At 40.2% G+C, this 72,089-nt stretch overlaps 1 protein-coding gene and 1 long non-coding RNA gene across 3 annotated transcripts; both read right to left on the reverse strand.

Annotated features, from left to right (window-relative positions):
* Positions 1-2,468: 2,468 nt before the first annotated feature.
* On the reverse strand, positions 2,469-22,598 carry uqcc1 (ubiquinol-cytochrome c reductase complex assembly factor 1). Its single transcript, XM_071494386.1, has 9 exons — positions 22,389-22,598; positions 20,428-20,535; positions 19,035-19,142; positions 16,010-16,082; positions 14,598-14,655; positions 13,722-13,830; positions 7,253-7,330; positions 6,682-6,795; positions 2,469-3,530 (listed from the first exon to the last, which is right to left on the reverse strand). Exons 1-9 carry the CDS (start codon positions 22,461-22,463, stop codon positions 3,396-3,398), a joined length of 858 nt encoding a protein of 285 aa, XP_071350487.1. The 5' UTR covers positions 22,464-22,598; the 3' UTR covers positions 2,469-3,395.
* A 27,968-nt stretch (positions 22,599-50,566) lies between these two features.
* LOC139631326 (uncharacterized) lies at positions 50,567-59,574 on the reverse strand. Of its 2 annotated transcripts, none has more exons than XR_011693354.1 (3): positions 54,631-59,574; positions 52,455-52,614; positions 50,567-51,800 (listed from the first exon to the last, which is right to left on the reverse strand). It is a non-coding gene; the product is annotated as an uncharacterized lncRNA (long non-coding RNA). The 2 variants fall into 2 exon arrangements; XR_011693353.1 differs by having other exon boundaries at positions 50,567-51,803.
* Between the last annotated feature and the right edge of the window lie 12,515 nt (positions 59,575-72,089).

Here is a 72,089-nt window from a genome sequence, read left to right on the forward strand (position 1 = left end):
AAATCCTCCATACATGAAGATTATTATTACTATTATTATTACATTCTTGCTTACATGCAACCGTTCTGATTGCAGTGCTGATTGCAGTGCTGCTGTTTGCACATTTCAAAACAACTGTTAATATCCAAGTCAATTTCTAAAGGTCCCATATTGTATAAAGGTAGATTTCCATTTCTTTTTGGATTATAAAGCAGGTCTAGGTTTTATATTAGTACTGTAAAAGTATCAAAGACCTCAGTCCACAGAGAAACGCTCACAGCCTGTATTCAGAAACTGAGCCTAAAAAATAACGAGCCGTCAGGCCCTCTGTAACTTTGTGATGTCACAACAAAGCAGTCAGTGCTCTCAGCCACACCCCAAGCCCGACCCATGTGGACCCACCATCCAACCTTGCAGGATTTAGTTTCTCTGAGTGTTTATCTGAAATCTGCCATGTTCTTCAGTGAGCCAATCAGAAGAGAGGCTCTGAGCCTGGTGGTGGAGCTGGTGGGATATTACTGTGCATGTGTGATTTTAGTGCCATTTAATGGTGATTTTTACTGTTAGGATTATCCCATGGTCTGCTGCAAAGACTTGTAAGTTGTGTATAAAATACACATCTATCTAATGTCAGTGTGTGTGTGTGTGTGCTGATTTACTACCTTAGCTTGTGCTTGAATTTTTTGTGTGAGCTCACATACATTTGCCGGAGCATCTGTGGGTATTCTGATGGGATGACACCTGATCTGTACAGAGGCAGGAAGAAGTGGGAAGGTTATCAGATCAAAAACTCATGTTCCACATTTAATGTCCAGACCAGAATCTGGAGAAACACACATGCTGACACACAGAGCCTAACCCTTAACATTCACAAGTGAATTCCTAACCCCAACCCTAATGCTAACATGAACCATAACACCAAGCCTTAACCCTTAAACAACAGAATCTGTCAGGTCCTCACAAAGATAGAAGTACAAGTACACACACACACACGCAAAATGAGAGAACAAGGCTGGGAACAACAATGTCACTTTGGAAAAACTGGTTTCCTTATGAATGGATACAATAGTATGTGAAACCACTAAATGGCCTCTTTTCACTGCTTCATGCACAGAGTAGAATAGACAAAATAAAGTGGTCATGAAATCCTTTTGGCTGGGTAAAAAAGGCCTTGACTGTGACATGTACACCACCTGACTCTAAATCAGAAACTAATATATCACCAAGAAGCTGCTTCTTCCTCAGTGAATCACAAACTATTGAGAAGAGAACAGAAACACCAGACTGTCTGATGCAAATTCAGTGACATTTAACACGTTTGTGCGGTTGTTTTACATCTTTGTGTCCTGTCACAGAGACATTCCTCCATCTGAAAATGTGCCAGTATGATTTCCTGTGTGTGGGAGTGCACATAGAAGTATTTGTTATTTGGAGTAAAGAGCGTTCACAAGTCAGAAACTCATCTTAGCGATGCAGGGCATGTCCTCACCTCCTTTAATAGGAGGCATCCAAATAATAACTGGTGCAGTAATTAGTTAGATGGAGATCCCCTACGTGTCGAGGGGCATCAACTGATTTCAAACGCTTTGAAAATACTTTTTTTTTTTTTTCCCGGTTCATCGGTGTAAAGAAGTCATACTAAATACATTTTTGTTCAATGTTGTAAAAAGGTGGATGAACCCTCTTTATACGCACTGCTGTAGTAACACATCCAACCAAACCATTCAGTCATTGGTTAAAGTACTCCTAATTTATCTGTGCAGACTTTGACTTCTCTGCTCTGTCAACTGTTAAGTGCTTTTCCACCTTTTCAACTGTGTGCATGGACCAAACATGAGATGATAAAAATATTAAGTCTTGCAGAGGATGAAGATCAAATGGCTGAGCAGTCTATTTTAAAAAAGTGGAGTGTGGCGCCATCTGCAGGCCACATCCAGTGCTCAAGATCAGACAGATATTGTATGTTCCTTTCATATAATACAATAGTGAGTGGATAACACATGGTAGAATAGATAAAGATTTTGACTCACAAGAGGAAGAGCATCATGAGAGTGAAATATGAAAACCTCAGTCGTGACTCTGGAGAAGATTAACATACTAAAAAATGCTCTTAAGCTTCACTCCGACTGGATTTGTGTCTCTACAGAAGGTGGGTAGATTTTAACGGACGTGACTCAAATCCTGTCTGAAACCAGATCTTATTTAAATGAATTTCTGAGGTTTTGTGTGAAAACGGGCCTCAAACAATGTTTTTGTTAATCTGACAGATTTCGTAAACATGTGAGCAGTATTTGGTATTCAAAATTTAAAGCCATCAGAATGACACAATAATTTCCAGGACATCTTATTTTTTTGTCTCATATTCCATCTTTTTTCTATGACTGGAAAACTGGCCAGTTGTGATGTGTTGAAACCCTGAGTTTGTATTTCACTAGTACAGTGGAAGTCTGGTCACAAAGAGTAGAACATGAACAAAACAAGACTCAGCATTTTTATACATCCAGATAACATTTTATTAATTTTTTAAAAACAAAAAAATACAGTGATGACGTCTGAGTCTTTGAGGGCTCAACTTCTTTCGGCCAGAGAGCATCATGGGAGTCAGACAAACAGAGAAACAGAGAGCTGATGTTCAGGAGCAGAGTTGTTTAACTACAGATCTCTGATGAAGAGCGAAGGTCCATTAACGCATCGAATCTTCTTGCATTTCTTTCCTAGAACCATGATTTTCATGTCACCTTACTTCACCTCTTCAGAGTGAAACTTTATTTAAACGCACAGTGAAAGAGCAGTGACAGAAGTCTCAGCTAACACCTCTGCCAGAGCAAAGTGTAAACACAGAGGTATACAAACTACTTTATAAATACAGCCTGGCTTTTGTGGAAAAAAAAGTGAGAAAAATATAAATACAGAGTATCTTGTTCTCTCAGTTTGCAGAGAGGAATTGGCAGAGGCTCTCAAAACCGACAGGAGGAGGACGACGGAGGATGATGATGCATGGTATTATGCACGGTATTTCCAGGTTTTCATCCGGTTGGTTTGCTGATTGACGAGTGAATGAGCACGAGGGTATGTGTGCATAACTGAGGGTGAAAAATAATCCCTGACTGTCGACCCTGTTTATACTGTTCCTCCTAAAACAGACAACTGGTGGAAAAATCGGAGAAAAGAGAAATAAAGGAGCGTTTGAGAAAGCTACAGACCTTATGTTAAATTTAAAATCCCACCTTATAGGAGAGGAGAGGAGGGGAGAGAGGAGTGAAGAGAGATAGGAGGGGAAATGTTACATGTTTATAGGTAGGAGACAGAAACATGAGAGGGTGGAAAGAAGGGAAAAGGAAATCAGCATGTGAGAGAAGGTGAGGACATAAGGGGAAGACTTTGGATGACAGGAAACAGGAGTCTGTCTCTTCGTCTCACAGTCCAGCATCGTTGTACGTGGGCGTGACCACCTTCAGGATGCTCTGTGCGTTCTCCTCTACCAGAGGGCGCCACTTCACCTCCCCGGTCAGCAGCAGGTCCTCACCGTTCAGGGCATCGATGTACTGCATCTGCACACAGCAGCAGTGGTGGAGGAAGCATTCAGAGCCTTTACTTGAGTAAAATGTCAGTACAACAATGTAAAAATACTGCATTGCAAGTAAAAGTACGACACTGAACTAAGTACAGAGGTAGTATCGGTTGGTACTTGAAGTGCTGAGTCTGACATGATTAGATTAACACTGATGCATTTTCCTGCTGCAGCTGCCTACAGTGGAGCTGGTTTGAACTACTTTATGCAATCAGCTAATTTAGTCAGGCAGTACCCAAACTAGGGGTCAGGCCCCTCAAAATGGTCACAAGATAAATCTGAGGGTTCATCAGAAGGAAGGAAAAAAGAAGAAAGGCAAAGTTTTATGAAACACATTTCTCTAATTTCTACCTTCTTTGTGAAACACTGGATAATTTTACCTCTTTTAGTTAAATTAATTCTGTAGTCGCTGAAATGAAAAGTTGTCTGTTTTCCGGTGAATGCAGCTGGTGTCTGTATTCAGACTAAGGTTGTTTGTGAGAGGAAAGACTCATCACTCTGTAACATCACTGTAGAATTGAGATTCATATCACATCTGAATCTGAATCTGAACTTCATGGCTGTGAATCAGGAGCTTCGCTGTTCGGAGTCAGCAGCTGCTCACTGAATGTGTCGGGTTCATTTACTAAACATTTCTTATATTCTGCTGCTCATCTCGGTGTCAGGTTGTCAACATTAAAATCTTAGTGTTTCTGCTTCTAAGTCAACAAACACTAATCAGACATCTGTGAGTTGAAGTTATTTCAGACTTAAGTTACTCACAAATGTTGAAAGATAAACCAGATGAGATTCAATAAAGGATTAGAAGGAATTCAGATTTGATTTGTAGAATCGTTATTGGATCTGAATTCAATAAATTGTCACTGAAGCCTGTCCCTGTCATCACATACTAAAAATCATATTCATCATGGGCTGATGTACAGCATCAGACAAGAAATACAGACACAAAACTACAACTAACTCAACCTAACGACATAAACTAGAATCACTGCCTCACAGTTTTATGCCTCCACCAATCAGGTCGCAGGAAATATGGTCACAACTACTTTCGTTCCTAAGTGTTGAATAATGACCAGAAGTGTTTTTACAGAACATTATGATGTCACAGGGAAGTTGCCCTTTGACCTTTTGGATCAAACTGTCATCACTTCATCATTTTCTCCTGTTAGACATTTGTGTTGAATTGTGTCATAATTAGTGCATGAATTATTAAATTATAGCTACAAACATGTTTTGTGAGGTCACAGTGACCTTTGACCTTCAATGGGGTGGACGGACATCCTGACAACATAATGCCTCTGACCACTACTGTCACTGCATAATAAAACACTGAGGGTGGAGTTAATGTATGTAGTTGTGTCACCACGATGCTAAACCAGAGTTTTCTTGTGCTTTTGGTTTAGTTTTTGTGTGTTTGAATATGTGCGATGTCGCCAGCAACTGTGATGGCACAGTGACACTAAACCTGACAAACTTGTTTACCTTCCCCGGAGTGAATGTGAATGAGAGTGTGTATGTGTGTGTTACATCGAGGGAGTCAGGAGACCAGCAGGTATAAACACACAGACACACACAGACACACACACACACATCCAGTGGAGTGTATCATTTGTTTGTTTTCTGACGCAAGACTCCAAACTGCCACACAGCTTTTGGGACCATGAGTGCGCACGCATGCGCACGCACGCACACACACAGGCAGTGGGGGACACTTTGTTAGCTGATTGAGTTGGACACTGCTTCCATGACCTTTGACACACTTGCATCTAAGAGTGTGTGTGTGTGTGTGTGTGTCAGGTCTTGTTTGTCCGATGCCACAGTAGCAGGTTCCCTCCACATGCAGCCTCTGAGCTCATGAGAATAAGAGTGAGTGGATGCATCGTGCTGACAGCGAGACAAGAATATAAAAAGTAACGAGGGCAGCGAAGCAAAAAAAAAAAAGGGGAAGTCTGACGTAAACAGTGAGACAGAGTCATTAAAGGAGAGCTGGAGAGGGGGGATGAAAGAAAGTCGAGGTGGGGGGAAAGAGGAGGTCCTGCACCACATGGCCCTGGCAGCAGATGGAGGACTGCAGGTGTTTCTGAGACCAGGAGAGTGTTTTCAGTCTCAAAGAGGGAAAGAAAATATACAGAGAGGAAGAGGTGAGCAGGTTAACGGGTGAGGAAAAGTGCTCAGTGGGGGAGGGAGGGGCAGAACAGGGTAAAACAGAGAGTGTTGGATTTTAGTACAAAACATCTAAAAGTTCACAATTTAAAGTCCATACAGAAGTGTTCATAGCTTCATGGAGTTTAAGTATCAGAAGTAAATACATATGAAAACATAATCTCTGATTCAGCATGTTCAGCATGTTACTGTTGTAGCTGCTGCAGGTGGAGCTGCTTCAATGAAACTATCTGAGAAGAAGGTTTGGAGGGGAAACGTCTGTTTCGCCACCTCAGCTAGACTCAGCTTTTCTTTGTAAGGAGTCAAAGCCAAAAGGCCCGACACACCTGTACAGGTGTTTTCACTCATTATAGCTAATCAGAGCTCTGCTCTGATTGAAGTCAGCTGGAACTCATTGCATGTATCTACTAATAAACTGGCAAAGGTGTAATTTCTCCCATGTTTACAGTTCCAAACTAACGAAGAGAGTGAGGCAGATGTCCATCAAGAATAGTTTGGTCACACTCTCACAGGAAAGCTCTCATCAGGCATGTTAAAGGTCCTATAATGCAAAGTTTTACTCTGAAACTAAAGCTGTCAAATAAATATAGTGGAGTAAAAGTATAAAGGGACAGAAAATGGAAATGCAAAGTTCCACTGTACTTATGTACAGTGAGTAACTTTCCACCACTGCCCAAGAAGGGCAAAAGAAGTTTTAATGATGATCTCAGTCAAAACTTTGACAAAATGTGTTTGTTTATATTTTCTTTCCTTTCTATTTGCACTCTTAAATCACTGGTGTCTTCTCCAGTCCAGATTTCATCATTTGAATGTGCAACTAAACCTGAGTATGAAGCTTTCAGATCTGATGATGGTTTAAATAAAGTTTCTAAAGACTAACAGATCACATGTATTTGCAGAAGATGTAGTGGCACTTCTCACACATAAATCGCAAATACAAATATATTAAGAGGTGAGTGTAAACACACCTGTTTGCGTACGTATTCCACCATGAGCTCCAGCTGTTTGGGGTCTTCACACTGGCGATTGAACAGGTTTCTCCATAGAGCTGCAGCCAGCACGCAGTCATCAGACAGGAGACCCTACAGACACAGACACATTCATCACATTATTGGTCCGGCATTTTTACAGCGCACACACAGCTTTTGTACTGTGAAGCCAGAGACTCTGCAGTTTTTGATGACGATGACATTGACGATACCATTTAGAAAAGTATATTTCTGACCCTAAAACTGAGCTTTTGCAGTGCAGCTGATCATGGACAGCAGAGAATGTCTGTCTCACCTGTCATCAGACACTGACTGTGATGCAGTTTTGTGCTTTGCTAACTTAACAGTGTCTCCTCCGCTGCCTCTCTCTCCCTTATAGGTGTTAAATATTAAATATAAGCCAACTGCCAAATAAAATAAGCATCTATATACATCCTCAAATGAATTCCAAAACTGTTGAACATAAACACTGGGCAGCATTCAAGTGTGTGATATAGCCTATTTCTTTTTTGGTTTTCACAGTGTGCGTGTGTAAAACAAAGCATCTCACCTCATCATATCCAAATATTGCAGCGTAGAAAGTCTCTGTCATCTCCTTCAGTGCTTCCTTTCTGTGGGTGGCGTCAATCTGCATCACACAGCGAGAGAGAGAGAGAGAGAGAGAGAGAGAAAACAGAAACACTGTGGTTAGATGCTGAGAGGTTTCAGGAGACTGTCAGTCCAACACTGCAGTGAATGACAATAAACACCATCCTCTTATCTTGCTTTTTCTCATGATCACTGCCTAGTTTTGGGTAATAATACAGCTGGCCAATCAGCCCACATTTATATTCTGCTTCTATTAGCACAGTTTCACTGTAACAAGACTACGAGTGTACAGCTACACAAGTAAAGGTCAGTTTATTTATACAGCACCATTCAGACACAAGGCAATTCAAAGAGGCATTACAGAAGATACAAAGACAAGAGATACATACAAAAGACATTAACTAGAATTACCGCCTCGGGGTTGTATGCCTCTGCAACTAGTTTTACATTACATCCCTGTTTATCCAGAGTCATATAAAATAAGATATGAGTGGTGGCTAAAAAGTGTTTTGCTAGGTCACAGGACCTTTGACCTACAACATCTAATCAGTTCATCCCTGAGTCCAAGTGAACCTTTGTGCCAAATTTTTCGGAAGTTCTGTCAAGGCGTTACTGAGATATCCTGTCCATGAGAATGGCACAGACGGACGGACAGACAACTCAAAGACGCTATGCCCCGAGTTTTTAATTGGCATAAAAACAAGAAAACGCAACATGACACAACATTAAAAAGATGTTACATATGTGATTTATTGGTAAGCTGGAGTAAATAATAAAGTTTTATGCCATGATTTAAATGAGCTGACAGTTTGAGATCTCAGGTGTTCAGGAGGCTTGTTCCACAGGTGAGGAGTAGAGAAGCTACAAGCTGCTTCACCCTGCTTAGTTCTGATTCTGGGAACAACTGAGTAAACCTGACCCAAATCACCTGAGGGGTCTGGATGCTTCATAGTGTACAAGTAGATCAGAGATGTACTTGGGCCTGTCTCTAATTTCATAGTAATCCCTTCTGTAGCTGCCCAGACATTATTCTCAAAAGCCCAATTGTTAACATCATGGTGGTACAAGATTAAAAGTCAGGGGATCATTATCAAAGTGGTCAGGATTCATGATTCAGGAGCTGGGGACCATGAATATCTGTGTAAAATATCCTGTAAATCCATCTCCAATTAGTTTCTATATGCTGCTAAAGAAAGGTGGGCTTGCAGTGGTTAATGTAAAAGTCCTCCATGTAAACTTATTTTTTCCCCACAATAAAGCAGCACCGTGTCCTGCAGCCATCTCTCCTGAGGATGAAGCTGGGCTGCAGCAGGGAGTTCATTAAGCACGCAGTGAAATCAGGGACAGCTCAGTCATTGTGGGGTTTGGTTGGTTGCAGCTGGTTGCAGCAGTAATTATGAACATGGAGAAAATGACCAATGTTTTTACTGCTCCTTGCCACAATTAGCATGAAACCTGAGAGCAACTCCAATCACTGGTCCTGGTTGTAAAAATACATGTGCTGCTGATGTAGAGCTCGATTAGGAAGCTGTGCCTGGTTCTTCAGTGTGACGCGCACGCACACACGCACACACAATTTTATTTCTTTTCTGTGTTTTGTTTGTATTCTTTCAGCTATTTCTCAGATTTTTCATTTTTCACTACATTTATTTCGTAATTTCTCTTTGGAGTTCTGTCTGACAAGGTTTTACCATCCATGTTGTCGACAACTGTGATCAATGATTAATTCACTGTTTTCTGTGGATGGATATATGGCTGCTTTGGGCTGTAGCCAGTGGTGTTCAGGTCACTCACCTGTTGCAGACTGTGATCATTTTAGGATACAATATCTATATGTAATATAATATTTAAAAAAACAAAAACAATGTGCAGACTCTTCATGGCACCTGCTGAGGGACTCAAGCTCAAACAGGTGACCCACATGTTGACTGTTCATCGATGTTTGTGTGGCTGTATTTTTTATACTTATGTGTGCAACTTATTTCTTTCCATGTTCAGTCTCCTGACAGAAGTTTAATGAACCAGTTGGTTCACAGGAGGAGTTGTTGAGGTTGAGGTTAAATTCTACCTTCAGTGATTATTTTCATTGTCTATCAATTCAACCGTTATTGTCTCGATTAACTGATTAAAATTTTGGGCCATAAAATATCAGAGAACTGTGAAAAATGTTTCGTAGAGCCAAAAGTTGAACAGTCTGAAATCTGGTGATATTTACTTTAATATAATACCAGGGAAAGAGGCACGTTTGGTATTTTTGCTTAAAAAAAAAGAAGTTCTTTTTGATTATCAAATTAGTTGTTTGTTAATTTTCTATTGATCGATTAATTGACTGGTGGTGCTGCCCGTACTTCGTGTCCATCACGCTGACTGTTGCCTCACAGGGCAGAAGACTCAATATGAGAAAGAATTACAGTGAGTGAAGTTAAATAGTGCAGATTAAATGTCAGGTTTGTGTTGAGGTCAAACTGATTTAAATTCTAAGGCACGTGTGTGCGCTCGTGCCAGAACGGGAGGATATATGTACGCAAGTGTACGTACACATTCTGACTAAAGTTCACAGATGCAGCTGTGAAAACATGCAACACCCCCCAACACACATGCACACACATTTCCCCGCTCTGTGCTCCGCCCAGTGCATGCACACACACATCAAAAGTGACCTCACAAACTGCACTGTAATTTCTCATCCCTGACCTGTTTCTGTCACACAACGAGCTAAATGAGCTAAAACTAAAGACCTCATGGTTTGAAGCCTGATGAACTGTGGCTCCAGATTCAACCATCAGGCTCCATTGACATCACAGATAATACAGTCCCTGACAAAAGTCTTGTCACTTATCCATTTTGTAAAAACAACAGCTTATAACCTGACTTTTAATTAATCCATTGGTTTTAGAAATGGCTCATATGAAAGCTAAAACCCTCCCAAATTATGTTTAATATACTAAAATAAATTTGCTTCACTGAAGAAAGATTGATCATTTAATGAACACAGAAAGGTCAGATTTTGGCAAGACAAAAGTTTTGTCGCCTACAGAGAGTAATGTGAAAATTGAACAAATAATTTACTTCAAATACAAAAATATGTTGCATAACATCAGTGAATTAAGTAGTGGTGCTGTGAGATCCATATTTAATATCTTGTATGACTTCCATGAGCTTGTAGGACTGCAAAAGCAGTCTTACATGCTGTCCAGAGTTCATCAAGATTCTTTGGTTTTGTCTTCCATGCTTCCTCTTTCATTCTACCCTAGACATGCTCAATGATGTTCATGTCTGGTGACTGCGCTGGCCAGTCCTGGAGCACCTTGATCTTCTTCGCCTTGAGGAACTTTGATGTAGAGATGGAAGTATGCGATGGAGCACCATCCTGCTGCAAAATTTGACCCCTTTTATGGTTGGGAATGTAAGAGGTAGCTAATACTTCTTGATATTTTAGGCTATTGATATTGCCTTCCACCCTGCAAATCTCTCACACACCCCCATACTGGATGTAACCCCAGACCATGATTTTTCCTCCACCAAGCTTAACTGTTGTCTTGGTGAATCTCGGATCCATGCGGGCTCCAGTAAGTCTCCTGCAATATTTGCGGCGGCTGTGATGTAATTCAACTGAAGATTCATCTGAGAAATCCACCTTCTGCCACTTTTCCAGCGTCCATCCTTTTAGCAGGCTGTGGGCCTTGGCAAATGCCACACATTTTTTTAATTGCCCTTTGTTTAGCGCTGGTTTCTGGGCACTGATTCGACCATGGAGGCCATTTCGAGACAGAATTCTACAAACTGTTCTGGATGACACGGGGACTTGAGGTGACCAGGCCTGGTGGAGCTCTGCTGCAGTGGAAAAGGGGCTGGCCTTGGATTTTCGAGCCAACAAATGGTCCTCCCGAGCAGTTGTCTTGCGGGGTCTGCCGGACCTGGGCTTGTCAAAAACATCTCCAGTCTCTTCAAATCTTTTTCTTATTCTTTGTACTTGATGCTGAGACACATTGAAGGTGTCAGCCACCTCAGCAGTGGATCTGGTCTTCAGCCTCTTGATAATCAACGCTTTGGTCTCAGGATGAATCTTAGGCATGTTTTCAGAGGTCAAGTTGCAGTTGATGTGAAGGTCTGGTGTGCTGGGGTTCTTTTTATACACACACCCACTAATTGACTGATCAATTATTGATCACAGGTGAGGCTGTAATCTAGGATTGGGTGCATCATATGACAAGGCGACAAGATTTTTGTCTTTGCAAAAACTGACTCAGGGGCTTTACCAAGCTGTGAACGTTAGAATGCTTTTCAGCAGTTTCGTTTGGCACCAAAACATTATTTCAAAAGCTGTTGGGATTGAAATTAGCCATTTCTTGTAAAAAAAAATTGATTAGACATATATTTGAGGGGCACTTAAGGTCAACTTGTACCCAAGCGACAAGACTTTGGTCAGGAACTGTATACAGCTGACGCCTCTGGTGTTTACCTGCCACCATTCGGATTTTACAAGTAAATGCAAGTGACTTGGTTGAATTGATTTGATGAGGTGTGGACTAGAGGAATCAAACACTCAAAGCTGGACTCTGACTTTACACCAGTGACTCGTGACCTCACTTGAACCTCCTGACTTGAAATGACCCAAGTCTAAAGATGAAAATTCATTCACGATATTAATGTGTACAGCAAATCAACTCTTCATTTTTCTGACAACCAATAAACCTCGAATCAATCTGACTGCAGCAACCGGATCTGAGTGATAAAGAATATTTGGGATTTCTCGTTTATTGTTGTTTTATTATTTCAATGTTTTTTTGACATAAATGTAACACATCATTTGTGATCTGACATAACACAAATACACCAGCCACACTGGGAATCACATTACACTTTACTGAATTTGCTAGCCGCCATGCAGACTCATGAAATAGATCAGTCACGTCTCATCCTCAGGTTGGAGCTCCTGTAAGTGTCAGAGCATCAGTATGAGATGCTTTGATTGGTGATTGTGTTTTCGAAACTTATTTCAGGACTGCAGCTCACCCTTTCATCCCTAAGCACAGTGTAGCTGTGGTGTCTCTGATGTAACAGAAACAACACTGTTTGCTCTGAAAGACGCATGATGTTGTATTTACATCACGGCCGATAGGAGCCAGAACCAATAAATACCCACATCTACTGCAGAGTCATGACCTAGGAGTGAACACAGATTGTAACCTTTTCCATTGCCGACAAAAGCCTGATGTTAGTGGGTCTTAGTGAGGCAATTTCGGACACTGTTGGATACTGTTGTTGTTTTGTAACATGTTACAATGACCAGTGGAGTATGAAAAAGGTTAAAGGTTTTGCTAGAGTCTCCTTGGAGAAGCACGTCAATATAAACGACCACAGATATACTGGTATTGGCATTTACTGTATATTGCCAGATAGAAATTTCAGCATACATTTTTTTTTAACTTTTATTTTTGTTAATCCAAGTCTATCAAATTTTAAAAGGTCAGACACAAACACATAAATAAGTACAGTATGTTTTCACTCTATGAACTTTGAGAGTTAATTCCAGTTTAATCTGAGTATGAGAAACTCTGAAAGCTACGCATGAGCAAAGCCAAGATTTAAGTCTGTGATGTCAATGAGCGACACTTCCTGGAGCTGCTCCACTGACAAAGAATAAAGGAGCAACTCTGTGGACACGGTGACCGCAGCCAGACCCACACTCCGGGGATTTGGCTACACTTTCTGCTTGAGAACTGCTGGCACAATTATGCTGATGTAAAACTTTAAATAAACAGAACCTGCATCCTATGTAGCATGCAATGGCACGGATAAAACTTAATGCCCTGTTGCATCAGCCCGAAGCGGAAATGTTTTTGAAATAATGAATATTTATTCAAGAGAATGACATTTAGTAGTTTTCAGGCACAGAACCAGTTTGGAAGCTGGTTGTTTCAGATTTGTGTTTTTTTAGCAACACACTGCTATTTCAGAGAAACCTGAGCTGCTGTGGCAACTAACAAAGGATAAAACATTATGTTTCTCCTGTAATTAGACAGTATGTACTGACTAATGAAATATGTGATATAATACTGACAAACAAGAGGTCTGCACTAACATAACAAAACAAGTTATGTGTGAATGGTTATTTTCACCATTTCTAATTCAGAAGGTCTGATTAGTTTTAGTGGTTATGGTTTGTTCTAGAACTGAAACAATTATGTTGATTAATCAAGTTTAACTGATGAGCAGAAGAATAAATGATCAGCAACTATTTTCATAATCAATCGATAAAGTCATTTTCCAATAAATATTTGTGTTGTAACTGAAATATCTCGAACTGAATCGATATAGAATCGACCTGATGATGACTGTGAAGCTGTGTTGGAATCTCCACAAAGACAGACACATCTTAACACACAAACACAACCGACACACGACACACACACACACACAGAACTTACCCCCATGATTTTGCTCCTCTGCTCCACATCCTCCCACATGGAGTGGACAATGTAATGGCACATGTACTTTCCTGTTCTGCCCTCTTGACGCATCCGCACCAAACACATCCTGACAGAGGAGGGAATCAAGTTTCTACTATTTATTGTTATCGTGATCACAAGAAAATGCATTTCCTCCTAATCAAGCTCATTAATCAGCCAAAAATCAGCCATACCAGATGTTAGCCTCTGCATGTTACATTAGTACCTGGAATCAATCTGTACTTGAAGTGTTACATCAGGAACACACTGCCTGTGTTACATGTGGAGGTCCTCTGTGTCGCTGCTACTGCCAGCCCTATCTGTCTACATAGAGTTTGCAGGCTACTTGAATGTCCATTTTAAATTAATTTCTGATTTATTTTTGATAGTAAATGTCTCTAAAATGCCACTGTCTCCACATGCAGCTGCTAAAATAGCTAAAAAAATATTTTTTCATGTCTGTGTCATATTTAGATTCCGATTTTGTGATGTCACTATGACATCAACAGTTCTTTTCTCTGGCTATGTTTACTGTGAGACACGAGGTCGTGTGAAAAATAGGCGACAAGGTGATTCTCTAGATCACGAGATGCCGCTCTAATCAGTAACATGGGCGCTGAAATGTGTGTTCCCTGCTTTAAGGACTTACAGTAACATCTAGGAAATCAAAGTTCCCTTATTAAAATGCGATTTTATGCAATAAACTGCTCCAAACTCTAAAAACATCACCTGCTCTGTGCAGTGGAAGCATCAAATTTATATTGTGGATTGTTCTCGACTCGTGTCCACAGACTGAGAGATAACACACTGCAGTCATGCACCATGATGATGAGACAATGGTGAGACAACACTCACCATACATGCAGCTGTGCTACCAAGAACCAGGAGTTGAGTGTGTCAGGGAGGGAGCATTCTGAAACACAAAACATTCACAAGTGTTATGACAGAAAACAAAGACAGCACTCACATGTAAACTTGTGTTCCCATCTTTTCCTACAGACACTGTACAGCAGCAACTATCAGTCAATTAACTGCAGCTACTTTCATCATTAGTTGATGATTAGTTGCAGCTAAACAACATTGTGCCTTATAAAAGCACTTCACATAAAGATTTAACCTTTGTATCAACTGCTTTCCATTAAAAAAAACAATTATTTCTAATTTCAGTTACATTCTTTAGTTTCATGTTGTAAATTTTCAGTTTCTCTGCAGTCATCATTATGTTTTTGTAATACCTGTAAAATCTCTCATCACACTAGAAATCGTGAAACGGGCTAAAATGATTAGTCAATAAATCAATTAGTCAATCATTCAGACACTCTCTGGTTCCAGCTTCTTACATGTTCCTGGTCCTTTTCATACATGATGGTAAACTAAATGTTTTTGGGCAAATAAAATGAGAAATCTAAAGAACCACAAATAATTAATAAATTAATTGAAAGAATAATTGACAGATTAATCAGTAATGAAAATAACTATTAGTTGCACCTACACTTCCTCTGAACACAAGATATCCAGGATGCTGAGCCCCGATATGAAGCCACAGCGCTGTGTAAATCAGCCTGTGCAACAGGATCACACTCATTTCACCAAATTTAAGATGCAGTGTGATAATGCAGCAGGCTCCAAGTGTGTGTGAGTAATATTAGTGTGTTTGTCTCCATGTGCCAGGTAGTAAAGTGTAAAATAAAAGTGTCAGGCAGCTGGTGACAGTGTCCCTGAACGCTCATTAACTCAATTTGGACAGGGACAAATACCAACGGCTTAATGGTCACTGTTTGGATCTGGACTAATACTGGAGTCTGTGTGTGTGATTTTCAAGCTTTTCTCAGTGTGTGTGCACAATATTATACAGAAACCTTCGCTACTGCCTTCAAAAACATATTTGCCATTAACATGCTTCTTATTTTGAAAGGTATGTTTTATAATTTCTAATGTGGTCCTGGAGGGAGCCTCAGTTTGAAAAATAAGGGCGTTTACCGGACAAGGGAAGTCTAATTAAACATGCTCTTGAGTTGCACAGTGGGAAATGTAGGATCCAGTGTTACTGGAGCCTGACTCATACTCTACAATTAACGATAAGATCAGCTTGGACCATTGCTTATTAAATGTGTCTCCTGAATCTACTATACTGTGACAATGCAAATTGCTGGAGTACAGAGGAAACTTAATTGTAGGTCTTGTTTGAACTGCACGTTTTCAGCAGCAAGAGTGTGGTGTATCTTTCCCAGAGCTGGGAGGATGGTGACATTAAGTGCCGCACTTACTCTCAAAGAAATCGTCATAATTGATTCTCTCTACGCAGCATGTGTACATGCGCAAGGCAGCAATCTTGATTTTCTGTGAAGACAAAAGGGAAAAAGAAAAATCAGTAAAATAATTACACTGCACTTGAGTTTAGCTTTCTGTTTGGAGCAATGTCATCACATGCACACAGAGCAGAGACACAGAAACAGGAGAGAAAGAGCAAGCTGCTAGCCGCTGAGCCTCTTTGTGAGAAACTCTGGTCAGTGATTGTGTGTTTTTGAAACTTATTTCAGAGCTGCAGCTCATTCTTTCATCCCCGAGCCTAATGTAGCCACAGTGTTTCCAGTTTACGTACTAGGCAGGTGTCTGTGTGCTCTGAAAGATGTTACAGATCGGAAAATAATAATAATAATAATAATTACCATGATAATTTTGGTCATTATAATCATGATATAACATTTTATACCATTTCATTACTATTCAAACAATTCAAAGAGCTTTACATGAGGCAAAGACATAGATGTTTTCCAGGATTTGAGGATGTAATCTTTGATTCCATGCATCTATCACTGCCATTACACAAATTTAACTTCAGCAATTACATGGAGAAAACAAAAATACAGATGGCGACACAAACCTTGGAGCAGAAACAGGATGTGAGGTCATATATGTGTAATTGCTCTTGCCAAACTTTGGATACCTGCTGTGTGGCACCAACATTTTGCAACATGACAACAACACACATTCCCCTGCACATACGCCTCCACTAACTGTTTAGCCAAAACCTCCCACATAACCAACCCTTGCCATGCCTGTAAATGTTTATACTGTGATGATGTGGGTATTCTTGGAAAACAGTCACTGCAACAGTGTGATGCAATGGATGAAAAGAAAAAAAACACAGCATATTTATGATTTAATTCAACGGGTCTTCTGAACATTGTATCACAGCCATTCATGTTTGTCTTTTTTGTTATTGCTGATTTGTGAATATCAGAAATCAATGTACATATCCAAGATCCTTTCTCTAAATATTGGAGGACTCAAGAGGATTTTACAGGAGTTCACACTTTGTCTTCACTACCTTTCCCTGCAGTGCCACAAATGGGCTCAACAATTTTAAGTACCATTATTAAAAAAAGGGCCCTGAGTAGAAACAGCAACCACCCTGTATCTGTGTATATGTACTTCTAAAAGCAGAGAAGACTTATTAGGTGGCGTTTGAGTCTGTGTGTGTGTGTGTGTGTGTGTGTGTGTGTGTGTGTGTGTGTTTACATGCTGTGAGGAAGATTCCTGGCTGACAGCCCATAATTTAAGCTCCCTGCTGGGAGGTCAGAGCTCTTCTGTTGTCCTCTGACCACCACACACATGAACTGGAGTCATATAATTGTCCTTCACATACAGCAGTAGTTGTATTTACTGAGCTTGAAAACAGTCAATGAGCAAATATGTCTTATTAACCAGACTGATAAACTAAACTAGCTCTGTCTGTTGTTCGTACTTCGAATGTAAATAACTAAGTTTTCTATAAATGACAGTTACAAAACAGTGATTACTGTGCTTAACGTCCATCTCTCTCACCTTTATTGCTGTTTGTATGTCTCTCTGTTTCTTCCCTGCTTGTTATATCAAAGCCTTCCGCCCTGTGATGTTCCCTCCAGGGTGTTGGGGACATGTTTGCTGTTTGCACTCAACCAACAGGTTAAATAAGGGTAAAGGTTCAGCTGTTATTGTATTAAAGTATTTTCACACTGCAGTCACTATGTTTCCTACTTAGCTCTATTGTAGGTATCAATAAAGCTCAGTATCGTAAGACTATCGTAACTACCTTACTACTACTACCACCACTACTTGTGGTTGCTGTCATTAATCACGAGCAGGACTGGCCATGATGTTGTGATGCTAATGTGTAGATAATCCTACAAAAGTTGCAACTGTTGAATTGTGACAACTTGTCAATAATCTTAAGTGTAATTTTTGGCCTACATGAGGTCCTCCTCTCTCTGTTCCTCTGTGGAGTAACTGTGTTAGGAACTGGTGAAGTCCCACCATGCCTCAACTACAGCAGCACATACAGCAGCTACGTCCACAGGCTCTGAAGTTATGCTGTAGCTGAAGTGTTCAAAAATGTAACAAGCTGCAGCAGCTACAGTGATACTGCTCAGAGATAAGAGGAACTATGATTGGTCAGTTTGGGGTGCTTGAGTTTCTGATGTAGGTAGAAAGACACAGAGACATCTGTCACTTATAACCCACAGCACTGCTATTCTTGTACACTCTCCAGTCACATCTCACATTGTTTACCCTAACTCTGTCCTCTCTGGTCTCCTTGATAAACTTCAGCTGCATCCTAAAGCAGCAGCTTGTATTCTACCTGAACCCCTTCAATAGAACATGTCACTCCTGTTCTCGTGCAGCTGCACTGTCTCTCTGTTAAACACCATAGTGATTTCAGGATTTTGCTTCTCTCTTTCAGGTCACTTCACAAACTGCACATCCGTATCTCTCTGACCTACTCCACACCTGCCTGTGCTCTTAGATCTTCCTCTTCCATTAATCTCACTGAACCTCCATCCCTTCTGACTAACACGGGGCCTTCAGCCATGTTGCCCCTCGACTCTGGAACTCACTCCCACAACACATTCATAGTACTGACAGTCTTCCCAATTCCCGCCTCAACACACACCTCTTCAAACTTGCCTTTTCTGTTTGACTCCAGTGTTAGTGTTCAGGGCATATTTATTTTATACAATTACATTTATTCTAATTTTTTTGTATTTTATGCCTTGTTGGATTACTGTCTGTTGCTATTTTATTTCTTTGACTGTGTGATGTAAGGTGTCCTTGGGTGCCTTCAAAGGCAGCTATAATTAAATGCATCATTATTATTACTAATATTATTATTAGATACATATAGTACATATTAAAGGAAATACCTGTCTTACTTAGCCAACTTTTTTCCTTTTTTCCCCACAATCACTTAATTTTACAACCTCAAAATTTACAACCTGACCGTGTCTTCCCCCTTCTCCCTCTGTCACTTACCCATTTGTTGTATTTGAGTGGTCCTGTGAAGCCCATGGCCTCAATCAGCTTTGTGAAGGGCCCAACCTCTTCCTCTGTTTGCTGAGGCGTCTCCTTCACATTACAGAGCTGCCGCACAAGAAACAGAACAGAGAACAGTGAGTGGAGGGATGAAAAAGGGAGTGACAGAAGAGTGTAAAAAAAAAAGAAAAAAAAGAAATGGAGATAGAAGAAAGGAAGAGGGAAGGAGAAAAAAGATGAGGGGCAAGGACTGAAAGATGAGAGACGGCGTCTTTGATGACGAGAGAGAAAGAAAAGAGTGATGAAAAGCAGGGGAGGACAGAAAGGTGGGGGTAAAAACAACCCTTTATGTTCCCTGTGTGTATATATATACATATATACATTGTATAACCCTCATTAAATCAACAGCACATACACTTTGTCCGAAACACACACACAACCTACAGTATGATGACACACACCTGGGGAACATGACCTTTATGGGGTGAGTGCAGCTGTTGAGTATATTAATATAGTGACCTACTCTTAGCTGCGTGTTGTCTTAGCAGTTTCATTACAGCCGCAATGACCCAAGCGACCCTTCATCACTGCTTCTGCTTTAAAATCCCTGCAATCAATAGCTGAATCTTTGCCAACACTTGTTTTCTGCTGAACAAAAAAACCCAGCTTACTAGCCTACTGCTTTGCACATGTCTGTGTTCAATATGCAGTGCAGTCAGGCAGCACTGTAGTGGTAATATGCGGTTATATACATGAAACTATGAATGAAACTTAATATTAATTTAATACTACAAATAAGAATGATAATAATAAGTTAATACATTAATGGGAAAACAAGCTAAATATTGTCTTGACATTGGCAAAGGTCTGTGATCGTTGTTCACAGAGATCATCGTTGATCAGCACAACCCTACTATACCATCTAGGGACTTAAAGTGCACTGCATCCTTACATACTTGACAATATGACCGCTCTTATGCACTCAAAATAGCAAGTGCAATAATCGACATATGCGATTTAAGACACAGCTTATGTTACACTTGTATCCTCTGCATTCATAAAGAACATCTGCTGTTGTGAATCCATACATCTTTAGTCCTATGTCACAACTGTATAAGATGTTGGGCAAATACAACATCAGGACTCAGTATGGATCGACACCAACAAACACTAAATCCTACTTTTTCGGCTAGAGCATGTTTCATTAGACTTTTCCTGTCTGGTAAACTCCCACTCACTCACAGTTAGTAATGCAGGTTTTGTGTGTAGGTTGATGATCCTGGTGAGTTATTTTCTCAGACTGAAATATATACATCTTTTTAGCTACTCAATCAAACCCTGCACATAGGTTTTAAATACTTCTCTGTGTGTGTAAGTGTGCACATCATGTTACCTGTGTGGTGATGTGCAGAGTCCGACATGGTGTTGAATGGGGAGAAGAGACTCTGGCCAGCTGGCAAGCTACTAAAGCTCTAGCAAAGCAGGCTTCCTGATCTGATGACTGGGTGGGGATGGAGAGAAGGACACAAAGAAATAGAAGAGGAGAAAAAGAGATTAAGCTCTCACAGCTTGACATGTACAATATAAAACAAAAAGCTACAGACAGGGAAATTACAAAGCTAATATGAGCATACATTTGTAGATTTGATCTTTTGTCCCGGCACAAAACCGGGGGCTACTCCTCGGGGGAACTAAATATTGCCAATAAGTAACCAAGCTTCAGTTGTGCTTCTCCTCAAATGGAAAAAGATGGACCACCATAATGCTCAAATTATCTTATAATGCTGCAATCATAAATGCTCACTCAAGGATATGATGGCACACCTCAAACTCAAGAGCCAGAGTAGATGGCTCTGGGATCATAAGGTCTAGCAATATTGTCTGCTCTGTTTTCAAAATAAAACAGTGGTGGTGTTAGTGGAAAGATGCTGGTAGCCACACACTGGTATAGTACGTTTCTATGATGATAACTGCTGCAGTGTTAAAAGAGAACAGCCACATCCTAATCAACAGCCACGCTGCAGCCAGATTTGCAGCGTTGGCTGATATTGTATATGATATATGATGATGGTTGTGCCTGACAGCAGTTTCATAGTGACTGTGAATCCAGAGAATAAATTACTTTTTTTGTCAACAATTCACAGTGCAAAGGTTTAGATTTTAAGTTTATCTGAAAAAGTTTTTAGATAAACTATAAAAACTAATCTCTCTCTAAAAAAGGCCCAATAATTGAGAAGTTTCATTAGTTCCACTGTTACATTAAGAAAAACCCAGAGTCTGCTTTTCAATAGTGATTAATCTGCCATATAGTGATTGAACGGTCAGACAAATATTTAAATTATGTGTTGATTGTTTGAGTTATTTCTTAAGCAAAAATTCATATAATTCTCCACTTACAGCTTCTCCAGTGTGAGAAATGTTCTGATTTTTTTTTCACGTTTGGGTTTTGGACAGTTGGTCAGACATGACACACTCTACCGCCAAAAGGTTTTCAAGTAATTGATTAATCAACTGATCTTTTCTGCTTTATTCGAACAGAATAAGCATCATGATTTTTCATCATGATTTTGTGCCTCCTCCTTAAGGGTTTGCTGCACCAAATTTACTTTATTATTCTTCCTGAAAGTACTTTTACCCAATACAACAGGTTAGACTGAAATACAGCAGGTGTTGATGTATATAGGTCAACTCGGACTGCAACTATTCGGACTACTTTCAATATCAATTAATCTTCAGATTAGTTTCTCAATCAAATGAGTAATCATTTACTCTGTGAATTGTTTTTTGTTTTTTTTTTTTTAAAATGCAGCACACTCACATTTAAGAGGCTGCAACCTGAGAATATTTGATATTTTTCTTGAAAAACTACTGAAATTATCAATCAATTAAAAAATAGTTGCAGATTAATTTTCTGCAGGACTAATTTCAACTTCGTTTAAGTCTGTGAGTGTACATTTCTTATTTTCTGTCCTCACTCCAGATGTTTGTATGTGTTTGGGTAACATTTGGTCAGTGATTTCATATTTCCAGCAAAGCCTGGACTCTTTCTGCGGCCGTTGCCGTTGGATTAACGCCAGTTAACGGTCAAGTTCACCTGCACAAACCAGATGATTACCCACACAGGTAGCTAATCTTATTAAACTACCAGTTTTAGTTTGATGATATCCCAAACTCAAGGATACACTTGTACCAAAAATTTTACTTTTTCTGTCTTTCATTTCACTCTTTGCCTTCACTTATCAGCTCCGGTGCCTCACCCGCCGGTAGCTCTTCTTACCGTTCGTATTGTGTTGTTAGTTTACTTAGCTTAAATCCTATTAGCAGCTAAGCTAACGTTAGCTGTAACGTTATTACCTTTCGGTAGGCGGCTCTGGACGCTGTCCCGTTAATAAGGCTTCTGACGGCAGACTGCAGCGGCCGCCGATACATGGCTCCTAAATGTCTGAAACCCACAGGCTGCCACCAAACTGCGGCTCCCTTCAATAAAACCTTACGGTTTGGTAACAACAGTCCTCCTCCACCTCCTCCCCCTGTGCAATGTCAACGGAATCTGTCCGGCGCGCAGTGCTGTCCGGTCAGAAAACAGGCCTCGGCGAAGAAACGGTCCGCTTTGAAGAAAGTGGTTATTAATTCTGTGTATTTAAATTATATTTAATTTATTTCATTCTTTTAATTTTGTGCTGCAGACCCAAAATATGTTACAAAACAAGAACTAAAAATCACCTTGTAATCTCAAGTTACCTCTATAAAAAAAATATTTTAAAAAAGTGCCTCTATTATTGTTTCAAGAAGGATTTACAGTGTTTTGCTTATAGTACCACAGCATGCCATATACTACTATACTCTTTCTCATATTTTCTTTAATATCATGATTAATTTGCTTCCACAAGCCACTGATGTTTCAGATTTAGTAGGGGGCAGCACAACATCACTCTGTAAAAACATACACTCTGTCGCCAGTTTATTAAGAACAGCCAGTCAAAACTAATGCAGTCTAATTTAATAGCCCTGCAACAAATCCTCCTTCATGAAGGGTATAATGTTCAGTTTTTTGTTGAAACTGTTTTAGAGTGGTGTTGATTCAGCTGTGTGATCATTAGATTGTGGTGCTGGTGAACTGAAGTGTTTCTGTTATTTACTCTAACCTTACTGATATAAATGGGGTCGACAAAATAATAGAATAATAGAACTTCAGCCCAAAGATTAAAAAAAAAAAAAAGGTCAGCTATGGGCTTGGCAGGATGCAGATACTCTGTGCTAGCAGTGTAAGCAGAGCCATGCATGGCCGCCTCCATTAATTGTTCAAAGCCACCCAGCTATTCAACTGCTTCCTGCGAAAGCCCCCGGGCCGACAGTCACAGTATGTGATGTATTTCTACATAGACGATTTGAGAAGATAATGTGTTAGTCCCATCCTCACCCAACAACATTTACAAATGCTGGCATAAGTTTAACACCCCAACCTCCATGTGTATGTAATATTTTCATTCTTGACAAACCAAAAGTATCTTCTCTTTGCAGGGTGAGAAAAGGATTCAACAGTGAATTAAAGGTGGGGACAGGGTTAGAGAAAGGTGTTGCCTGTCAGAAGGCTCATTAGACTTATTTTTTAAAGTTTATTTTTGGAGGGGGGGTGGGGAGGGGGGGGGGGGGGGTTGACAGTTGACTTATATGATGGCAGGGTGGTGGGGTAAAACATAATTTAACATTAAAACTGGGCTGGGCTTCCATTGGAACATTTATATAACTGCCTTTCATTTTAGTAATTTTAGGAAAAAGAGACCATGCAAATTATTATTATTATTTTTCAGGCAATGTAATATATTACCTCAGTTGTCACTTTCAAAACACACATACATACATACAACAGGCTGGTAGTATACCATGCTTGGAGAATGGGACCCTCATGGGACATTTTCCAAATATTGGTCAAATGCAGAAAATTAATTTGTAGTTTAGGAGAAAAAAAGAAAAAACATAATGTTTACTGACATTCAGAGAAAACTTAATATATTCAGAGTTATTCTAATTAATCTAGTTTCCCTCTTTTTCAAATTATGTCAAATTTAACTTTCCTGGCATGAATGAAAGAAGAGCCGCTGCAGGCGTTGAGTAAAAGCTCCTGTTTTTATTTTGTTTTTATTTTGTGTTTTTCTAATTTGACCTGATTCCAGAGTCACAGCTTGTGGACACAGTCATTTACTGTTGATTAATAAAACGGAAAAATGCTGTGTGTGTGTGTGTGTGTGTGTGTGTGTGTGTGTGTGTGTGTGTGTGGACAGAGGAGAGAGACAGCAAGAGTAGAAGAAACAGAGTGAAAGCAAGAGAGAGAAAGAGGTACAACAAGAACAGAAAAATTTCAGTGACAGATACAAAACAAGAGGATGTGAAAAGGTAAAAACCTAAAAGGTCAAGTTGAGTTTTCTGGACCAGCAGAATGTTTGTTTCTGAGGAAATGAAATCAGCGCCTTTAGATCAATGCTGAGCCTGAACAGTTACAATAATACTTCAGTGGTGAGTTATGAGACGCGACTGAGTGGGGTAACGTCAGGTCTAGCCACTGCTATTTCCTCGGCAGTCAGTCAGATGCTGTACTCCCTGCAGTGACCTCACCTGAAAACACACACACAGACACACACACACAGACACACACACACACACATTTCCCATCTATGACACTGATGTAGTGTTGAATAGTGTCAGGAGTCTGCCTCTGTTTCTGCAACTAGATCTAATTTAAACTGTTTAAGTTTAGTTTTTAACACTCCATGACAAAACTCTGGTGGAACCCCTTTATTGGTCTTTACTGTACATGTTCATATACTAGAAATAGAAAATTGGCAAATATCAAGCAAGTACATTTCTGCACAAAACTGTGCTATGGTGACGCTAGATGGAAATTTAGAGGATCATGAATTATTATAAATCAGTGTAAGGTGACATGAATGATAATTCAGCCAGGATTCAGAAGTGAAATATATAACATACAGTATGTCACTATATCAGCAGTGATGTTGCCATGTATGCCACAGATAAACATCCCCTGGATATATGAACATATATAATATATCCATAGAGAAATTGTATGTGTATGTACATATATTAAAAATATGTATGATTAATTTTTATATTGTATAACATGTTGCGAGCATATATGTTAACAGTACATTTTTGATTTATATATGCAACAGCATACATGTCTTTATATTGTCATGTCTCTCTTCCCTTTCTAGGACAGTGGTCTCAGACGTTTGGACCCTCCTGGATATAATGTCAGTATATATTGACAGGCTTTGGGATGGATGTAGAAATACTGTATGTCTACAATATAAGCATTCATACATAAACATACATATTTGTATTGGCTAGACATATATGTCAATATATGAAATTGTTCCAATTTCTTACAGATTGCATATATACATATATGTTTTTATTTTACATTTATTTCATATATGTAGATTCAATATATGTACATGTATTACATTTGCCTGTGATCACTTGGATTTGTTATGTATGAGTTGGAGATTGAAATTGAAGCTTCATGTCTGAGTCTCTCTTTAATTCACTATGTAGTATCGTGTCAGTGTGATATTATCTGTATCCTCCATGCATACCAGACATGCATAAGAGTGTCTATTTTTTGTGTGCATGCATATTTGTGTGTGTTTGTGTACTTGTCTGGTCTGCAACTGTGTCCATAGCTTGTGCATTTGTGTGTGTTTTTGTATTAATAAAGAGTGATAAATGGTGGGCTCAGAGGAAGCGTTGGATTCCTGCTCAGCTCCTGTTCCTGTGAGAAACCTAGCTAAAGAAAGCAGACATAAATAATGGCTGCCACCCCGCCATCCTGCCTGCAATACTACACTGTGTGTGTGAAGATATGTGTGTGTGTGTGTGTGTGTCCACTTTTAACAGTATCCCATAGGACAAAAAGTGCAAAGAAAACAAAGGTCAAGGAAGTATTTATACTCACCCTGCACACACACACACACACACACAGACAGACACACACACACACACGTACACATGCAAAAAGAAAGTGAGTGATGGCCCTGCCTCTCCTCAAAGACAAATAGTAAAATGTGTATGCATTTATGTGGTGTGTGTCTGTTCCATCATCTGCTCCCTGCAGAGGATAAAAAGTCAGTGAATGTCTCACCACAGTGTGTAAGCACCTTGTTTCCACATGGCCCCTGGTTTGAAAGAGTTGTTTCTTGAGGGACAGGGCCATTAAGAAGCAATGTTATTAGCACTAAAGTACAGGAGCCGTTAAATTGACCTGTAACAGATGATTGCAGCTTTAGATTAGATTCAGAGGCAATTTACTTCATAATTAAAAAGAGCTGCATTAAACATATGGTAATGGGATCTTGAAAACAATAAAGTGCACTCAGATTAGATTTAAAAGTTTGTAAATGGAGACATATGGAGGGGGTGGGGGAACGTGTGTGTGTGTGTGTGTGTGGGTGGGTGGGTGGGGGGGGTTCACCCTGGTAGGCCAGTGGGCTGTGTTGGCAAACTGGTGGCAGGAACCCACCTACTTATAGGCAAGCCTCACCACTCAGCAGCCATCTTGGCAACAACCCCTGGAAGTTAATTCAGGGAAAGAACCATAGCCTCAGTTTGAGTTGTCACCCGGACGTTAAAAACTACTCGTGTGGAATCACCAGTCAAATCTGATAAAAAAACAAAAGGCTAAAAAAGTTTTGTAACTTTGTTTAAAAAAAGGTTTTTCCCCACAGGTCAAACTTCTACTAACCATAAATATGTGATATGTGTCATACAGTCGCCATCTTTGGTGTTACAGACTTTTCTATTCAGAATTATAAATGGTCTGTCTCTTCCTTGATAACATCCCTGCCGTCATTCGCTCTCTAAGAGAGTGAAAACACATCTGTCTCATTGCAGTATTCTGTCAGACTGACTGGTGATAGAATGATTGGGATGATTATAACTTGGGATTTATGAGTCATGCCACAAACTGTAAACATGTCTTGACCCTTAGGCCTTCACCAGCCAGTCTCTATGAATTTAGCCTGACAAAGGTCTGGTCAGTAAGCTTTAAGGTGTGAAAACACTTTTTTTTCTCTAAACCTGTTGCTATATTTTCAGGCAGTGGAGGATCCAGTTTTACTAACCAGGAACTATAAGCTACAGTTTGTGCAAGACTTTCATACGATATGTTATACATTTCATCACAGTTTTTTCAATTTTCAAAAGGGACGTTTCATTTTATTCAGTTGTGAAAAATATTATCAACACATATTTTTCACCTTAGCCAGTCAACACTGATAACAACATTTTGGGAGATACATTAAATAACAAGGTTTCGTAATTATATTGATAAAACAAATCGTAATCCAGGCAGCATTGTCTTCCTTTCAAAATAAATCTGCTGTTGTAAATTGGTATGAAAGTACTTTGTAGAAGACAGGGTTACAGGTTGGCAGCAAGGGCACAGACAGGAACATGGTACACAAAGGAAAAGGTGGAGGGTGAATGCAAAGAGATAAATAAGTGGGTGTAGAAGAAGACAGAATATGCAGAAGTTGAAATAATGTAATGTCACTGAAGGGATGTGAACACAGCAAAATGGATGTTACGATTGTTAATTAACAAGGTAAAAGCTTCAGTTTTAAGTTCTGCAGAACATTTGACACATTAAAACAGAGTAAGTCTGCTTTACACCACACTCTATTCATGCATCTTCAAAGTTGGTCCCCTCCACAACATCTGCACATGTTAGTTGTGAGTAGTAACACTTAGCAGTGGCATAAGTATAGAAATACACAGGGGTGATCATGGCTGCCAAACTCGATGCAACAGGATGCAGCGTGCCAGAATAAAAATTACCTTGCTGAAGCACTTTCCAGAAATTTACATTACTCACCTCCAGAGTAAGTTGAGACGGATGCCAAAGAAAACCACTAATAATAATGTCTGGCATGGTCAACCCTGTCTGCATCCTGCAGTGTCAACTGGTGTCTTCAGACCTGTCGCCACACTCGAGAAAATGGAAGGAGCAGAGAAAGAGAGGACAGGGGAGGGAAGGGCAAACACAGGACAAAGAGTGGAGGAGAAGATAACAGCATGGATGAGCGTTAAAAACAAGACGTGGAAATATAAGAGGTGGGAAAATGGTGTCTGAGTGTGTGATGACAGAGCAGGTCTCCTGCTAAGACAGCCTGATTTCCTGAGTGTTTAAATGGTGGGGCTAAAACAACAACAGAACTGACACGTTTAAGCCTTAGGTTACTCTAACACTCCACCTCACTCTCTCTTTCTGTTTCTCTTTTACTCTCTCCATCCTCCTCCTTCTTTAGTCCCTGGCTCTTCCTTCCTTGGCCCCCCTGGCTAATGTTACCACTAACACCTTCTGACGCAGGACGGGGTACCAGCCTGCTGTACAAACTGATGATCTAACCACCACAGCTGCTCTGTGTGTGTGTCTGAGTCTATCTGAGTGTGTTTGTGTGTGTGTGTGGACATATGCTGTGTGTGAAGGTGTGTATATTCATGAAACATAATACCCCTTCTTCTATTTAGGAAGGCAGTGCCATTCAGTGCACTGGGCAGGACTGAACAGGAGACAAGTGAAAGTGTGTTTCCCTGAGATCGCTGGTTAATTAACAGTAAATGTAAATCAATTTATTTAAACCTGCAAGAACTGATTTTTTGATGAATTGTTTTCAGCAGAAACAAGTTGTGAACTTAACAGTAACAAACAGCATCATCAGCCTTTAAGCTGATATGATGAACTTGTCAGCTGGAGTCAACAAGATTAACCAAACACCCTAAATTGTCTAAAATGTTAAATGTATTACTTTCCTTATTATACATTTGCAAAACAAATTTTTTTGAGACTGTCCTGTAAAAAAATGAGCCCATACGTCATCTTTGTGCAGCAGGTTTTTTTTTATGACCCATAGCTACATTTTGTTGCTAGGCGACATCTAGCAGCTGTAGTAATCATGACAGGAGCAAAGGGAAAAGTGTGGTCATGTAATACATACAGCGACAAAGTCCACGTCAGGAGGAGGTTGTGGTGGATGGATGGGTCAACACAGGAATACAAAGGAATGTGAGGAGTGTTTGTTTCCCATATGAAAGTAGTTCATGTTGTTTCTATTATCCATGATCATTCAACAAAGTTAACCATGTTGTTATTATTGTAACCATGACAACAAAAATCTATGTTAAGGAAGTTCTTATTTTAACCCAAATCAGGATCTTTTCTGAAACCTAACCAAGTAGTTTAAGTGCCTAAACCATGACCGTAATTATAGTAACCATGGTTACTATAATTAACCAAAGGTAGGTATACCAGTCTTGGTACAGTCCGGATGTTAATGATTGTAACCATTACAACCAAGGTCTGGTTGCCGTAGGGGCGCTATTTCAGGACACACTCCTATGGGTCGTATCAGAGGGTTGAGTAAAATGACCTGTGTGGTTGTTCAGGTTGGAGGACTGGTTGACTGATTATTTTTTTAACCCGCAATAACGGATTTTCACGCCACATTTTCAGCAGAAACAAGTTGTGAACACAACATCAACATAATCAAACAGAGATCAAGATATCTTGACTTTTAGTGCCAAGCTTGGGTCAAGCTTGAAAAACAACCATAATACACCCAACCAAAATCATATGTTAGACCCTCCAGGGCCACGTCTTTGAGGCTCTTTGCCCCTTCTGCTTGAAAAAAAAAATCAACCTTTTTGATCTAAATTGTTAAAAGTCTGACAGTCAGTGGTGAGCTGCTCTGTTTTTCCTTGGCAGTCAGACATCATCTCCAAATCAGGGTTATAATCAGCTCTTTATATCATATATTTCATAACCCCCCTCTTAACCCCCCCCCAACCCTGGCTGCAGCTGCTCTGATATTTTATCCTTTGTGAGCACTTACTTAGGAAAACACCGGCCAGAGGAAACACGAGAAGGTTTGGAGCAGCAGACAGGTAGAGACAGCAAAGTGCCGACAGTAAGGTTTGGAAACGCTTCCATCTGTAGGATGAGAGAGAGAAAGAGAGAGAGGGAGAGAGAGAGAGAGAGAGAGAGAGAGAGAGAGAGAGAGATGTAGCCTTGAGGCGAAGGCATGACCCAGAGGAGTGAGAAGGCAATGAAGTTAAGTTCAATGTTTCACTAAAGTGTTTCCTGGCAATGCTGTGTGTTTTGTGTGTGTGTGTGTGTGTGTGTGTGTGTGTGTGTGTGTGTGTGTGTGTGTGTGTATCATGGCCACCTCAAACTTCCCTGAAGCATTAAAATGACAATATTTCTGCTGTATTCCACTGTGAGAGCATGTTCCAGCTTACATGTGTGAATGTGATCTGTTTGTGTGTATTTCTGTTTTAGGGTTAAGAGCACAATAAGGTTGAGGTTGAGGTTAAGGTCAAAGGTCACATTTTAGTTGACACATGCGTCTTGAAATAGCCTCTTGACAGTGCTTGGATCCTTGTTGATGATTTTGCTAAGTGGTCTGATGGACCTGCGACCTCATCACTTTTTCTTGGTCTCCTTCAAAAACACAATGGCAATCAGATGATCAATGAATTTAAAAAGACAAGAAGACATTTGTGAAACAACAACAGCAGAGTTTTAACAAAGAAAAAGGCTCTGCTTTCTTCTTCTACGGTTGACTTCTTGTATACTTCCTGTAGCTGGTCCACAATGCCCACTACAGTGTCGGAGGGCAATCGCACCTCCCAAATGGACGAGGGCATGACTTGCAAAACTATGTACACAGTAATAGCAATAACATGGCACACTGTTTTCTACAAAGTCAGTGTCTTAAATAGTCAAGTTTTCTTCCAAGTATAACACAGATTTTAACTAAATTTACAGAAAATCAGAAAAAAAACCCTCAAACAAACAATTTAATGCGTGTTTGCATCCACTACTGATATGGGAATAATCCTCTAGTCAGTGCCATTAAAACACTACAGAAGAGGAAGAGGACACAGGGAGAGAAAGTAATTAAAAGAACTCCATTCAAATGATGGAAATCCATGTGAAAACATCACTAGGTCTGTCTCCATTACACTTGATCACATTTTGTTTTCACTGATGCACCAACTTTTCAACTTCAACAGAGTTTTACAGCCATATTTGACACATTTAGTGAGGCCCCTGATGATGTGTGCCATAGCCAGCGTCTACCCATTGCCTGTGTGTGAGGCATTTAGGAGACACCTGTAATTTGTAGTGTTCTTTTGTAGGCTTCTTTGTCCGGGGTCACCTCAGAGTCTAGGATGGATGCCAATATAAAGCAGGTGGATTGAAATAAAGCGATACTAAAGTGCAAATATTGTAGTGAAAATGTGCGTACGTGTATTTTAACCTGAGTTTAGGCCAACGTACACTTTCATTTTTCATAAGAGATGAAGTCTGGGAGGTCAGGCTTGATTTGATATTCATGACTTCAACAAAACAACTCCAACACAACGCCTCTCACATCTCAAATAGGTCAGTCGTGCAGGAATGGAGAGAAGCCTACGGGCCTCCAGTGAATATTTCTTACATTAGAATACTTTTTCAGTAGTTTGTCTTGGCCTTAGGTTTGTTGTAATATTTTATAAGTGTGAGAGACAATGCCAGCTGTTGATTACAGTGAAATAACAGACATGGTAAAAGCAGAGTAAGGAACCTGGACTTCCTGCTGGGCCGAGGTTAAAGTCATGAACAGAACTCAAGTTGTCCTCACTTGAGATTTGCTGCTGGACAAAAAAACTGAATACCATTTGGGCCTTAAGTAAATTTGATTTGTCATGTCATGATGTTGCGATAACTCATTGCAACCTCGTCATCAAACTTGTGTCCATGTTGTTATGTGTTGATTTTGTATTGCAGTAAATATTGAGGGCTTTTTTCTGCATGGTAAGTAATTAATGTACTTTTATTCTCAGTGCACAGCAAACACATTAAGTTAGTTGTTAATCAGTTTTGATTCTTTGAGCCAGATGTTTAGCAGTGGGAGAGAAGGCAAAGAGGCAGAGATTTGTGTACTTACAGTAGCCTCCAAAGCCCAGAATGCAATGGCGACAATGTGCGAAGACGATGCTAACATGCTGATGTTTAGCAGGTATGATGTCTACCATGTTCACCATCGTAGTTTAGGAAATTTGTCTGCAAAGTTTGTTAATGAGCACTAAACACATAGTAATCTTAATCTTGCAGGTAGCACTGGACCAGTTAAAATGTTGACTTAATGTGGAGCTGCATAGAAAGTCAGAGTATCACCAGAAGTATGGCAGTTCATCCAGTTCATCCAATTTCACTTAAAACCACTAACAAACGTCCAGTCGTTGTTAGATAAAAAAGTCACAAAATTCATCTGGATTCATCCTCTGGGGAACATGATTGTCAGTTCAAATTTTTGAAATATAAATGTAGAAATATTTCTCTGGTTAAGTGAAAATTATGCTGATGGCTATGTATGTATTTTCATATATGCAAGTTTATTAAAACCACATACATATAAAAATTCGATATGCTTATGTAAGTTTTTCTTATTAATTTCTCATCAGTTTTAAACATGTCTATCTCCCTATTCTAGGACAGTGGTCTCAGACTTTTGGATCCTTCTGTACATAATATGAACATATACAGGATTTGGAATGGATATGAATTCATTTAACACGTTGCTATAATATAAAAATATATGAATAAACATACACATTTGTATGAGCTTGGACATACTACATGAAATTCTTTCAACTTCTAATTCCAATATGTTTCATACATAATTATTACATATATGTTTTCATTTTATACGTACATAAATTACATTTGTGTATGTGGGAACAGTTGGTTCTTGAATATAAATAAATGAATGTTATATTTTTACCTTCTTCTCTAACCTTTTGATCACTGCCCACCATGTTTTCATTTTGCAAAGCGCAGCACACACATTCATTATAGCAACCTTCATCAGCATCTGAGTTGCCAGGGCTACCATGACAAAACACACGTTCACATGTTCATCAAGTGTAACTGAAGTTTTCCATTTGTTTAGTTTACTACTAAGGTCATCACAGATTTTGTTTTCCTTCTTCACTGGAAGTGTGTTGGCCAGATTTGCCACACTAGCGCCCTCTGATCTCTTTGTTGCTCAGCCCCAAATGACAGATGCTTTTAATTCCCAGGAGTCTTTACCACTGGCACACACACACACACACACACACACACACATACACACAACTCATAGCTTATACTGTGTGTGTGTGTTAGCTTTGGCTGTGTTCCCGTTGTGGCTATAATCAGGGGCGTCTTTGACATGTCACAGTTTCCCCACCTAGGCATGACCTGCCCTCAGCCAGGAAACACTGAACAAACCATCTGTGCCTGAGCTTGTGTGTGTGTAGAGAGCAAGACAGAAAGGGAAGAAAGTGTGTGTGTTTTTTGTGGAAGGTGTGTATAAACATTATGTGTGTATAGGTACCATATATGTACATGTATATGCATTGAAGCTGTGAACATGTCTTCTGATGAATGAGTCATATTTTCACTCAGCTCTGACGGTCGTCTGATACCTTTTTTTTTTTGCCTTTTTTTTTGTTAACTTCTACCAGGCTTTTAACATACAGTACATAACTGACAACGTCTTACAACATACATTAAGAGTTTATTTATTCTATTTTATTGTGATAAAACTGAGAGAAGTGGATTTAATGAAAGCAGTGCATTTTATGCAAGAAAATGTATGTGAAGAAATTAAATTATGGTTATTATTTTTTAGATGTTTTAGCAGTGTGGGTCAAGGGTCATGCTCATATGCAAATGTAATATATGTACATAAACTTAATTCGGATGGATAAATATATTTCCCCTCGTACAAAATAAATGTATATATAAAATAAAACATATATGTACAAATTATATTCCATATACTGACAAATGTATCTAGCCCATACAAATATGTATATTTTTCATGAATACTTATAATGTAGACATATATAAATATATATCCTTCCCAATTCTATATGTATGTTGTTTTAAACTTGCAAATATAAATTCAATATATCATCAGTATATATACATCATTAATATATATGGTTGCAACATGTTATACCATATAAAAAAATCATCATATACTGTATATTTTATATATATACACATTTTGCTCTTCAATTTAACATATGTGTATAATATATCTGTATAGATGACATATATGGCAATAAAACTTTTGATCTAGGGACATATGGGTTGTTTATTCCATTTTTGTATGGGTTTGGTGCAGACGGAATTATCATTCACGTCCCCTCAAACTGACTTGTAATAATTTATGATCCTCTAAATTTCCGTCTTGTGCCACCATGACGTCAAAATTTGATGTGGTCCAATATTCAGGTTTATAACTAAACCTTCCCATCAGCCTCGGTTGTACTTGTACTGTGTCTTGTATTAATTAGCAAATGTTGGTCTCGATACAAACTAAACATATAAACATGAATACTGTGACCATGTTAGCAGGCTAATGTTAGCATTCAGCTGCGCAGTGCGGCTTCAGCTTAAGTCTCAGGGAAAATGAGATTTTAATGGCATGAAGCGGCATTTCTCCAGTGATGAGTCATGCTCCCAAAAAGTGTTTAGAAATCTGCAGCTGATGTAATGACATTTTATTAGGTGTTTTGACTGAACAACTGAAGATGGATTTAATATGAAAATGAAACTCTTCAGCTACCATGTGAAAAAAAAAATGACGGCCACATTTATGAAGTGCTTCTTGCTCTGAAAGCAAAAGACATTTTGAGGATTAGTAATAGAGTTATGAGTCATCACAAGACCTCTGAATCACAAAATATGATGATGAACTGCAGGTGAAGATTCTATCCACAAAGGACCTATTCTGCTTTAACTTTTATGCTTCTTGTCTGAGAGCAGCAGGTTTTCCACTAAACATTTTTTTGTTTTTACTTGTTCAGGAGTAGCTTTTGTTTTCCACTTGATGAAGCTTTAATATTTGACAAATGTTAAATAAAATTGAATAATATGTCAAACCAGTCCCAGGGTTTGAGCCAAGATTGTTTGGGGGGGGGGGGGGGGGTTAAATGGGTCTATTAGTACTGAGTCATGGCTCTGTCAAAGGGGGACAGGAGACAGGTTTTACCAGGAGAGATTTCTCTCCAGCTGTCAGCCGTGTGGTCAAACATCAGCTCCTTATTGAGGAAAGAAAAAAATAACAACAAACATGCTAATCACAATTGCTCCGGGAAAAAGAATGAATCATTATAAACAAAAAACATCCAATAAACAGAGGGAACAGTAAAACAGTTTGTACAACAAAGCCATCAGCAATCAGCTGTTACTCCATCCAAATAATCAGACTGAAGATGAAGTTTGTCATTTGTTTACAGCAGACAGACACACACACACACACACGCACACACATACAGCCAGATCAGTGGCAGACAGGGTTCAGTCTCCTTTGTGAATCTTGTACAGAAACCTCAGTTTTCTATAAATGTTCTATAAATGTGAAGGATCAGCTGGAGCTTTACAGCTTCCCAAACAGAGACAGGCAGTCTGGAGGTAAATCAGTGCTGCTCTGCACATTTCTGGTAATCTCCTGTTGCAGTTGTAAAATTTCACAGTTTCACGAAATCACGTTAACTTAATTGTAGCTGACACAGTAAACAGCTGACTTTCAGCTTGGCAACGCAAACATGCAGCAGACACCTGGTGTTCAAAATCACTTCCTATCTACTACATATTGCACCATGTTTACATTCCATTCCTCAGAGGTGGCCTTTAAATGATATTGTGACATCACTATATATTTGCGTGATAATGATATTGTGATAAAATCATTCAGCTGTGATAGATGGTGGATTTACAGGATGTTTTAGAGGAGCAGTGGCTCTGAGCCTGATCACCGTCACTGATTCTTACAGACCTGTTGTCCAGCTGATCAATACAAAACACCAAATCTAATTCTAATTCTTTGCAGACTGCGCACGTCACCACCACGCCCACTGGGACTGACTCCACCATCAGCCTCTGCTCTTCCCAACTTGACACTTTTTTCATGGCATTGTGACGCATTGCTCTGATTACTGTAATCACTGCAATGCAAACTTCATCATGACTGATTTGTCTTTGACACCTGAGCTGAATCAGATCCTGACGAGACAAGAAATCTGTCGTGGTTTAGACGACAGAGTCAGTTGTAGCAGCTCTGCTCTTTTTCTCTGAGGCTTCACTTCCACACAAGTTTGTTCCTTTTCTGGAATGGACTCCTCCACAGCTGCTGTGTGTAGTCAGGATGTAAATACATCAACATGTAAATGTCATGATATGACATATTTATATCACATTAAAATTTAAAGCAGTACTAACATGAACCGTGAACAATATGACGTGGACTAAACTGTTGTGTAGCTATCAGTGATGATTAAAATGATGATTAGCAAGTGTCCAAATTCTCTATTTATTGCCCACTATAGAGTAAACTACTGGGTGTCTGTTAAACAGGAAGTAATGAATGAGTGAACAAGGGAGCGGTTGTTCTTGTTGACTCAAAGGAGTGAGAGAAAGGATAACTGGAGGGAAACCAGCAAGGAGCAAAAGGTAAGAGAGCAAGAAACGAAAGGAAAGCAAAAACTGAGAGAAGAAGGGAGAGGATGAAGGAAAGAGGGAGGAAGGGAAGGAAGAAAGAATGTGATGAAGGAGAGAGAAGAGATGGATTGAGCAAGGGAGGGGAGAAGCCAGTGACAAGCCAACAGGTTGACCATTCCAGCCAGCCAGTAGTGTTGGTGTTGGCAACACATTTTAGCACACTGTCACACACACACACACACACACACACACACACACACACACACACACACACACACACAAATCCAGAAGAGGTGACTTCACTTCTGTAAAGTTTGTGCTAACATATAATCACCCAGTGACTGACCAGAGCGTGCTTTATAGACTCCCAGAGCTCAGGAATCAAACACACACACACACACACACACACACACAGACACACATATATAAATATGCATGTACACAAATACACACAAACACGTGTGAATTGCACATGTACACACTCACACCCTCGGGGCGTACGCTTACTAACAGCTCACTGTAACTGACCACTTAAAGCTTAAAACCACAGAACAGGCCAAACCACAGTTCTAACCTGAGACGAAAGCACAGAAGAAAAAACCTGAAATGTTTGTTTCTGCAGCAGCTACTTCATCCAGCTTCAAGACGGCCACATTAAGGAAAGGGATATTTATATATTTGATTATTTGTGCTTCCGTAGATGATGATGAGGTTCTCGAAATGATACAAATTTTCTCTCATAATATTATGAATACTCTATTAGTGAAATATAATGTTATTTTCAAAATATTAGGCCTTCTAAACATTCCTACTTTTTTTCTCAAAATAATATTAACTTTTATCCTGTAAAATTTAAAACTTAAATTTTAATTTGTATAACACCACAGTTTACAAAAGCAGTTTAAAGTGCTTTTCATAATAAAAAACGTTAATTCTCGAATTCTTGTAATATTAAGAGCTTTCTCATAAAATTACAACTTTATTCTCAACATTTACATTTTTTCTTGTAATATTATGACTATTACTCAAAACATTATTACTTTTTACTTGCAAAATTTCAATTTCAAATTTTATTTTTTATAAAACCACATCATACATGATAAAAAAAACTTAATTCTCAAAATATATTTCTTGTAATATTTTGAGAATTCTCAAAAAAATTAAACTTTATTCACAAAATATTACATTAAAAAAATATATTATGACTTAATTTCATGAAACATTACTTTTTTGTTGTAAAATTGCAAATTCAAATTTTATTTTGTATAGCACCACATCATACCAAAGCACGTCAAAGTGCTTTACATGATAAAAAAAACTTTATTCTCTAAATACATTTCTTGTATTATTAAGAGCTTTCTCATAAAATTACAACTTTATTCTCAAAATATTACTACTTACTTAATATTGTATTACGGCTTTATTATTGAGATATTTTTATGTTCTCAAAATATCATGAGTCTCAACATATTACACTGTTTTTACAATTTCATTTTCTTCAAATTTAACTTTTACAGATTTTTATTTTAATACTTAAATACTGTGAAGTTTGCCTTGGAACATTACGACGTTGCTCTTGAACAGTGGCACTAATCTTCATGATATTTAAATCCTGTGAAGAGAGATGTGAACGACGCGGTGTGAGACATGTTAGAGTAAATAAATATTTCTGTTCTGATATCACTTTCAGACACTTATCATGTTGACAGTTAAAAGTTCAGTTTGAGCCTCAGTTTTTTTCTAATCGCTTGGCGCCACGCTCAAACCTGCGTGTCTTGTGTCAGCGCCGTCGTGTCAGATGCTTTGCTGTGTTTGGCTGGGAGCAGTGAAGGGAGCTGCTTCCTCATTTCCTTCCTGCTCTGTCTCGCATGGCTCAGACACATTCTTCTTCTTCTTCACTTGTTGTTCAGCAGTCAGAATCTTTCATTCGTCAGAGTGTGACAAATCATTTTCACTCTAAGACAACGTGTCTGTCCTTTCTATTGTCAACACTGCTACCTTAAGACAAAAGTGACTGCCATGAAAACACACATAACAATGGTGTTGTTTTAGTTTTTATTGTTTAGTTGGGAGTAGAATGGCTACCAGTGTGTGTGTGTTGTGTGTGTGTGTGTGTGTGTGTGTGTGTGTGTGTGTGTGTGTGTGTGTGTGTGTGAGAGACTGCATGTAGGGGGTCATGGCAGTGCTGAGTGGCTCGTTGTTTGCTCGGCATTTTATAGCTGCAGCCTGGTTTTCATTGACAGTCCCATCAGACTCTTTACACTTAAGCAGCGCTCCAGCTTTATGTTGGTCGACGTGCTGCTCCAGCTGCTGAGAGTTTACGCAGGATTAACACTCGCTCTAACTAAAGCTGTGCAGCCACAGGGAGACTCACCACACCATCACTTCTTTCAGGAGGACATATAAACCTCTGAGTGTTCACGACTGGGAGAGCCCTCAGATATGAAGTGGTAATTCTCCACAGTGGAGTTTCGAAAAGTCTTTGGTTGTAATCGAGCATCCAGGACCCACACATTGTGCAACTCCTACACAGTGGATATAAAACAAATGTTGAGTTAGTTGATGATGATTTTTATTTTCTATCATTCTGATTCAGACACAGATGGCAGGTAGCTACCATGCAAGGTGCAGGTCTGACCATCAGGAGCAGGTTGGGGTTTGGTGTCTCTCCTGACGACAATTCAAAATGTGGACAAGAGGAGGTGTGTGTGATTAGTGGACGACTTGCTTCACCTTCTGAGCCACAGCCCAAACTTAAGACCCCCCAAGAATGTAATGTCAGCATGTTCCAATCCATCCATCCATCCATCCATCCATTCATCCCTCCATCTGGCTTGTTGTGTAGAACAACCACACACTGGGAGAAATAATTCAGCAGCACTAACTGACTTATTAGAGGAATCTGCACTTTATTCATCCAATGTGTTTTGCCAGAGGAGCCTTTTTAGAACCACACAGTAACATAAGCCTGTGATGATAATTACACCACTGAGTGAAGCCAATAAGCCGATGCTGTGCTCAGCCCTGTAGTAGAAAGTAAGATGACAAGCACATGATAACCAGAGCCGTTTGGCCCTGTGACTGAGCTCATAATAGATGTTCACTGGCCCAGTTGGGCTCTAGGTGTGAAAAAGTACCAACTGACTGAGCCCTGGCTCGCCGTGTTTAGCCCTGTAGTGGAAAATATTAACAGGGATTGGTCATAGCGTGTGAATAATCTATGTTCAGCAAAACATGAGCGGAGTGTAAAACTTCTGAACAGTGTGTACGTGTGTATTTATTTGTGCATGTGTGTGTGTGTTTGTGTGTAAATGCTTGAGAAGTTTGCACTCATCATACGGTGTCAGTCATCTGTGTGGTTCATATTTTCCACTGGTTGCAGTTATGGAGCAAATAACCTGTTAAAACATACAAACACACACACACACACACACACACACACACACACACGCAGACAAACACACACTCTACATCCTGCCCCTCCTCCCCCTTGAAAACACACACACACACACATACGCACAGAGTTGATTTACAGGGGGTGTTAAGTATGACTAATGGCGTCGTTTGTTTTGCTGTCATGTTATTTCCCTGCAGTGCTGTGGAAATAGCTGGCACGTCACCTATTAGAGCTGATAATGACTTCATCTCTCACTGCTTTTCTGTGCATGCATGTGTGTGTGTGTGTGTGTGTGTGTGTGTGTGTGTGTGTGTGTGTGTGTGTGTTTGTGTTTGTGTGTGTATGTGTGTGTGTGTGGAGCGAGAGGACGAGAGGGGGAGCAAGAGAGTTTTTTTTGTGTGAGGGAAAAATACAGAGGTGAGAGAGAGATGAGAAAGAGGAAAGAATGCGAAGAGAGAGGGGAGAGAAGAAGAAGGAGTGTTAAGATCGTTTTCAGTTATTTACTCGTTCATTCATAATGAAAAATGAGAATTAAGAGTTAAAACTGTCTTTCAGAGTCTCCACTTTCCATAAGGAACTCAGTAATGAGTTATGCGTTTCAGCAAACATGGAAGTCTATTAACTTCTGTCTCATGTTGTGGACATAGGGTCTTGTTTGATCACAGAGTGTAATGCTGTAATAAAATCATATTGTATTAATGAGCAAAACTCCCCATGTACAGCCAATGTTAGTGATCAGGAGCTGTTTGTTTGCAGGAACAACTAAAATTAAAATCAACGCTAAAATGACTTCACTGCGAGTCCGAACAGCACGTTTCACCAACTCGTGCGATAAGTGCATGCACATAGGTCACATGACCAGTCATCATCGTCTTCATTTTGTCATCTTTCACAGTATTTCACAGTATTTGTTTTTCAATTATTTTATCATTTTTTTCAAAAGATGAACAAATTTCAAAAGGTAAACATTTCCCAAAAAACATGACAACAACATTACACATTATCAAAAATCACACCATTATTAATATTACTAAGTGTTACAAAAGTTACCACAATATTAAGAAGAATAAGAGAAATATATTTTATTCTATACAATTTTTTAAATTGATATTTTTGTAAATTTTCATGTATATTGCCATATACCAAAAAGGTTTTCAGCTCCTCTGTAGTGGTTTTAACGCTGCCCACAGAGGTGAGCGCCTCCCACTGGTTTGTGTGGCCTGACACTTTTTCAAAAACCTGGTCGTCTAAGGAGAGTTTGAAGTAATCAGAGGGTTTACAGTCTGGGTGGTTGTGGCCAGTGTTGTCATTGACAACGAAAGGAGACATATAGTTTAATGCACAAGATTTTCTGTTGTTCCTGCTCAGGCTCCTCAAAAGCTGATATATCCTCCTCTCAGTGTTCACCTTCCTCTTCTACTGCTATTTCCTCCTCTACCTCATCTCCCCTTCCACAGTTCTGGTTAAAACCTTTTGTGCCTCACTCAGCCATCCACTTCCTGTAGTATAAGAAGTCCTGCTGTCCACTACAAAAGACATAGAATAAAAGTTTTGTTTTGAATGGGTTAAGATTACTGCACACTTCAGAAATTTCACTAAACTGAAGTTAAGACTCTTGTATAGAAGAAACATTTTGATTATTGTCAACAGAAACATAATATCTGCAAAATAATTGATCAGTTACGTCTCTTGTTGTCATAAGAAGAAGAAGCTGCAATTCCCACTGTTTTGAAAAGAAAGTGCCCTGCTAGCCACACATCCACAGCTGTGGCACCACTGGAAAGCCCACGGTGTCCTGTTGACAGCACAGTAGGACTCAAATAGATTACATAAGTGGTTCTTGACTTAGAGGTCTCAGACTCATGTCCCCCACAGAGGAACATGTGTGAAGGTCTGCCAGAGCTGGAAGAAAATGACTTTCTTCCACAACAGTCCTACAAATGTTGAAAGCTACTCACATCTTTTGATCACTTCTCCCTCACAGATGGTTTTAGTTTTATTTCAACAGTCACCTCAGCATCCTGGGCTCCATCGACGACAGTTCAACTAGAGCTTGCAGGTGGAAATGCAGTAATGGATCATGTCCTTGTTGAAGTCCTACTTGGTTGAAGCATCTGTGAAAAGTGGGGTTGAGAAAGTGGCTGTTGGCTCCGTATGTAGTGATGGAGACAGATGGGTCATCAGCCCAGCAGAAGCATCAGTGAGAGCAACAGCTGTCTACTACTGCACTCCACGACAGAGGAACTTTAAACTGAACTTTGAATAAAATGGAGGAAAAGATGATCGCAGCCTTCTCTGGCTTCCTTATTCTTTACAACATGTTTTTAAGGTGCACAAAAAAGAAGAACGCCATATATCAGTGAACAACTGTTCATTTGGAGCAGATGATGTAAATTATCTGTGAATCCATCCAGTAGCTGTTGAGACATTTCCATGTGGACAAATGTGATGAAGTAGGTGACTGACCAGCCAACATTTCATGCTACTCTGTTGGCTAAAAATCCTCCCAGCTTTGTTACAGAAGATTAATGCGTCCGAAGTGTTGAACTGCACCACCACAGACTCCTCAGACTGCTGCAGTCAAACTGAATCATTGTCTCGAAGCCAAAAGTTGTGTCACTTTGCAAACAGCTCGAGCATCATGGCAGAGTTGGACTAGATGATTCTGTCAATTTGACATATTAGAAATTCAACCTGGGGATCTCTCAGTGGCTGCATACAGTAGTACTCCTCCTGGCCCGGTGATTATAGTCGAGTTTGGCTGTGAATAGAGGAGAGCAGGGTTCAAATCCCATTCAGTCAATAAATATTACACTTTCTGCACTTATCCCCTCATCTCTGAACAACTCCATATACATACATATATACAATATATATATATATATATATATATATATATATATATATATGTGCGTGTGTGTGTGTGTGTGTGTGTTTTTGTGGGTGCAAGCAGGCAAGTGTGAATGCTCCTGCATGTCAACATGTGTAATGTGCTGATGTGTGTGTGTGTGTGTGTGTATGTGTGTGTGTGTTCCCCCCGTCCAGAGCTTGAGGAAACAGTAGGTGGCAGGTATAATATGTAGCGGAGCACAGAGGTTAGGCCGTCCGCTGAGGGAAGGAGTGTGTGAGTGAGAGAAAAGAGAAACCTCATCCAGCTTATTGTAGAGAGCTTGTCAGGATTTATTAGGCTAGGTAAGCACACTGAGCCCCAGGCCTGTCGTAAAACACACACACACACACACACAAGAACATAATCTCTCTGCATTTTCTCTGCTGAAACGCACACACACATGCACACACACAGAGTCGAGTCATAAAGCAGGTCCAGATATCTTAAGCTGAGTAGAGGGACTCAATGACATCATGACAGCTACAGGGCAGCGCTGCCTTTTCCATGTTTTCCTTTGCTGCAGCGAAAGTTTACTCTCTCCACCATGAAGGAGGTGGAGGAGGAAGAGGAGCAGAACTTAGAGGGGAAGGAAAGGGGAAAAGGAGGCGCGACTGGTTGGGCAGAGAGAAGAAGAAGAAGAAGAAGAAGAAGAGAAGATAGAGAGGAGAAAGAGGGCTATTCACAGGCAGGGGGGAGAGGAGACTCATCCGATAGGTTACTACTCAAACTGAGCTGGAAGCTAACGTTAGCGTTAGTTGATCTAACACTGAGAGCACATTTTCAATGCTGTAGATCAAGCAGGAATCGAAGTTGCATGCTCCATACTTCCAGTCCTGGTGTATGTCCACAACTTTGTGAACATTTACCATTTGTTTAGTCTCTGCACAACACTGAGGATGTTTTTCCCCTGTTAAATTTTGGGGAGCCAAAGCAAGGGTATAAGGACACAGGGTGGTGGATGCTGTACAGCTTGTAAAGAACCCTGAGGCAAAATTTGTGATATTTGGTCGACTGTATATAAATAAAATTGACATGACTTGACTTGGTTCTATTAAAACAAACTGTGATGCTGCGTTTGCCGGTTGTGTTTGGTTTGTTTGCAAGCTGTCAGTCAAACAACCTTTCACTTCCAAGTGAACTGTGAGGTTCGTTTGTGGCGTGAAAGACACCACAGGAATTTATGGAAAAAGATACGTGATGTCAGCGCGTATTCAAAAGCTGAGCTGCATACTTTTAGGTCTGTATAAAGTTTTTCCTTTTTTTTGGTTACAATAACAAACATACGTACTGTACCGAGAACAGCTTACCTACCTTCGTCACCATGGTTACTATGATAATTATGGCATTGGTTAGCTTTAACCACTAAAACTACCCGGTCAGGTTTAGGAAACGATGGTGATTTGGGTTAAAATAAGTATGTCTTCAACATTAGACCATCTTTGTTGTCATGGTTACAATAATAACAGTGAATGGGTCATGAATAATAAAAATAACATAAGCTGCTACTTTCACGTCTTGTATTGTGGTGACACATCCATCCACCCCGACCTCCTCCTGAGGTGGACTTTGTCCCTCTATTTACTACGTCACTGCACTTTTCCCTTTGCTCCTGTCATAATTACTATGACCACTAGATGTCGCCTGACAACAGAACGTAACAATGGTTCATAATAAACCTGCTGAGAGACGACCTATGGGCTCATTTTTTTTACAGGAGAGTCTCAATTTTACTGTACGAGACGCCTGTTTTTGGTCTTGTCTCCCCCTCTTGGTCATTATTCAGATCATGCTTTCTGTTTTCAGTCTGATTGTACTAATAGTGTGTGTAATAATTCATGTCTTTGTGACACCGGAGAACATAAATAAACACGTTAGAAAGCACAGATTGTCGCAGGTACTGGAGTTTCCATTGTGGGTCCATGTAGTGATAATGATGCTGCAGGATGAGAGTTATAAAAACTGTCCAGTCAGTGAGTTACCTGTCCATCTGTGTGACTTCCTATTAACAGCGCGTGTGAGCGTCCTGCCTCAATGAGTCTGATGCTTGCTTCCTTGTGCTGTACACAAGGAAGCAAGCATCAACACTGGCAGGAAACATTCTAATACATAATGAGTTCTTTTACTTTCAATATTTTAAGTATTTGTATTTGATTATACATCTGTACGTTTAATTTTACTTGGGTAACATTTTGAGCGCAGGACCCACTTGTAATATAGTTTGTATGTCTACTTGTACAGAATTAAGGGATCTGGACGTGTCTTTCACCATGAACGTTCTGTCACTGAATAGTTAGGAGTTAGTGGGATGCTTCAGCTGATCGAAGCTGTGTCACAGAGAAAGAGAGAAAGAAAAGTAACAAGGCAGCAAAGTGAAAGAGAGATTTATTAAGGAAGAAATTGAGGCTGAATGACAGAGAAGTGGAAGTGAGACAGACAGAGAAGCCCATATCGTTTTATTGAAACTGGACACAAACCCCCACAGTTTGTCCTCACGTAATGAGCCCATGCGACCCCCTCAAGCTGTCAACACTCAGCTCATATTAACACACTCACCTCTCCACCCGGCTTCCCAGAGGCTTCTTGCATTAACTCAGTGCTATTGTACAGCAGGTCAGCGAGGGTAAATGAATATTGGTGTTATGCATTTGGGAAATTGCGCTCGAAGTTAGTGAGTTTGGCCATTTTATGACCATTAGTTCACTCTGAGGAAAGTGTTGACATTACACTGACAAGGCGTCGCCTTCTCTGCATTTTCCCAAATCTCAAGATTATTTTTTGGGATTTTATTTGACAGTGGAGAGAGACAGGAGCGCAGGTCATGGCAGGTAAAAGTATTATTTTCTGAGCACATTTAGGGAAAAACGTGTTTGCCCTTATTTATGAAAGGCCTGAACAGAAGTTGATTTTCCAGTGAAATGGAAAAAAAAGGCACCACTGAAAATGTTTTTTGCACATCAAAGCCTGTTTCCATGTGTCTTTTAAAGCCTTAAGTGTCTGCAGAGAGCTGATATGCAGTATGTCCTCAGGTGATGTCACTTGAGTCAGTGTGTGTAAGTGCATTTGACATTTGAAACTAAAAAAAAAAAAATGAAAGGGTGTCGTGTTAGAAAGAAATGAGTCGAGGCTCCAGGATACATTAACCGTATAACAAACTCCAGTGGTTGGTGGTCAAGTTGCATTGTGGGCGATGCAGGCTCCAGATTTTGACAAGGAATAAGAAAGATGATGTCAATTGTGATTATATAACTGCGATGCTAAATCAGTGGAGTGCTCTTCCTGTACAGAAGCACAAATAATGGGAGGGGGGATTGTAAATTAACACAACTAGCTGCTGCACGTGCTTTATGTCTGTGTTATCTCTGTGTGGTTTTAGCTGACACACACAGACAGTCAGAGAGAAAAATGCAAAATAAGTGACACATTTCAAAGCTCTAGTGTCAGCATCGCAACACAAGAGCAGCAGCTGGACTGGTGCAGTGTGATTGAATCAACACAGTTATACTTGGAGCAGTGTCGGAACACGTAACACCGACAGCACCAAAGGATCTCGAAAAAGAGGAACTAAAACAAAAGGGTAAGATTTTCAAATAAAATAAATACATCTGTTTATTGAAATCACAAAAGCCCTGTTACACCAGTGACCAACAGAATCACAGAGATGGAAGCTGCATCCCTGCAGTGACAGCTGGACTGATACAAGTGGGCAGACTGAGTCAGTGATTCTTTAAGTGGAGACAATTGTTTCTTGAAGGAGGTTAGTAACAGTAAGCTAATCATTAAGTAAAGAGAGATTATTCAGTGACTATTAAGTATGATCATAGACTGTAAATAAAGATGGACGTAGCCTCTGTGATGTCACTCAAAGAACAGTTGTGAAGCTCAGAGTGGGCTGCTCCACCGTCGCCATCTTGGCAGTGCCTGACTCCACCTACCTCGCGGCTAATCCAAAAATGGGCAAAGAAATGGGGCACGCGTGGAGCCAAGACTTCAGTGCATGATGGTTTGTAGCAAACACACACTCGCTCACCTGTCACTCAAAGCACCCACACCCTCAGTTATGCGAAACTTCAGCCTGGAGAAAATTTAAACAGGCGACTTATATAAAAATCCACCCTCATACAGGTGTCATGAAGGAGGAAAATTAGCAACCAAAATGTTTATTGTACCAGCCTGTAAACATATTTATTTCTGCTGTGAAGCTCTCAGCCTCACGTGGCCGTTCGAGGAACTGCAGGTTTTTTTTCACAGTGTCGGCATCATTTTGCTGCTTGAATATGATGCACAACTTTACTTGGGAAGGTTCAAAAAGAGTAACTTATGATTAAGTAATTGGTGATTAATAATTAGTAATTACATTTCATCAGGAACAAACAATGTACAAAGTGCTCAATATGTATGTATATCTATATAGTATCTCTAAGTCAGTTCTCTAGTAAGTCACCATAGTTTTCAGGAACTGCTTATTAGCTATTTACCAATTATCCGTTTGTTTGCCACTTATTCCTAATTAATTATATAATATAGTGCACCGTATTGTAAAATGTTACAGGAAAATACTCAATAAAGTTTAATTTTATACAGCTACAAATTTAATAAAAAGTACTAGAGAGGGAACTTGTTAGAAGCAGTTTCCAGTGTGTGCAGAAGTCAGTCTTGATGGGCAGTTTGTTTATGTCATGAGTGAAAAGACAGAAGTGGTTACAGCAGAGGTTTGACTCCTCTCATCTCTCTATCTGGATCTAGATTGAGTTTGATACAAACAACGCGTACACACACATACAGATGCACCTTTTGTTTCTCTCTTCTGTCCGGGGAAGATGGAAGTGGTTCGAGACAACATATTGAATGTATTTGGCACTGTAACATTGAAGTCAACAACAACAGTCCAGAAACAGACAGCGCCTCGACCGGGTGGTCCACCTTGTCATCACCAGGGGAAACACTGGTACACACACACACACACACACACACACACACAACCACACTTTGTTCTTGGTCACCTGTGGGGACATTGCATTGACTTGCATTAATTCCCTGGACACCTGAACTCTAAACACTCACTGGAAAAACAGCTTTTTTCCAACTGGGGAACAGTTTTTGTCTTCAACTGGAAACACGGTCCACAATGAACTGCTCTTTAGTCTGAGATTTGTCCCCAAAAGTACCCTATGACAAACACACACACACACACACGTTCTGCAGAACATTGTCTAGTTTACCTCTCATTGTCCAGGTTTTAAGTTTGTTTGACAGGGCGGCCGGATTACACTGCTGTTGTCTTTCTTGGCATCTCCATCCCATAATAATATTATGACACTTTTATCAAAACACTGGAACAGATACACACACGCACAAGTGCAGACAAATATATAATGCAGGCACGCAAAGCCTGAGCCTGAAGGTCAGTTCAGTTTCTGCATCTTGAATTTTGAAACGTTTCACCTGAGTCACTGCGAAGCCACCACGAGGCATCAAAGACATCATGACGACATGAACGTATGTAGGGAGGCATCTGCCACAAGGACAGTTTATTGTGCTTTTGGTGCCAGGACAAAAAAAAAAAAAATCAATCAATCAATAAAAACTAACATGGATGACAACAATGAGATATGATGAGAGAAAACAAGAAAAATAAAAACATGGTTGTGAGTCACAGCGATGGGACTTGAGTGGTGAGAAAAGTTAAAGTCACAGTTTGATGCTCCAGTAACCTCACACAACACCATGAGATGAAACATGAGGCGGAAACTTTGCTGGGAAATGAAATCTGAATTAACAGCTGGTGGTGTTCATCAAGGTGGCAGCATTTACCTGAATACTCAGGTTCCCAGCAGCCCACGCTCTTCTATTTAGATACTTGCATTGTCTTATCCAAGTTACATAAGACATTTAGATGTCCCATCTCCATAGAGTATGTTCATATATAAAAGGGACGAGCCATTTATAAACACATAAGATACACACACGCACACACACACACACACACACACACAGACACACGCTCAGTTATACTGTGATGAGATCCTGAGGCCCATTATCATGCCATTCATCTGCCGCCATCGCCTCACATTGCAGCATGATGTGGAAGCTTTCAACATCCCAGTTTTTGCACATGTTCCACTTCCTCCCAATATCCACCAACATTTCACAGTCATTGAAGAGGAACGGTCCAACACTCAAAATCTCTGTACAAAGGAGATGTGTCGCGCTGAGTGAGGTTAATGGTGGTCATAGCAGATACTGGCTCATTTTCTGATCCAGACCACCTTCCAAAAAAATGCACATCTGGAGCCCAAGTCACACAGTTCAACACCTAATAGATGTCTTTTTTCAAAATAAAACTGCAAATAATGCATCTTGATATGACACACCTGTCAGGTTAATAGATGATCTTGCCACTTGCTAAACCCCACCACCACCGATGTTTAGTTCCTAGAGAGGGAGAACAACAACACATGTCTCAAGTCTTTGGTAATGAAAGCAGATGGTATGAATTTGATGCCAGGTGGGACTGACTGTCTGTAAAATGTAAATAAAATATAAATAAAAACAGAATGTGATGATCTGCAAATCATGTGAACCCATATTTACTTGGAAATAGAACAAAGACAACATATCAAATGTTGAATTGCTGAAATTTTATTCTTTTATAAAAAAAATATATGCTCAATTTGAATTTGCTGCCAGGAACACATTTCAAAAAAGTTTGGACAGGGGCAACAAAAGACTGGAAAAGTTGTGTAATGCTAAAAACAAAAAACACCTGGTTGAATATCTCACAGCTAATGAGGTTAATTGGCAACAGGTCAGTAAAATGATTGGGTATAAAAAGAGCCTCTCAGAGAGGCAGAGTCTCAGAGTGCAGTGAAGATGGGGAGAGGTTCACCCCTCTGTGAAAGACTGCGTGGGCAAATAGTGCAACATCTGAAGAGTAATGTTCCTCAACGAAAAACTGCAAAGAATTTGGAAATTTCATCATCTACGATTCATAATATCATTAAAAGATTCAGAGAATCCAGAGGAATCTGTGTGTTCAAGGGACAAGGCCGAAAACCAATATTGGATGGCTCTGATCTTCCTCTTCCTCGTCCTCAGGTGCCACAGCATTAAAAACAGACATGATTTCACTGCATGGGCTTGGGAACACTTCTGAAAACCATTGTCTGTGAACACAGTTTCTTGCTGCGTCCACAAATGCAGGTTGAAACTCTGCAATGCAAAGAAGAGACCGTATCTAAACATGATCCAGAAACGTCGCCGACTTCTCTGGGCCCAAGATCATTGAAGATGGTCTGAGGTGAAATGGAAAACTGTCCTGTGGTCTGTCAAATCAAAAGTTCTAATTCCTTTTGGAAATCATGGACACTGTGTCCTCTGGGTTAAAGAGGAGAGGAGAGGACCATCCAGCTTGTTATCAGTGCACAGTTCAAAAGCCAGAATCCGTGATGTTATGGGGGGGCATTAGTGCCCATGGCTTGCACATCTGGGGAGGCACCATTAATGCTGAACAGTATATACAGGTTTTGGAGCAACATATGCTGCCATCCAGACAATGTCTTTTTCAGAGAAGGCTTTGCATATTTCAGCTGGACAATGCCAAACCACATTCTGTGCGTATTACAACAGCATGGCTCCGTAGTAGAAGAGCCTGGACGCTAAACTGGCCTGTCTGCAGTCCAGACCTGTCACCCACTGAAAACATTTGGCACATCATGAAACAAAAAAGGAGAGCCCAAACTGTTGAGCAGTTGAATTCCTATATCAGGCAAGAATGGGACAACATTTCACTTTCAAAACTCTAGCAACTGATCTCCTCAGTTCCCAAATGTGCACAGAGTGTTGTTAAAAGAAGAGGCCACGCAACACAATGGTAAACATGACCCTGTCCCAACTTTTTTGAAATGTGTTGCTGGCACCAAATTCAAATTGAGAATATATTTTTCATAAAACAATAAAATTTCTCAGTTTCAACATTTGATATGTTGTCTTTGTTCTTTTTCCAACTAAACATGGGTTTACATGATTTGCAAATCATCACATTCTGTTTTTATTTACATTTAACACAGTGTCCCAACTTTTTTGGAAACAGGGTTGTATTTCTTTTAAAGGCCAGAGCAGCTGTGGTCACCATGAATGAAGTGAATTATCTTCTGCAGCACAACCATAAAAGAAAAATTGGAGACGAAGTCCTTGGTGCCACCTGTCAAGGGATATTGTCATAAACCAAACCTGGTTAAAATAATCAAAGATTTAACATGAAGGAGTTCCCAGAAAGAATGGCTGCAGCTTGTCAAACGAGGAGTTTTTTTTTTGCTTTCTGTGTGTTACTGGGAGGTTCCTGATCAGGAACAGGCCGTCAGTATCTCCTGCACCTTCCTGAGAAGATTACCAATAATAGGAGTCAAGAGACAGTGCGGTAAAACTGGGCTTATATAGCTACCAAAACTGACAGTGCATACAAAGATGTCAAACTGTGAAACTGTAATCTTCTGGTTGTGCATCTGTCCAAAGCTGTTGTTGCTAATCCTGCTAACTGTCTCACCTCCATGCAGCTGACCGATCAGGACGAATGTCGGATTGTCAGTCTCAGCCCCCACGTTTCTGGTGCTGGAAAGATGTCGGGGAGGGGGTTTCAAATGCTCTTCAACGATCCAGCAAATGCACTGTTTGAGGCATACTGACACAGTCTTAATCATTTCTCACGGTGTATTAAACTGTACATAAAATGGCAGTTGAGATGGTTCAGGCATCTGATCAGGATTTCCCTTGGCGCCTCCCTTTTGAGGTTTTCCCAGGAATGTCCAACTGGTAGGAGCACAGGATTATATATCTCATCTGGCGTGGGAATGGCTCTGGATTTCCCAAGAGGAGCTGCGAGATGTTGCTGGAGGGAGGGCTGTCAGGACTACCTTGTTCAGTCTGCTGCTACCACAGCAGAAAATGGATGGACAGATGGATGGATGAAAGGAAAATGAGGGAAAAGGCCATTACAGGTTTTTTAAAACTGCTATAAAAAGAAAAATGTATGTAAAGTTATGGCTGAGCTTTTGGAGAGAGAGACAGACATATTTTGAAGTTCTTGTTCCAAACAGTGAAACATGTCATAGTTGACCCAATGAGTCCCATTCATTTAGGTTTAGTCATGGTTAAAAATCTGCTGAAGTTTGAATGGGGTTAGCCACAGACAGCCAAATTACTTATTCCCGTTTCACATGGTCATTCATGCCAAAGAACCATCATGGAGTCAGATAAAAAAAACAACAAAAAAAAAAAACACACAAGAATTAATCTTATCCTCTCAGAAATAGTTCATCTCGAAATGGAAAAATCAACTTCATCCTCATATTCATCATAGCACATGCTACTGCATCCCAGATTCATTCCAAACCACAGTTAAAATAATCAAACATTTGCAGCTTTAAAAATATCAAAAGATGTCATTCACATTTCCACAAAAAGCTACTGCAGAAAAAAAAACCAAAAACCAACGTATTTTGTTTTATTACTAAAAGGAAACTGGCCACTGTGACCCTATATTGGATAAATGGCAGGAAAAGGATGGATGGAATTTCTCACCATTTTGAATCCTGTGTTGCGTTGCTGTGTTTTCTTGGCGCATGGCTGCCACCTGTAGATCAGTGTGACAGTGTGACACCAATGACAAGACTGTGTATTGTGTCACCTGTGTGTCAAGTGGCCAGTTGAGGAACTGCAGGTCTTGGCACCTCCGTGTTGGCTTCATTTTACAAAGAGAAATGAGTGAGTTAGTCAGCTATCTTTAGGGTTAAGTCATTTTTTCCTGTATGGTAAAGCTGGCCAACCAACACCACAGGAAAATAGACAAACAAAAAGAAAATACTCACTCTAAAATAAAGATGTATGATAAATTCACTTGTAGCCCTAAAATTACTTTTAATATTTGTTTCTACAGCATCTTATTCATTTGTAATCACGTGATTGTTTTGTTTCGCCTTTCCAGTTGCTGTAATTTAATTTCCCTGCGGGTATATCACATATATCAAAAACTTAATTCATGGCTCTGACACCTATAGTTAACAACTCCTCCTCTTTCACATGACAGCGTTGTAGCTGGAGTTAACGGAGCCACTTGATAACCACTTTCATGATAACAGTCAATGTTAGACTCACTGAAGCCACGCAACGCCAAGACAGCCAGACCATTGTGCATTGGAGGCTTAAATTCTGTGCACGCACACCCCTCATCTTTTTGATCTCTGTGCTGCTGACACAGAGAGGAGAAAAAAAACAGAGAGGCATTTCTGTGGCAACCGATGGAGTGCAGGCTCATTTCATCTTACTCTTAAAACCAAAGAATGCCTCTGTTTTGAATTGTTCCGCTTGTGTTTTCATTGGAAACAAATGCCTGTGTTTTGTTTGGGTAAAAGTCAAGGGGTCATATTCAGTAGGAATCAACAACAAAAAATGTTTGGAAAACTGGGGACGGACAATCCAACATTTCTAGGAGAACGAGGATCGATCCGCATTTTTAAGACGTTTCTGGACCTGGAAAGATTAATAATGAGGGTGTGCAACTGAGAGGTGTCCACGTGTATTGTTTGACTGCAGCAATGTGGTTCATTCAATTAAAAATTGAAGAAAAAAAAAAAAAAATATTCATTTAATTAAAACACTCATTCTGATTTTTTGACTATATGGACTATTTCTAGCCTGAAGAGATGGTACCGTTAGACTGCTGGTCAACCAGTTTGGTCCAGACTGAAATATCTGCTGAATGGATTGCCATTAAATTTGGATCAGAAATTCATGGAGTTTAATGACTTAACTGATCCCTCACTTTTCTTTAAAGGTCCCATATTGTATAAAGTGAGATTTCCATTTTTTTTTTTTTATTATAAAGCAGGTCTAGGTTCTATATTAATACTGTGAAAATATCAAAGTGCTCAGTCCACAGAGAAACGCACACAGCCTGTATTCAGAAACTAAAACAAGCCATCAGGACTTCTGGAACTTTGTGATGTCACAACAAAGCAGCCACTGCTCTAAGCCATGCACCAAGCCCAGCCCAACCAGACCGGCCTTGCAAGATTTGGTTTCTCTGAGTGTTTACCTGAAATCTGCTGTATTTTATTTGATCACTCAGAAAACACTGAGGCTCAGAGCCTCGCGTTATCAGAGCTCCAGAGAGAAGACTCAGAGGGGATGTAATTTGTATTTTGTACTAATTAGCAAATCCTAGCATGCTAACAAGCTAAAGTACAGTGCTTAATATGGTGAACTTTACCTGTTAAGCATCAGCATGTTAGCATGCTGACCTTAGCATTTAGCTGAAAGCACCACTGTTCCCAAGTACAGCCTCACAGAGCTGCTAGCACAGCTGTGACTGAAATCACTGTTCAGTATATAGTGCACTGTATTTACTGTGCACCATTTTATTATGTAGTATGAACATATCTCCTCTATACGGTGCCATTAAAAATTTCACAATGGAACAAAAAAAAAAGCCAAAAGAAAAATAGTCTGTTCCACGTACGCTACTTTCTGCTAACAATCCCACAGACCAGCAGTTTGACAGGTTTCACTGGATGTTTTCCATAATGAAGACAGTTTACTACTGGAATTCATCGTAACAGCTGTGAACCAAAGTGACTGCAGCTGCTCTGCTCCATGAACCTTTTCTCCTCTCACTCTTCCCCATTTCTCCCCATCTTTTTCTTACGGTCCCTTTGTCTCTCCCTACCTCATCATGACTTTCTCCTCTGTGTTATCTCACCTTTCTTTCTGTCATCCCTTCGTCCCTCTGCTGCCTTCTCCCTCTTGTTTCCCTCTCCCAGCCTCCAGGTGAAAGAACCCCTTTCTTTGGGCGTCTCTCGTGCAGCTGCCATCTCCAGTAAACACCTCAGGGTGCTCGGGGCTCCCGTGGCTTCAGGACCTCCAAACAAAGACAGTGGTTATGTGTTGGCCCGGGCTTTTTTGTAACCTGGCAGCAGGTTAGAGAGTCTGCCCCATAATCAAAACATCACAGGTTCATTCCTTGAAGCAGTTGAGTGTGTTTACGCAAGAACGTCGACATGCTTGCTGACTGTACCACTGTATAACGCAGCTTCTATTAAAGGTGCTATGTGGTATTTTAGTTACTCATTACCACCTTCAATTTGATTCGTTATTGTTAATACCTAAAACAAACAAGGCTGCAAGCGGCTGAACAGACAACTTCCACGAGGCAACATCTTTATGACTATTCTGGATGTTTTTTGTCTTTCTGTGTTTGCTTTATGTCATTTTGAAGCAACTCTGTATTTTTGTTGTCATTTTGCATCTCTGTTGTTTGTAGTTCTTTAGTTTCTCTGTTGTGATTTTGCACCTCTCTCGTAATTTGTGTCCTTTTGTTGCTCCTTTTGTGTTTCTTTGTAGATGTTTTGTATCTCTCTGTTTGTTCACCATGTATTTCACAGTGGAGGTGAAGTATCGTCAAAATCTTGTTATTAAAAGAGAGGACAGTCTTTGAATGAATGGATGGAAATAAATGGAATGGGTGTTAGATCGGTCTATGTGTGGACCGTGACCTGATATCTAGGGAGTATCTGGACCATTTAGGTATCACTGCTGTAGGATAGCAAATGATCACTTTACTGCATCACACTTTTTTCATTGGTCGCATCATGAAGCCATGACTCAGTTTGATTCTTGTCATTGTTGATTTTAATATGTGTATTGTGATTTCTGTTTTCTTGTCTATGAGTTGCTCTGGTGGTCTTGGCTCCTGTGTTGCCATGGCGAGGGCAAAGGGCGGCTGGCGATGATTGATGACCAGGATGCAGACCTGACTGTATTCACGAGCAGGTGCAAGACATCAGTGAATTCCCCTGAGAACGGTACAGCAAACCAAAAAACCTGAACATCTGTCTGCAAGATCGGTATGCGTGCATGCATGTGTGTGTTTGTGTGTGTGTGTTTGTGCTTGTACGCGTGCATGTGCTTGGCAAGGTGGCCCGTGATGATGGTGTGTGTTTGGCAGGGTGGCTTAGCAACAATCAGGTAAAATGCCCCATTATGAGCATTCCTTAGGTCTTAGATCTGAGCAGTTGTTTATCCAGTCACAGACATTATTACACTGTGGTCCAGTGTGGATAAATTTAGCACAAGACTCAACAACCATTTAAGACCCTTTGTTATTGGAAAGTCTGTAGTTTGATTTCAAATTGATACATCCACTGTGGAAAACAAACTGCTGGCATTAAAGCAAAACACATTGTAGCTTGCAGTTAATGCAGCAGCAGGAGTTATCCTCAAACCTTTAGCTCAGTCGATAAAATTGCCTTTACGTGCTTAATTACTCTCAGGGTCATATGGGCAGGAAGGTCCTGGAGCACGGATCAGACAGAAGATGTACCATGCTGGACATGTTGTATCGTCAGAGCCTAACACAGTCTTCGGTCCACCTGAAACTCACACAAATACATGTAGAAGCAAACTCGAAGTGGTGCAGCAGTACTAACCATTATGTCCCACTGTGGAAAACAAGATCCTGAAAAGATCTTGAATCCTTGACCTCAGTCCTTCTTCCTCAGCCCATGACCAACTGGCTCCATGATCACACTAAAAATGTAGTGTTGCTCCTCAGTAATACAGTGGCAGATCACAGGAAGTTGGAGAAATGCCAAAAGTTGGAGTTCATCAACTGTTGCACTTACATTACATTTACTGGCAGATGCTTTTATCCTAAGAGATTTACAAGTGAGCGACATCACTAAAGCTTCAGTGCTGTAGGAGACATTGGTTAAAGTACTAAGCTCTACATCTATTCAATAGGTGCAAGAAAATCAGGTAAAGAAGTTCGGCGAAAGTGCACAGGCATATTAGGGTGTTAGAGGTGTTAGGAGTGGAGGTGCTCTCAGAAGAGATGAGTCTTCAAGAGACTCTTGAAGATAGAGAGGGACACCCCAGCTCTGATAGCATTGGGTAGCTTGTTGCACCATCAGGGAACCAGAGACCAGAACAGTCTGGATTGAGACTGCCTTGTGTACAGGGATGGCAATGCTAGACGACATTCTTCGGTGGACCGCAGTGGCCGAGAGGGAGCATAATCATGGTATGATTGAGTTCAAGTAAATGGGTGCAAACCCAGAAGTCACTCTGAGGGCAAGGTTTAGTGACTTAAATTTGATTCAGTGGAGGTTGATGAGAAGCAGAGTGACATGTGCCCTTTTGGGCTAATGGAACACCCAGTAGTCTTAGTGCAGTAATCTTGGTGTCCTTTTGAGAACATCTGTGGTTCTTTAAATGAGGCAGATCAATGTCACTCTGTTTTGTACCCAGATCACTCATACCATTCTTGATCTTTCTCAGTGATTCTGAGACAACTGATAAGTTCAGGCCCTGACATCTTTTACCAGGTGGTGTCACACATTTTCCTCCAAAGATTCAAAATAGTCTCATCTTTGACTTGTCAAGCTAAAAGCATAAACACAAATTCTCTTTCTCATTGTGTAGACATGGACACAAAAACATACAAACACATAACTGTTCAAATACATCTGTGGTGTGTTAGGTACAAAACAAACAGGTTGTCAAAGTAACAAACTCTCACTCTTCACTCTCAGCTCTTTACTCATCTTATGTCTGTCTGTACTGACAAATAACACCCATCAGTCAAACTTTCCCTCACCATAAATCATTTTGGGAAAAAGCCTCTGTCCCTCTTTCCTTTCTCTCTCTCACCATTTGCAGAGCACGAGGGCGAGGAGGTGAGTGAGGCCGCCACTTCAGAGCCGAAAACATTCGAGGAAAACGCTGCTGAATGAAATTGCCTTGGAGAGGACCGATATTTTCTTATTTGGCGGCAGCTGTGTTTGCCCAGCACCTTGCAGAGAGAGGAACAGTGTTTTCTTAATGACGAGCAATGGGTGAAAATGTCAGCGGGATCAGGATCGCCAAGAGGCCCCCTGCTCCCCTCAGAGAAAGCAGTAGAAGAAGAAGTGAGAGAAAAAGAAAGTGACACCAAACACGCCATGTTTTGTATTTTGACTCCACTGCCTCTGTGGCTTCTGAGGCTCTGAGGCACTGTCTTCTATCTTCAGGTGCAACTTAATACCACTTCCTGGCCCAGTCACCTTGTTATAGTGGAGGTTATTATGCCACTGTGTTTGGATACGTGCAGTACATGTGACAATGGGCATTTTAGTCTGACAACAACACAAAGTTATAGTGGAAGGAAGAGGGGGAATAAAGGTAGTTGATGGTACGGGACAAAGTGGGCTTTGTTAGGACTCTGGAGCTCTGGAAACACTCAGGACAAACATGGAACAACTTCAGGGAAAATTTAAAATCAGTTCACTATATTCCGTATCTCGAAACAAAATCCAGGTTCTTAAAGCACTAAAGGAGAGCAGGTGTAACATTGCGTTCACCCCACATATTTAATTTTGAAATTGACCAAATTACTTTTCTTTAAATTCCTGAAAAGCTGACCTTGATGTTGGAGGTCTGACTTCAACAATACAACACTATGTTAGAGAAGTGGGGGTAACAAAGAGGAAAGGTTGTCGACAGGAAGGGATAAAGCAAGCTTTGTTGGGGCAAAGCTCTGAGGAACAGCCACTACAGCCAAGGTTCAGATGAACAGATAAAAACACACTTAGCCTGCACTTTAACAGTTACCCCCTGATGGGTGGGCCGAGGGTCACTGTGCAGAGGTCTCCCTTTCATAATAACAGCCATTTCACTTTACCGTCGGAGGTGCAGGGTCGTTGCAGCGCAAACTGAAATGTTAAGGGTTCATCGCAGGTTCTCCAGAGGTCCAAACAGAGCCAGTAAATGGCTGACAGAAACATATGCACTGATGCTATGTGTGTGTGTGTGTGTGTGTGTCAGAAAGAAACAGATTCTGGAGATCATTTAAAAAATATGTTAAAGAGGAAGCATACAGGCTGTCGCTCCCCAGATAGCAGTTGACTCCAGGCCTGAGCTGCCTCTAACCTGGCCCAAACTAGGGCCACATGCTCATTTTCTTGTGGCCCAGTATACACCCAGTTCCCCAGCTGTATTCTGGCCCATATACTGCATGAATGTGAGATGCCACTTTCACACCTTGGCTAAATTTGGCGCACCCACAGAAAATCTCCCAGCTGTCAGCCAATGCTGGAGGGTAACAGCTGAAATCTGCCCAGATGTGGAAGTATATGTGCCAGATTTGGGCCAAGTGCCCAGGCATATGTTGGGCCGGAAGTTTCATTTTGATGTCTGGGTTCCTCTGTTACCATCTGCAGCGATTGTGTTCGACACAAGGTTAGAGTGGACAAAGATGTCGCCAACTTCTGTAACACACCAAGTTCCTCTTCTATAGTTGCTTTTCAGTAAATGTGATTCAGTGTCATTGAACTATTGAAAGCTTTTAATGTGAAATGAGTAGTAGGAAGTGATAGTTTTGAAATTGATACTGCTGTAATATCCTGACTGGTGAAAATTAATAAATTACCCTTTGACCAAAAAATATTGCGATAGACTTGAAATGCCACAAAGACGATTTGATTGCAATTGAGTGGTTGGTGACCACTGGTATACAGCACGTTCATATACTCCCATTATTTTGTGTATGTGTGTGTCAGTGTGTGCGCACCAATGTGTGAAGGCCAAATGTAACAAAAGTTGTTTGACTAGAAAATGGAAAACCTTGGGAATTACTTAGTTTCTTTGCTAAAAGTCATGCTGCTGTTGCTGTGTGTGTGTGTGTGGTTGTGTGTGTGTGTGTGTGTGTGTGTGTGTGTGTGTGTTTGTGTATATATAAGATAGCTCTTCATTATACCTGTGTGTCTGTGTAGATGGATGTGTTTACTCGTGTAATTTCCCCTTTTCCTCTCTACGTTTTTCAAAACTTTTGAGCCCATAAATCAAATAATTTCACACAAGTTTGTCTTGGTTCACTTGAGAGAAGTCAGTAGATTTATACTCACACATAGTCATTCATAACTACCGGGAAAAGTTTTTTTTTTTCAATTTATCCTGGGGTTTTTCAAAAAGCTTTTCACACAATCCTTGGTTTTTTCCTGGTGTTTCTTTAAGCCAGAGTTCATTCACCTTACACATGATTCACTCAAGGCTGAGTTATTGTTGCTCGATTGGTTCTGCTTTACACATAAACGCACACAGTCACAGTTACAGATGTAGTCAGTTTGAATGTTGATGTAGCCACTGCAGACCTTCAGTTGCTCTCGGTTGTTTCCTCTACAGCCTGCTCATGTTGAACTTTTACCCTTCCTCAGATATACGTTTTTTTTTTTCGTTTTTTTTTTAAGCCACTGTAGCACCAGAAAAAGATCCGCCACCGCTGCACGAAGCGGTGAAGTCGAGGACGTTCATCAATATTTCGTTGACCGGGTTGAACTGTGAGGCTTGGGGGCACGCAGGCCCATTTTATGCAGGAAGTGACATAATTGTGTACATGGACTTTGGGCACTTATTCAGCCGGTAACGGGAGGGCATTGTTGAAAATGGCATAACTTCGTATTTACCCACCAGGCTTAGGTTTCACACAAGGGCCACATGCAATAAAATTTAACAAAACATACCTGTATTCTGTTCAGGTCCCAATATGAGCGTCACTGGAGTTCACTTGACAGTTGATACTGCTGCAAATGCTCCCAGAGGAAGTGATTTTGTTGCTTTTTTTTGTTGCTTTCTCTCCTTGTTGAAACACAGGAAGTTATCGTGTTGGTGCCACAGCAGTCTCATGTTTAATACAGCTCCCTGTGCTGGCACAAAGGGTGATCCCCAGTGACATATTAGAGAGGTGAAAAGAGAATTTAAGCACCATTAAAATGATACGAATGAAATATCTGCTGCCAATCTTTCATTTTAAAACAAATCCTGAAAATGTCATGTTAATGAAATTTGATGGAGAGTGTGTGTGTTGCATGGTGCAGATATTTTACTCTGCAATTTGTATGACACTTACAACTTGAGGGCAATGCAGGACTGGTCTGACAACAACCATATTGTCTTGTTTCATTTTGTCTAGTCTTATCATGTGGTATTGCACCTTATTATGTCTTGTCTAATCTTATCTTGTATTATCTTATTGAATCTGTTCTTGTCTTATTTTGTTTGATTTCATCTTATCTAATCTCGCCCAATCTTATCTCCTCTTATTTTGTCCTTTGTTGTCTTATCTTGTTTCATCATATTTCATCTCAACTTGTTTTATCCTGCATTATCCTTTTTATCTCGTTTCATCATACTTATATGTTATTTTTGTCTCATTTGGTGTTTTCAGATCAAGAAATATATTTTCCTCAGATGTGGATTGCATGAGCTTTGTGCCCATTTCTGTCTTTAAACGCTTCTGAGGAACTGGACATGGTGATGAAACTACAGGGTGTTTCTTCTGTCTTTGCTGATGCTGTATCTTACAAACAGTTCCGACATCTTCAGCCCAACTGATGCACATGCGCCAGTTTCCTGACGCCTCTACCTGCTCCTGGTGATGGTAAAGTAAAACTGAAAACTTGAAACTGTAACTCTGTAACGCCTCTGTCTTTGTTTTGGACTAACTCTTCTGTTCAGTTACACTATCAATTGTAATACTTGCTGAGCCTTTGGCAAAAGTTTACTGCATCAGTTTCTTGTTTTTCCTCTTTTTTCCAGCCAGAGTTTCCTGGATTTATCTTCCCTCGCAATGATGCTGCTGTCCTCTCAAACACAGTAGTCAATTAATATCATTCTGATACTCCACATAATAACTAAATTCATATGTACTCTGTTGCGTGTTAGTAGCTTCAGTTGACTCTGCAGAAGCTTAGAAAAATCTTTTCATGTTGATACCAAAGGGCTCTTGATGTTATTCAACTTTTTGTCGGGCGGGTTTGGTGGTTGTAAAAGATGGAGCGTTGACAAAAGAAGATGTGTACAATATGGTTGAAAATATAAAAGCTGGAAAACATTATTATTAAATTATATTATCAGGAAATGGTCACATTTCAGCTGAGAGAGACAAAGGAGCTGTGGTTAAGTGACACAAACCAGAGATGGAATCCTCTAATGAGGTTAAAGGTCGGCTAACATAGAGGACATGTGGGTAAATCTAACCAGAACAATGTGTTTCATTTTTTAATCATTGTTTGATGTTACACAACGATGAGGGAAAAGGAGTCTGGAAATAGAAAGTGCCAACCAGAGTTTTTTTTGCATGTCTCTGAGTGTGTGTTTGAGTGTTTATGTTGAATCAGGTTTCTCTAGAATCAAGAGACACTCATACAAAAACAGATTAATTCTGAGGCTGATACCTTTTCATTTGAAACACAAACGTCTCCGTCCAGACAAGTGTTTTAATGCACATCACATGAACATTCACATACATTAAACAGTAAGCAGATTGTCTACTCTGCAGTTGATTGCATAGCTGCAGGAAAATACTACAAACAAGGAACAGGAATGACCAGAGATTTCTTTGCTTGGACTGATGATGAGGTGGAAAAAACACAGTATAAGGTATAAGTTTCTGCCCATCCTGACTAAAATACAACACTGGAGTTTTCAAACTAAAATGGGACCAGCAGTGTTTCCTAGAGTCTCAGTTTTAGGGGCTTGAAGTAGTGTGGGCACCAGGTGTAAAGCAAAAGTGATGTGTTTTACAACAAAAATGTTTAACTGTGGATATAAACTTCAATTCTCACATTTTCTTGAATGAGGTATGAATGAATTTGTGCGAGCCCACCAAACTTTCTCCAAAAAAATAGTGTGACCATGATATGAATTAATTTAAAAATCCCCCTTAGACATGTTTTAAGACATAAAAATACAAATAAATTATAGTGTCCCTCATTGAAAAAACAAAGAATCTGTTATGCAAATATAATTAAATAAAATTTTTTTTACTGCTTTACTTAAGAAATATCTCCCACTCAACTGAAAACTCAGTTTTCATTGTATCTGCACATCACACTTCAGTTTTCATTCATTTTCAGTGTCAGTTTGGACGACGATGGCTCCAAACCATAGTTGAAATGTCCCTAAAGCATCACATATGAGTATCTTTCACTCAGATTTAAGATGAGCAGATGAATGTGAAAGCAAACTCTGGCACAAACATCAACTGTGCAGTGAAGCTCGGACATCCATCTGAAGGAACAATAAGCTAAACTCTTTTTTTGCTAGAGCTTCTTGAGTCTGGCACATGAAATCCACTTGTACAATAAATGTGTGTTTAAATGGAGCGGAGAAAGACGGCCTGCTGAACCTGTCTTAAGCCCTTACCTACTTTTACCTTTAAATAATGGTCAGCTTTTTGCACTTTTTATCTCCATCTCTCAGTCTTGTATATGAGTCCTGTGTCTGAGCTTTGACAGTTTATAATAAAAATGTGAAGGCTGGGAAAAAGACCCTCCGGTCCTGAGACGTTTCCTGTGGAAGTTGAAACCATGACGGAGCCGTGACTGAGCCAGCATGCAGCCGGATGCTGTGTAACGTTACACTACACTTTATGTAGAAATGTAGGTGCATCAATTTTGCTACAGATCAAATCTCAGGAGGACACCTGCTCATGAACAGGCAGCATACATCAGGCTGGATCGAACCATTTACCTACAAGTTTGTGTCAACAAGAGAGTTTGGCTTTTTGAATTTGTGTTTAAATTTAGGGAATAACTGCAGTCTACAATAACTACAGCAACGTAGTAATGCGTGTGTGTGTATTTAATATAAGTATGTGTGTTTAAAAACCTGCGCTCGCAGGGGACCAGTCTAATCCTGACCTGTATATAGAAACCTCAGGATATTGGACACGGCCTTTTGATCTGTCTGCACACTTCAGTGCTCTGCTCAAACAAGGGAAAAGTCTGAAATAAACTGTGGTAACATGCAGGACTGAAACACGGCGGCCCACACTCCAGATGTCTGGACAGGCCTGAATATAGACGTGAAAATTATAGGTGTGATTATCCACCTTTAAATAAGTCCATGATTAGAAGTGTCCCTGTGACTCAGCAGGTTATGGTGCGTGTCATGTACGTCAGTCGTCTGAGCTCGAAAAGCTTTGCTGCGTGTCACCTTTTTCTGTCAACACGCTCATCTGCTTAAAGGAACAGCTCCTTTACACACACATGCAACCCTGACATGGGATCAAGTACGACAATTTACTTATATCAGCCAGTACGCAATTTACATGTATTCGCTTATACATTTTTGTTAACAACACATTTGAGCTCATCTGACACCACACCAGTCAGATGTGCTGAACACAGGTGTGTCGAAAGCTGACTAGCTAAGTGAAAATGCAGTCGTCAATAATCAGGGGCTCAAGAAAGGAGCAGAGAACCTATGGCCGAAACAAATGTGAAGAAACACCAGGTAATGACGGGTGAAGCTGAACGTGAGGTGAGGAGCTGGGCAGTCTAGCAAACAAAACTTGAGCTATCTTAACCCTAGCTAGCCTTAAGCTAAGTAACAGCATGCTCACTTAATTAGATTAAAACACTTCTGCACTGCCATCATGAAGCTATTGTATTGCTACCTGTTGTGTATAACTAATGCTTGCAATTAGCAAATTGTTAGACCTTAAATCAGCAAGTAAATCAGCAAGTTGGAGATAGATGAAGCGGCACAGAAAAATAAACAAGTAGGCCTATCCGATGACCCTGGACTATGGCCAGAAAACATGAAGGAAGCTGGCAAGGAGGAAATTGTTGTCGGATAGGCTCCATTTGTTTTCTCCCCTGTTCTGTTTCAAGGTAAAAGGAGGAATATAACTGTCACAGTCTAATGTAAAGGATGTTTGTTTAAATAACTGATCTGACCTTTTGTGCTTTATATTCATATTGAGTGTGTGTATGCAAAACAAAGTGTGGCCTGGATTTGGAAGAGACTCCATCTGTGTCACTACAAGGCTAATGGCCAAAAGCTTGTGCATGAGGGGCCCAAGGCAGAAAAATTTACCCCCCTATCCATAATTCCTAATGGCTGGCTTGAATTGAAATGCCAAGAACCAAGAGAATAAGGACATGTCAGTCAATGTCCATATCCGAACCCAAAAATTGAATCTGTATGATCTTACACTATCAATACCAAATGTTTTAAACCCTTACTCATCCCGTCATCAAAAGTTGTTCTGCGGACACACACAACTCATACCCATGGGAATCTTTCCCATCTCTACCATCCATCCCTTTTATTTCTTGTTGTGTAATATTGCACAATGACATTCATTCACAACTGCCAAACCCTTAACCCCTAACCTTAACCACTCACCCAAAAATCAGCTTTTTTCCCAAATGGGAACACAAGCCACGTCCCCAGTTGGAGAAGACGTCCGTAATGGACTGATCTTTAGCCTGAAAAATCTCCACAGAAGTGGCCTAAGTCAGACCCACACACGTTCTGTGACACAGACACAGAGATACAAAAATGCACAAATGAGATACCTTTTAAAAAAAGCTCACCAATACCCACACACACGCAGACAGACCTGTGGATTTACACACATAGAAGTGAGTATACACATCAGGCACACACCTTCCCTCTGCTCCTGTTGTCAGGTTTCTCATAATATTTGCAGGCCACCCTGTGGTGATATTTATTTTGCCGTTTACGCGGTTTCATTGCGTTTATTGTAGCGCGCCAGCTCCACATGGTTTTACGTTGGAGTAACAGTGTTTATGAAGAGGGTAAGAGTGGGAGACAGGCGTTCAGTTTTGTCCAAAGCTGACTCTGTGTGGGTGTGTGGGTGTGCACAGTCTGTGTTTGTGTATCTAATTGTGCGTTGTGCTGGCGAGCAGGTCCAACAGCGAAGGAGTCCAAGTTGGCGGCTATACAACACAGCATTCATGGGATATTTGACAGAAAAAGACTAACACAGGCATCCTGGAGTTTAACAAGTGATTTTAACAAACTGCATGTAAACAAACAGATAAAGCTGAAGATACTGTGCATGTTGTTTTACTGCTGGCTGTCGTAAAAAAACATTTTCCACTGTGTTTGATAAGCTCTCTTTCCAAACTTGCCTCCGTTCCACCAGAACAGTGACTTTTTATTTGGTCTCTCTGAAAAGCTGAAACATGTTTTTGGCTAATCCATCTTTGAAGCCAAAGAGGAATCTACTACTGGTCTGGACAGTAATATTTGCCCTTTCGATCAAGATTTTAGACATAGTAGTAGTTCAGTTTATGTTGTTTCTATGTTGGGCAATAAAGGGGCTATTTTTTAGTTTACTCCGCTGCCGAACTTGTGGTTTCTAACTGGGAGTAGGTGGTGGTGATTGTCGCTTAACAAGAGCTTTGGCCATTGTTGTGTTTACAAGTCAAGAGGTTTTAATACGACCTCTGAGAGGGCAGAATGGAGGCTGCAGTGGGAAGTGATGATATGGGCCACGGCTAGCTGATTAGCATGCTAACGTCAATGGAAGAGAAGACATGATAAAAACAAGAGCTAACATTGGCTTTGCTTCCAATCCCTGGAAACAGTTCTTGGCGAGTAAAGGAATGAAATTTAATGCTGAATTCACAACGTTTCTTCTAGACTAGTAAGTAAACAAGGCGGTGCAGTGTTGCCGGGTTCAAACCCAGGGCCTGGGTTCCAGAGAATCATCAGGTCTTCAAGTTTTCTTTAGTATCACAATGATCCAGTGATTGTTGTCTGTACATACATGGGTGCATTACACACAGGGACTGCTAATAGCTAATTCAGCTACTTTTAATTGTGCCAACTATAGGCTTAAACAGCAAAGGAACTCCATGGCAACATTATATTTCCTGTCATATAATAATATAAGAAGCAACAAAATACATGAATATTAACTTTTTTTCACCATCAATATAAACCCAAAGAATTTAACATCTGGGCAAACCACAGTGTAAGACTTTGAAATGCCTGATACAGAATAACCTTATACTTTGATTTACTGTCACTATAAGCATCAGCTACATGAATGAGTCCTTCTTCAGACAGAGGGAACACAGTGCCCTGGTTCAGACTGCCACAGTAGCACATTTATGCATGTGAGTAAAAGAATAAATAAAGAAAGAAAAAGGGATGTGCAGTGTAAAAGGACACCAGGCAGACTGTGTGGAGAAGACTTAGACACTGTGTTGAGTAAAATAAGAGTCTGTCCTGCGAGAGATGGATGACTTCAAAATGTGGGCGCATCGTATCCGGTGTAGACCAGACTTGAGCGTGTGCGACTTCACACATCTTTAATGGGGAATCTGTATGTATTCATGCTGTGTGTGTGTGTATTTGTGCATGTGTGTGTGTTTGTGTGTGTGTGTGTGTCTGCACTGTTTCTGCAGGTGCTAGCCATATTGAGAGAGAGGACAAAGAGGGAAGGCGAAGTCGAGGCGACAGGTACTTGGCAGCTCACAAGCCCAGTAATGCTGCTTAAATTGCCCTCTCTTTCACACACACGCATGGACACATTTACAAGAGCCAGACGATGCTGTGAGGCACACACACACACACACACACACACACACACACACACGCTTGCACATACATACCTATGTGCATAGAAATATATAATAGAAAAAAACATAAACCTAAGTTGATGCATGAAAACATAGAAAAAAACACACATGTAGGGATACACAGACACAGACTCACACACCTTCACAGGACTAACCTGTTAATACTGAGCAAAGAGATATTTTGCAGTGGTGCCCACAGGTTGAGAATTCACTTGTGGTGTCAGGTGGTGCGGCGTGTAACCCAAGTTATTTTCTGCAGCTACAAATTACACCGTTAACGCCTCACATGCAGATTATCAGTAGATACTAGCTAGGCGGCACAGAGAAGCCTCTAGTCCCCACTCAGTTACTGTAGTGCAGCAACTCTGACAGGTGTGTGGACAAAAATAAGTTTGATAAGTAAGATTGAAACCAAGTGATTTTCTTTACCTGGGCTCAATCTACCTGGGCGGGTCTTAAACTACCTGTTCCGACCGCCCAAGGCCTGTTGTTGGCATACCTCTCTTGGGCAGACACACACATCATCTGGGGACCCTTATAGGGGGTCTTTGGGGCAGCAGCAGTGCACTGTATAGTGTCTTGATGGGAGGTTTTAGGTGGTTTGTAGTTGTCATTGCAAACTGCACCAATATGAGGGGCCCCTTTTCCCAAATTCTTTTGGGGGAGCCCCAGACATTTGCCTCTTTTCCCTCTCCTGACGGTGCGCCTCTGCTTAAGCATCTGACATACACAAAAACACACACACCCTCTCACACTCTGTCTGTGTTTCACACACACACACACACACACACACACACAGAGAGAGAGAGAAAGAGAGACAGAGAGAGCAGAATGCAAATAGGAGGAAACAGACAAATTATCTGTCTCTCCTGGAATGCTTTGATAGAGAAGAGCGTCGGCCAAACGCTGCGACTGGAGACTGTTAAAGAATTCGTACCACCTGTGTTTTCTCTCTGCCCTTGTTCTCGAGGAGGGGGCTCGACATGCTAATGCTACATTCTGAATGAAAACAGCCTGTACGTGTGTGTGTGAGCTAAGCAGTGTGAAACTTGCTGGGTCCGTCCTGCTCTTTTTTCTGTATATGCTGACTGTGATGAATAGACCAGTCAGCCATAGCATAGCAGAGTGAAACAGACAGATGAAGTGGCACAAGTAATTATCTGTAACACATCCATGTAAATAAACGTCTGTTTTACTGCTCAGTATTTCCGAACTGAACAGTGATATACAGGCCACTGATTGATTAACCAGTTGTCTCTGGGAAGTGCAGAAACACCACAGCAGGAAGAGTTTAGCACTAAAGGTGTCAGCAAGGACATTTGGCCCATTTTACATGAGATTGCGAGACACTGCTTTTTATTGAATCTGGCAGTAAAACTAACACAAAACCAAAAAAGGAAAAAAAAAAAAAAAAAAAACATAGTTAAGCAAAAAAAAAAAAATCAAATAGCTGAAAAAAGCTGCTTCAAGAAAAGTTTATCCTGGTATTCTTCTCCAACCGTCTAATTTAATGTTTAACATGTGAACATCCAGCCTAGTCTTCAGTGCATCATCCATATTTTTTTCCTATTAAACAAAATATTGGTGTGTACATCCCTGTAAAAAAAAGAAAAAGAAAAAAAAGAACAAAAATTAAACTCATTTTCTTCATCATATAGATTGCACATTCACCAAATACAATGTTCACTTTACAGAGTGACAGTGAGGGTTACGTGTTTAGATAGATAACGCTCACATGTTTGGATATTGAATATGAAGCTACAGAGAGACGCTAATTAGCTTAGCTTAGCACAAAGTATGAAAACAGGGAGAAAAAAATCCAGGACCAGGTCACACAGGTCATTTTTTAAACCCTTTGATACGACCCATAACAATGTCTCCTGAAATAGTGCAGGCGTACTGGACCTTGGTTTTCATGGTTACAGTAATAAACAAGCAGACTGTACTGAGAGTGCCGTACCTACCTTCGTTGCCATGGTTACTATAAAAACGGTCAGGCCTTGGTTAGGTTTGGGAACAAAAACTACATGGCTAAGGAAAAGATGGTGATTTGGGTTAAAATACGTACTTCCTCAACATTAGACGATCTTTGTTGTCATGGTTACAATAAAAACAACGTGTTTGACTGTGTCAAACGGTCGCGGATAATAGAAACAAAAAAACTGGAATCAAACACAGCTCTCCTGTTTCATATTCCTGTGTTTTGTTGACCCGTCCATCCACCACAACTTCCTCCGGACATGGAATTTGTCGCTCTACACATTACGTCACTGCACTTTTCCCTTTGCTCCTGTCATAATTATTATAGCCACTAGATGTTGACTAACAACAAAATGTAATTACGGGTCATAAAAACCTGCTGCACAGATGATCTATGGGCTCTTTTTTAAAGGAAATACTCCAAGAAATAGTCCTTCACATAACCTCCTGTAAAACAGCAATTTGTTGCTTTTACCCTTAGATTTATGTACAGATTAAACAAATTATGTATTTATTACTTATATTATTGTTATTAATTTTCTATTAATACAATATTTTATAAATCTGAAGGTTTTTTAAAACAAGAAATTTTCACTTCTTGGAATAACCAGCTGTACATGTTGTGAATGTTTTTATTCCTACTTGAACCGCAAATCTCAATAATGAAAATATGATAAGCAGCTTTCCTGTTTAGCCTGACAAAATAATCACCTTCACATGTGGTAAATAATGTTAGAGAACTTACAGATGATCATGTCTGTCATAACCTTTGACCTTCATAACTAAAAGTCAAAACATACTGTTAGTGTTTGAAGGGCTGTGCCTCCCATACAACAATTTTCCCTCTTTGGCTGTGACAAAAACTAATTTTGTAATATTCATCTTTTCTCTGACATTTTGGGAAAAAGTGAAAAATGAGTTTGGGCCCCACTAAGCCAAAGCACACAGGTGGTCAAAATGTTTTACATATTTTTTTAATAAAAAACACCTCCGGCAACTGGAGGCGTGTACTGTGTAAGGGGCGCTGTGGTGATTGATGAATCACTAGCAATGATATGTCTTCTTTTCAGCACCTGGTAATGATAATGGTTCACAGAGTGAGGCGTCATGGCTGATTTTGTGTGTGTGTGTGTGTGTGTGTGTGTGTGAGGGTATGTGGGCGTGTGTGTATATCTCCAGTAATCTATCAAGCTCTGTGTCCAAGCGTGTATGAGAGGCTGAAAGAGAGAGAGTCATCATCTCCTTCAGTGATAATGAAAAGATCTCTCTGGTTCCGGTTCATTTTATTGGCTCATAAAAACCTGAAATAAAAAAAATTACATAAACTCATGTAACAAAGTTTTACTTGTTACATGAGTTTAAGTATCTAAATAAAAGTTTTGAAAATGAAGAAGAGAGTTTAGTTTCCCTGTCTTATGAGGTCACTTTAAAGCTCCTATATTGTACAAAGTGAGATTTCCATGTCTTTTTTTGTCATAAAGCAGGTCTAGGTTCTGTATTAATACTGTGGAAGTATCAAAGTGCTCAGTCCACAGACAAATGCACACAGTCTGTATTCAGAGACTGAGCCTTAAAACGAGCCGTCAGAACTTCTGTAACTTCTTTGTGATGTCACAGCTACACAGTCACTGCCCTCAGTGGGGACCCAAGCCCAGCCCACCTGGACCAACCATCCAACCTTGCAGGATTTAGTTTCTCTGAGAGTTTACCTGAAATCTGCTATAGTTTTATTAGATCACTCAGAAAACAGTCAGCCAATCACACTTCAAATAAAACACCAGAAAAGTCCTTTAAGAATTTTAAAAACCTCTCTGCCATAAAAGTCTGATTGATTGAGAGCTGCTGAGATGGTCGTCCTTCCAGCAGCTTCTTCCATCTCTGCAGGGGACGTCTGAAACTCTTTTAGAGCGACTGTTGGGCTCTTGGCTGCCTCCCTGACCAAGGCCCTGCTTGTCCCATTTCTCGATTTGGCTGGACGTGAACTCTAGGAAGAGTCTTGGCGTTTCTAGACTTCTTCCACTTCAGTTATCGAGGCCCCTTTGCTCCAGGGAACACTCAAAGCTTTAGAAATGGTATTATACCTTTGCTCTGATTTATGCGTCAACACAGTTTTATCATGGAAGTCTACAGAGAGTTCACTGGACTCCATAGCCTGGCTTTTGTCCTGATGTGCAGTGTGAATTGTGAAATGTTATATATACACAGGTGTTTGCCTTTGTAATCTATGTCCATCAGTTCAGTTTGCTACAGGTGGACTCCAGTCAAGATCTAGACACATCTCAAGGTTAATTAAAGCAAACAGGATGAAGCTGCTCACAGATTGGAGCCACGGGAGTTTTTAATGATTTTTAATAAATTTGCAAAAATATCTGAAAACATTTTTATTTCTTGAGGAAATTGATTAAAAAAAACAAATGTCAATTTCATTTGCAATTAAATCTACAACACAATAAAGTGAGCAAAAAGTGAATGGGTCTGAATACTTTCTGAAGCCACTGTAAATAATTACACAAGGTGGACGGGGGCACGAGGAAGCACAGAAGGAAACCCAAAAGGACGGATGAGAAGAAAGCACAGAGGAGTAAGTGGGAAAGACAGACTGAAAACAAGACGAACAGTTTTTCACCAGACACCAGTGGCCGTCTCTCTCAGACAACCCCGGTGCTGCACTGGATAAAACGTCACACTCTGCGACAATGTTGTGATCACAGTCAACATACTTAAAGCTAAACTATGTGACATCTGTCACAACCTTTGGGTGAATTATTTTCAAAAATATATCTTCATGTGCAGAGGTGCTGTC

The sequence above is a fragment of the Trachinotus anak genome, unplaced genomic scaffold, assembly GCF_046630095.1.
Source record: "Trachinotus anak isolate AG129_WGS33_773 ecotype Australia unplaced genomic scaffold, CSIRO_AGI_Tana_v1 ptg000013l, whole genome shotgun sequence".
Taxonomy (NCBI): domain Eukaryota; kingdom Metazoa; phylum Chordata; class Actinopteri; order Carangiformes; family Carangidae; genus Trachinotus; species Trachinotus anak.

Excerpts from the sequence above, each read along its gene's own strand:
- uqcc1 (XM_071494386.1), bottom strand. The coding sequence starts at position 22,463 with ATGTATCGGCGGCCGCTGCAGTCTGCCGTCAGAAGCCTTATTAACGGG. Across the intron at positions 7,331-13,721 it reads AGAGGAGCAAAATCATGGGG|ATTGACGCCACCCACAGAAA; the intron begins GTAAGTTCTGTG and ends TGTGTGATGCAG. Across the intron at positions 6,796-7,252 it reads CAATATTTGGATATGATGAG|GGTCTCCTGTCTGATGACTG; the intron begins GTGAGATGCTTT and ends CTGTGTCTGTAG.